Source organism: Parambassis ranga, chromosome 9 (assembly GCF_900634625.1).
Source record: "Parambassis ranga chromosome 9, fParRan2.1, whole genome shotgun sequence".
Taxonomy (NCBI): domain Eukaryota; kingdom Metazoa; phylum Chordata; class Actinopteri; family Ambassidae; genus Parambassis; species Parambassis ranga.
In genome coordinates this window covers 22895705-22963563 of record NC_041030.1, presented here as the reverse complement: position 1 = coordinate 22963563, position 67859 = coordinate 22895705, and the positions used below count along the sequence as shown (strand labels likewise).

Genomic DNA, 67859 nt, shown 5'->3' with positions numbered 1-67859 from the left:
AGAGAGAGGGAGAGGAGACAGAGGAGAGAGAGAGGGAGAGAGAGAGGGGGGGGGGGTGTGAGGACAGGATGTTAGACCTGACAAACAGCACTGATTCTTCAGACCCAGAAAAGTGAAGCATGCGGTTAGTTCACTTGTGTCATTCTTCAGACTGGTTTTCAAACAGGTTTTCTGTCCCACATTCCAGTTAAGACGTGTTCTCTGCATGACTCTAACTGCTCTGAAACACTCCTCCTTCATGCCTCTTAACTTCTGTGTGATGTCTGATTCGAAGTTTGAGTTTCTTCAAGCTCTTGGGTTCAGTTTGTAAACCTGCCAGGATCCACTTCATGTAAATAAACCAAACTCCAGAGATAGAAAGAGGGGGTTAGGATAACCAGGACAGAGAGGACAGAGGACAGACAGAGAGGACAGAGAGAGAGGACAGAGGATAGACAGAGAGGACAGAGAGAGAGGATAGAGGATAGACAGAGAGGACAGAGGACAGACAGAGAGGACAGAGGACAGAGAGAGAGGACAGAGGACAGACAGAGAGGACAGAGGACAGACAGAGGACAGACAGATGGACACAGAAGAAGAGGAAGAAGAGGAACAATGGACTAAAGGAAAATAAACAGCTGGACGTCATGATGAGGTCATCAGGAAGTCGGACAGGTGTGAGTTTATCACAGGCCGCTCTGTGTCTGTTGTCTTCATACAGCGACATCACAACATGGCGCCTTGAACTCTGACCTCTGCCTCCCATCACTGAAACATTGTGAATAAATGCCTGTTACACCCCCCCCCCCCCCCGTTCCACCTGCAGGCTTTCTTCGTCCCTCGCGCCCCCTCCCCTTTGACATGTTTGACAGGTACCTGGTTCAACCAGTGAAACCTGCAGGAGCCTGCACACCTGGACCAATCAGAGCAGACAGGACGACACCAGCTGCCCGGTGCGTGAATAAAACCGGTGCGGTCTGAGGTCAGCTGCTGCATTAAGGGAGCACAGCTGGACCAGAGACACACCTGCAGGACTCACCCAGAGACAGACCCACCCGAGACTCAGGTAAGACCCGGACCCGGCCTCTGGCCACTGACAGCGCAGGCTCAGTAAAGACTGTTCAGATCCAGACCCTGCAGGGTCGGACTGACGGGCAGACAGCTGAGGGTCGTGGTTTGATCCAGAGGACCTGGACAGAATGAGTATGAATATTTATTGGTCCTGGATCGATCAGCGGGCGGGGCTTCAGACTCCTCAGTCAAACAGCAGAGGGTTAAACATGTAATAATAATGATGAGATATCCATACATGTAATCAATAATCTGATTTAAAGTGATTTAAACCGGCTGAGTCCTCATGTGTCAGGGTTCATCAAGATGAGGACACAAATGCAGGGCGGTCAAAACAAAAGTATTTTAGATTTACTGACTCAAGACAGTGCAGGAGTTCTCTACAAACCAAACTTTATCTCTACCACCGGTAGCTTCAAAAACACGGCTTGGCAAGGTTCAAAGAGTTATCAAAATTCAAAGGCGAGAAGAAATACAAAAATACTTGGCATGGCAAACCTCATCACAGGAAAACAAGTCGGACGGTGAGAGCTGGCAAGGCTTAGCATGGAAGACGAGACACGCGTAGATCCAGGAGCATAAAGGAACTGTCGTGACCTTCCCTGGTCACCCCGGATTGTCAGATTCTGTCTCCTGTATTCAGAACATTGAGTGAAAGAAAATACCCTGGGTTTTGTAGTTTCACCTTTTGCAAAAGGGAGAACACCTAGTGAACACAGGCCTTTCAGTCTGCTTCACTCCCGTCCATAAGTGTTCTGCCCTTCCCCTGGACACAGGCTTGTTTTATTGAAAGTTGAGGTACATTTGCATAATAGATAAACAGTTCTTCAAGACCCTCGTAGGTATTCCCATATTGGGACATGTTACCCGTTATCCACACCTACTTATTATAATAATGTTATTTATGACTGTGAAACACTCTGTTTCCCTCCTATGTTGGATGATTTATCTTACGTCCACCTTCACCACAAAAAGGGCTCCAGTAATGTAAACATCCTCCCTAACTCTCTGTAAGGGTGTATGTGTATGTGTGTGTGTGTGTGTGTGTGTGTGTGGAGAGTCCCCCTTTTTCTCTGAGTGAAAGCATACATACGAGTAAATATGTGCTCTGTATCATGTCAGCGCGTAGGTAACCTTTATATACTTCCACAATTCCCCCTTTTGGACTCTACTAGAGTCCAACACCTAAAGAAAACCGTGACAAAGATTATATGTATCAAAAATATAAAAAATAAAAAATCATGAGCAATCAAACAGTAAACATGTGTTCAAGGCTTGTAAAAAGTTAGTGAAAAGTTAGTGATCATTCACCATGTCTCGTTAATCTGTCCTAAACTTGCACCTGTAACAGTAAGGTTAACACAAGAAAAATCTCCAGAGGCCACATTTGTGGAAAACACAAGATGTTTCTCAGATAGCTTGGTGATGGGGAATATAACATCCCATGCCATGCATTCTTTAGGGGGAACCGAGCAAGTCGTAACTGGTATAAAACAATCAGTGGTCAGATAAGCTGACACCACCTATAACAAAGGTCTGGGTCCCAAGCAGACCACACAATCAACTTGTGATGCATTAGTTGACTGTTCAGCTAATAAAAGCCAATTATTCCTGTAGCAACCTGAAACCATTTATCAGTAGACAATCCTTCTGTTCCTGATACAATAGCAACCCCTCCTGAATTAGCATTATTCTTACCTGTCACTAAGCTCCCCTGCACTGCTGAACTCTGGGATTGTGGAGATGGTCATATTAGGCGGACTATGTGTTTGCCAAAATCCCACCTTCCAACAGGGGTCATGACCTACAAACACAGCACAGACAAGGAACCATGTGCCATTCTGTGTTTCGGGAAGTATTAGTGGAGTTAGTGCATGGATCAAATATTACAGTGTGTTGACCTATCTGTAGCAACACATAGACCGTCAGGAGGAATAGAACCACAACCATGATTATAACCAATAGGATAATATAAAAGTAATATAAGTGACGAGTAGAACAGTATAAAGATTAATATAAAAATTAATATGTAGTTTTACACCTCTGTCCAGGGAACTCGCAGTGTAACCAATAGATCAAAGAAATTATGAACAACCCTAATATGGTTATCCCAACAAGAAAACAAAAACATGTTATACATCATAGTATGTGGGGGTATTTTAATCGGTCGGTCTTTCACCGTTCCCGCCCCCAGATACTCCTAACAGCTCAAATATAATGAAAATTATCCTACAGTAAGAATGTTCAAAATTGTGTTTTATCAGTTCATGTGTGTGTTCCTGTCCGTCTGCCTCATCGTCCAGCGCCCCGCCTGGTCCTCTGGTCCTCTCGTCCTCAGGATGTGTCTTCTTTCTTCGGATCCCTGGGGTTAGACTACCCGGGATCCTGGATTCCTGTCAGGGGATTATTCTGCCCCTTTTGTGACAGGATCCGTATCTGAATCAACCGATTCAGACTTCTGCGCCCTCAGATCAGCGTGGACGTCCTTTAGAGATCGTTGAGGCTCCTCTGCAGCTGCGCACTGGCTCCAGTGGAACCAGGTGTCCCCCTTTCCTCTCAGCCGAACTGCGTGTGAGGTGCGTTCCGTCACCTGATAGGGACCGGTCCACCTTGTTCTCCGACCACTTCCTTTTGATGACCCTCAGAAGTACCCACTCGGCTAAATACTAACACCAAAGCTTTAAATTCATTATATTATGGTTTGTATTAATATCATACTACATACTCTTTCAGTGTCAGCCGGCCAGCTGGTCCAGGAAACTGTCGACCTGTAAGAAGCTCATAGGGTGTAGATTATATGGCGTTATTACCAGAACATCAATACAATAGATAATACTTGAACCCATATAAATTTGGTCTGTGCACAGATTTTAGCCAATTTTTGTTTTAGGTTTGATTCATCCTTTCCACCTTTCCTTGCGACTGTGAATGTTAAACAGTACCAAAAGCATGCTTCAGTCCCAACATAGCCTCCACCTGCTGGAGGTCTTTATTTTTGAAATATGTTCCATTGTCAGATCTGATTTTTTCAGGAAAACCATGTCTAGGAATGTAAGTGTTAATCAGAAATTTAATGACAGTTTGTCACTACACCCCACATGGCCTACCCCATGTGCTTCTTCCATGGCAGTTTGTCTCAATCCAGGTGGCAGTATGGGTCGTCCATCCTCCATACTCCTCCTGTGTCAGTTGCCCCCCTCGCTTTCCACAAAGTCTTTTCCTGTGGAGAGGCTTTGTTTTGTAGTTATGTTAAGTCATTCTAGTCAACAGGGGGAGGTAAGTCCGTTTCTGAACACATCAAAATCATCTGTTCAACATAGCCTGCTGCCTGCTTTGCTGCCTGATCTGCTGCATTATTTCCTCTGGTGATCCTGTCAGCGCCTGTTCCATGACCTTTGCATTTTATTACAGCTACCTTGCTAGGCAACAACAGGACTTCTACAAGTTCTCTCATTTCTGCCTCATGTTTTATGGGTTTGTTATCTGCAGTCAGAAATCCTACTCTCAGCCACTGGCCCAACTCCACATGTACTGCTCCTGCTGCATACGCTGAATCAGTGAAAACATTGATGTGTTGTCCTTCCCCTATTTTGAGTGCTTCAATCACTGCTCTCACCTCTGCTCTCTGTGCTGACTGCTGTCCCTCCAGTCTTTCTGCTTTTAGCGTTCTCATCTCTTCCCGTGTGTCTTCAACAACTGCGTATGCCGCTCTGAGTCCTTCTGTGTCATGTCTGAAACAGCACCCGTCTGTGAACAGATTTCTAACCTCTGTTAGTAGTGTGGCCTGTAAATCCATTCTGACTTTTTCTTCTCTGGTTACCCTCTCTGCACATGTATGTGGCTCTCCAGCTCCTATCTGCTCTGCCATGTTTATACCATCATGTGTGAAGGTGATGTTTGGTGCTTCCAAAATCTTGCTCATTCTCCTCTGTCTCAGTGGGGTGAGTGTGAATGTCTCTGAGTTTACATATGCGACTACACTATGTGAGTACATACAGCTGGTGTCCCATGACCATGTGTTCAGTTTTCTGAATTAGCTTAGCTATTCCTGCTGCATGTTGTGTGCACTGAGGGTGTCTTTTTTCCATGTACATCAGTATTACTCTCTCTCCCCCTTTTCTCTGGAACAGGATGCCGTTTGCACAGGTATCCGTTCCAGAGACATCTAAATAGAATGGTAAAGTGTAATTTGGCGTGGCTAGTTCTGCTGCTGTAGCCAAAGATTGTTTCAGTTCAATGAAAGAGCGTTCAGCTTCCTGTGTCCAATTTAGGTGGGCTGTTAAATTACACATGCCATGTTCTCTGACTAGGTCTCTAAGTGGCTGTATGAGACCAGTGTAGTTTGCAACGTAGTTTAAAAAATATCTCTACATTCATGAGCCAGAGGAAGACAAAAGAAAGCATTAGCCAAATCTAATCCACAAAGGTTCAGATGTGTAAACCCGGAATGTCACAGGCTCACAGTTCACTAAGCCTACATCAGTGGGGCCCTCTGCTCATAAATGTGTCGGTAAGTCATTAATCAAAGCCTGAGCAAGAGGGTGATCTGTTTTTCTCTTCCATGATATCTGGCAAGCTGTTCGTGTGCTAATGTAACAGTGTTAGTAGCTGAAACATGTAGGTGTAGGTTGCCAATCTGTTTGAGCTATGGCACGTTTAACCATGCCACCTAATTCTTTTGCCTGATGTTTTGGATGTACAGCTAATGAGACGTGGGAATGCCCTTCGTCACTGATCATATACCAAGCCTGTTGTTCTAGTGTAAAATCCACACCAGCTGCTACGCCCTCAGATGTCACAAAAATATCTCGGACTAAAATCAACCAGTTTTTCTCCTCTATGGAGCATGTGAAGTTATCATGATACCAATCAGTTTGCCGCCTGTCATAAAACAAAGTCACATGAGGGGGGTCAGGGGGAGTGACATATGGCTCGAGCTGGGCTATCCAGGGCTTCCACTGCAGGTAGGCAGAGAGGATTCCTGGTCGTGTGGCGTTTCTGCATGTAACAGACCCCAGTAGATGTCCGCACAAGGGTCAGCTACAGGTCTCACAAGATACTGTCCACCTGTGTCAGAGGCATTACAGTGGAACATGGTGCCGTCCGGCAGTGTCACTGTCAACCCGTCAGGGCTGCATAAAATAGATGCTCCAAGCTTAATCAGCAAGTCCTTTCCCAGTATATCCAGAGGCACTGTGGGTGAATATACAAAACAATGTAACACAGTCTGATGTCCCAGCTGAGCGGTCATTGGAGTGGTTATAGGCAGAGTCTGTTTCTCCCCAGAGAAGCCCATCACTGTGATAGAGTCATTTGACAGTTTCTTAGAAGATGTATGAATCAGAGTAGAACAGGTGGCCCCTGTGTCTACCAGAAAAGGCAGTGTCTCATCTTCTACCCGCATAGACAACATCGGATCTGCCGTAACGATGTCATCAGAGCTGCTCTGTGGGGAGTGTCATTGTCGGGAGGTGTTTTCCCTTCCCTGTTCCCAGCCGGAAACAGAAAACTGCCCCTTCCATGGAGCTCCAGCAGGGCGGAAAGAAGCCCCTTATGGACCAGATGCTGCACGCCCTCGACTGTGCTGTCCCTCTCGGCTGTACTGCCCCATAATGTATGGACAGTCCTTTGTCCAGTGTCCGAGCTCCTCACAGTAGTAGCAGCGGTCACGACTGAAGTCTCCCCTCAGCTGTCCCCTAGGCGGTCTACCCCTTCTGCGCCGGCCTCCCCAGCTGCCCCTCCCTGGTCCCTTGCCCCTGTATGACCCTGTGGGCGGCTGAACATTATTAGGATAAAATAGCTGTGGCACCCAAGGTGTGTCAGGTGGTGTAGTGGAGCCCTCAGTGGCCACCGTGACTTTATTAGTTTTGTCTTTCTTTTTGTCATTAGCTTTTTGTCTGGCCTCAGCCAGTTGCATTTTTAATAATTGAGTCTATAATTCCTGTACATCCTTACTTTCTGTGTGTGCTGCATCCTGGGCACGAGTCAAATGATGCACTAAAAATCCATGTATCATATATTGTCCCCATACTGCGTACTATACTCTGATTTGGATTATAGTGACACGTATACACTCATACTCTGTACTTAACTACATTTAATGTAACTTGATTCCTCTGGCACAAGAATTTTCTTCGGGATTAATAAAGTTTTATCTTATCTTAGATGTCTCTCCCACACATTGGAATCACAATCTGCCATGTCTAGTTTACTTTCCATGGCATTTTTCACATTCTCTGGGACCCCGTTTAGGACGGCGGTCCTGTACCACACCCTCTGAATGCCTGATTTAGCTGGATGACAACCTGTGTGTCTAATCCATGCGTCTTTGCTTTGATTAATATATTCTCTTGGACTCTGTTTCAGATCCCATTTTAAGGTGGGGCAGGCTGCTCCACTAGGCAAAGGATATAAAGGGCAGTATATTAGATTGTGTGTAGGGGGGAGGGTCGCTACTCTTTTCTGTTTTCCCTTTCTTTGGTTTGGGCTTTCCTGTCATGAGGTGATTTACACCTTGACATACCAAAGCCCATCTCGCCCACTGAGTTCTTCGCTCCTCCGCCTTCTCCTGCTCCTTTCTAAATTTTCCTCTATCTTTCACCATCAACTTTCACAACATCTTTCTGCCAACAACTTAACTACAGCATCCTTTATAAGAATCACTTCTGCCGCTGCAGTCTTAGAGTCATAAGTCTGGTTCAGTATGTCGCCTAAGACCGTCAGCTGTTCTTCTACCGTCTTTAGTGGGCTGTGCGGACCCCACCCATCGTCAGTCATGTCTCTGTGCACACTTAAGTCCATGTCGTCAGTCATTAAAGTCTTAATCTCGTGGTCACGTAGGAATTACAAAACTATAGTTCAAATTCAAATTTACAAAACTGCAGTTACAATGTTTCTATATCTTCTACCAAACTGTGTACACATCAGAAAAAACAACTAATCCAGTTCATGAGTGAACCTACTTCAACAGACCACTGCTTTACGTTAACACCGGTTAGGTTTCCAGCAGTGCTGCTGCTTCAGCTCACACGTCCCTGGCACTCATCCACATTTCTCATTCATGCATTACCCATAATATGAGCGCTCAGTATGTGTGTGTGTTACAGCTTCACTCTCAGCTGTGTGTCTCAGTAAGGGGTGCTTTTGAACTCACAGGACTTTCCTCTGTTCTTGTAGCCGGTCCGACTACTCACAGTTCATCTGTTCTTGCCGTCTCTCTTTTAGAGAGGCTCACAGTTATAACAGTGTCCTGCACTATCTAGATTCAGGCCGACTGAGATATATGGCACGCTATGTCCCTAGTACTCAGTCCAGTGGATTTGAGACTAGCCTCTCTTCCACGACACCAGAATCTTATACGTCTGTAATTTGGAAGCCTGTTGACTTACTACAACTTCCGCCTAACTAGTGTGGTCGTTGTTTCAGTTTCCAGTCGTTCCAACATCCATACCATGTGTTTGCCTGTTGTTCCTCTTTTCCTCTCTCTTTATGTAGTGATTTAGGGTTCCTCAAGCCCCGGGACTCAAACCCAGCTTTTCCGGCCTCTCGTCAGAGCACCGGTGGAGTCGCCACACTCAGGATTCTGCAACCCCTTTTTTCCTTTTTCCTTTCTCTTATTCTTTATCTTTACTCTTACAAGAATTCTTTAACCTCTTTTTCATTTCTCTTATTCTTTTGTTTCAGTCAATGTTCGTATAATTTACAGGCAGATTAGTACTAAGGCTCGGGACACGTTACACTTTAGAGTAGTCAATGCAGATATAAAAGGTCTGCTCACCTTATTGTTGGCGCGCCACATGTCCTCTGTCTGTTCGTAATCAACCCCTGTGTTCAATTGACGGATCTGAGAAAAATATAATTACCTTTAATCCCCGTACGGGCCACCAAATTGTCGTGACCTTCCCTGGTCACCCCGGATTGTCAGATTCTGTCTCCTGTATTCAGAACATTGAGTGAAAGAAAATACCCTGGGTTTTGTAGTTTCACCTTTTGCAAAAGGGAGAACACAGTGAACACAGGCCTTTCAGTCTGCTTCACTCCCGTCCATAAGTGTTCTGCCCCTCCCCTGGACACAGGCTTGTTTTATTGAAAGTTGAGGTACATTTGCATAATAGATAAACAGTTCTTCAAGACCCTCGTAGGTATTCCCATATTGGGACATGTTGCCCTTTTATCCACACCTACTTATTATAATAATGTTATTTATGACTGTGAAACACTCTGTTTCCCTCCTATGTTGGATGATTTATCTTACGTCCACCTTCACCACAAAAAGGGCTCCAGTAATGTAAACATCCTCCCTAACTCTCTTTAAGGGTGTATGTGTATGTGTGTGTGTGTGTGTGTGTGTGGAGAGTCCCCCTTTTTCTCTGAGTGAAAGCATACATACGAGTAAATATGTGCTCTGTATCATGTCAGCGCGTAGGTAACCTTTATATACTTCCACAGAACACATGAAACCAAACCCCTCTAACAGACACAAGTGACACACATGAGGGCAGGTGATCAAACAAGGAGGGAAACCACAGGAAGTAAAACTCAAGACAATGCACAAGGAGGACAAGGCTGTCAAAATAAAACAGGAAGCACGAGACAAGACACAAGAACTAAACAAAAACCCAGAGAAACAAAACACCAGAACTACAGGAAAAATAACTAAACACAGATTAAACTAAAGACCCACAACAAGGAAAACAAACCATAAACAAACACCAGGTGGTGACATCATGTGTCCTTTCAGAAATGGAAGTCAAAGACATTCAAGCCCTGGTCATCGATAATGGATCCGGTATGTGCAAAGCCGGATTTGCCGGAGACGACGCCCCCCGTGCCGTCTTCCCCTCCATCGTTGGCCGTCCCAGAAATCAGGTACTGTCCAACAGCAGCCGCAGCTCCAGATGTGTCCACATGTTACATGTGACTGACTCTGTGTGTTTGTAGTTTGTGATGTTGGGAATGGGACAGAAGGACAGCTATGTGGGACAGGAAGCTCAGAGCAAGAGGGACATCCTGAGCCTGAAGTACCCCGTGGAGCACGGGATGATCTGCAACTGGGACGACATGGAGAAGGTGACTCTATGTTGGAGCTGGAGTCTCTTTGTCTCTGTGTCTATCTGTCTCTGTGTCTCTGTCTGTCTCTGTCTCTGTGTCTCTTTCTGTCTCTGGCTTCATGACGTCTGTCTGTCCTGCAGATCTGGCATCACATCTTCTACAGTGAGCTCCGTGCGGCTCCTGAGTTGCATCCAGTCCTGCTGACCGAGGCCCCCCGCAACCCCAACGCCAACAGGGAGAAGATGACCCAGGTGTGTGTGTGTGTGTCTGTGTGTGTGTGTCTGTGTGTGTGTGTGTGTCTGTGTGTGTGTGTATAGTAAAAGTAAGAACACTGACTAACATAAAGGTGAAAGTGTAGAACATATAAAAGAATATTAAAATAGACTGATGGTGATTTACAGTGAATCTTTAGCAGAGCGTCAGGGAACAGCTCAGTTTAAAGTCTGGACCTGAAGCTGCCCTCAGTGGGTGCATGTGTCTCCTCTGGGAGAGAAATGTCTTAAGATCAGAAGCTCACAGGAAGTCAGTGCAGAGCTGAGAACTGACGGAGTAATGTGCTCAGTCCTGTTTGGTCTAAGAACCTGAGCAGCTGCATGCTGGACCAGCTGGTGGTCTGATGGTCTGATGGACAGCTGTGAAAAGACCACCGCAGTGAGCCGCCCCTGCTGGAGACAAAGGCAGGGATAAGGGTTTCTCATGTTGTGACTTAAGACATCTTAGTTTGGACTTTTAAGGTGATTACATGCTGACTATGTGCAGGGCTGCAGACTGACTTTGTTTTACTACAGTGTCCAAGTGATTCCCAGAGTTACTACCAGTGGTGGAAAGTAACTAAGTATTAGTACTTTGTTACTGTACTTAAGTACCTGTACCTGTCCTTTCTCCTCCACTACATGTCTCCAGTGTCTGTAGTTCCTTGTTCCATGTGATGAACACAGTGTGGACTGATGTGAGGTCAGACTCTGCATGGAGCTGGTGTCACGCTGCAGCTGTGTTTCTATAATGAGCCTCAGTCATGATGCCGGTGCTCTGGCTCAGTGAGCTAACTAGTTAGTTGGTTAGCTGCTGTCTGCTAACACAGGTCCATCCATTAATGTGTGATGAACATGAATCATCACATGAATCTACAGCAGGAACACTGACACAGTAAACATGCTGAATGCCTGTTTGTTATCAGCAGCCTCTCTGTTCACTTGATGCCCACAGCCTGCCTCAGGACACACAGACCTGTCCACAGCCTGCCTCATGACACACAGACCTGTCCACAGCCTGCCTCAGGACACACAGACCTGTCCACAGCCTGCCTCATGACACACAGACCTGTCCACAGCTGCTTCTGGACTCAACATGGACATTAACTACACATGCTCCATTTTACTTTGATTATTTTAACCTGTTCACATCCTTTGGAAATCAATCATATATATTCAGTGTGTGAGTACGTTTACTTTGAATACTTTAAGTACATTTAAAAGTACTTTTACTTAAGGAGGACTGTTAAAGTAGCACACTAGTCACCATAGCTTAGGACGTGTCTCTTGTCCTCTAGCAGGACAGTATCTGGCTCTAACCCACAGGACAGGGTAGGGAGAGAGAAGTGGCAGCATATATAGGCTGAAAGGTCATGGTCCAAGGACTGAGCCCTGCAGGACTCCACTGGTCAAGGACACTTCTGTTGCCCACCAACTCAACTCAGCTTTATTTCTAGAGCACTTTAAAATCAACCAAAGTGCTGTCCACAAATACAAAAGCATATAAAACACATGAAGATAAAAAAAACAATAAAAACATAGTAAAAACATAAAACAGTAAAAGTCAACATCTCAGACTGAGTTAAAAGCCAAGGAGAAAATGTGTGTTTTCAAAGAGGATTTAAAAGCTACAAGAGAGTCAGCCTGCCGGGGCAGATTGTTCCATAGTTTGGGGGCAGTGACTGCGAAAGCACGACCCCTTCTAGATTTCCTCTTTGTTTTTGGGACTATTAAAAGAGACTCATCTGCCGACCTGAGAGAGCGTGAGGGAGTGTATGGCTGAAGCAGGTCGGACAGATACTGTGGGGCGAGGCCATTAAGACATATAAAAACAAATAAAAGAATTTTAAAATCAATCCTAAAATGCACTGGGAGCCAATGAATGGAAGCTAAAACCAGAGTGATGTGCTCAAATTTTTTGGTACCTGTTAAAAGTCGGGCTGCAGCGTTTTGAATTAATTGCAGACGAGACAGCAGCGTCTGGCTGAGCCCAACATAAAGTGCATTACAGTAGTCAAGTCTACATGAGATAAAAGCATGGATTCAAATCCCAAAGTGATGTCTTGATAAAAATGGCTTGACTTTGGCTAGTTGTCGTAAATGATAAAAACTGGACTTGACAACTGATTTGATCTGCACATCGAATTTCAGACCACTGTCCAGTTTTACCCCCAGATTTGTGGCTTTGTGTCACATGTTGACTCAGAGGACCCAGATCCACATGAGTTTTGGAAGCATCACAAGGGCCGAACAACATGACTTCAGTTTTTTCGTCATTCAGGCTGAGAAAGTTCAATGACATCCATGCCTTAATCTCTGCAATACAGTCTAAAAGTTTGTCTACACAAGAAGCCGCTCCCTGTTTTAGTGGCAGATAAATTTGTCAGTCATCAGCATAACAGTGAAATGTGACTCCATGCTTTCTGAAAATAGATCCAAGAGGAAGTAAATACAGGGAAAAAAGAAGAGAGCCAAGTATAGAGCCTTGAGGAACACCACACGTGAGAGGTGCTGCACGAGACTCCGCTGTTCCAAGTTGTACACACAAGGTTCTCCCTGTTAGGTAGGACCTGAACCAGTCTAAAGCACCACCTTGGATGCCCACCCAGTTCTCCAGGCGAGACAAGAGGATCTGATGGTCCACTGTATCGAAGGCCGCTGTTAGGTCCAACAGAACCAGTGCAACACAGTGACCCGCGTCTGAAGCTAAAAGAACACCATTAAAAACCCTCAACAGTGCTGACTCCGTACCGTGACGGGTTCTAAACCCAGACTGAAACATCTCTAGAATGTGGTGCCCCTCTAAAAAGGAATTCAGCTGGCAGTAGACAATTTTCTCCAGAATTTTAGAAAGAAATGGGAGTTTGTTTGTTGAAATTGGCCTAAAATTAGAAAGCACAGAGCGATCTAAGCCAGGCTTTTTAACCAGTGGTGTCACCACCGCATGCTTAAAACTCACAGGTACACTCCCACTTGACAAACTGCTGTTTATGATATTAAGCAAATGTGGTGCCAGAGTAGAGCAGACCTCTTTAAGGGCCCTAGTGCTCACAACCTTGTTGATAAAAAAGCTCAGGAAGTTCTCACATACTTCAGTGGAGTTCTCCAAGCAAAATGACTGTGGAGCTTTAAGAACAGAATTTACAGTTTTAAACAAAACACGAGGATCGTGACAATTAGATAAAATAATCGGAAAGATATTTGGTTTTTGCAGACTTTACAGTTTTCTGATAAAAGCGCCAGCTGTCCCTCAACATCTGAAAAGACACCTGTAGCTTGTCCTTCTTCCACTTTCGCTCTGCTCTCCTGCACTCGCGCCTGGCAGCACATATAGCATAATTTATCCACGGCTTAGGTCTGGGTTTGGAAGGCCTCATTTTTAGTGGAGCCACAGCATCGAGCACAGTTTGGCATGTTGCGTTAAAATAAGAGGAGAGAGTCTCAACATCACAATTTGAGCCCAAATCTTCAGTTGGGCTGAACACTGAGTTAAAAGCTGTGCAGAACTGAGCAGCAGTGGAAGAGTTAATAATACGACTGCGCTGCACAGGAGCGCGAGGTTTGACTGTGTGACAGGGCAGAGGTACCTCAAACACAACAGGCATGTGGTCCGAGAACACAGCATCACAAACCTCTAAGCTACAAACAGTAAAACCATGGGATAAAACAAGACCTGACGACCTGACGTCCTGGAAGAGTTGAAGTATGAGCAGTCAGGTGGCAAAAGTTCACAAAGAGCACTGGACTCACCGGTAGTCATCCATGTTTCTGTTACGCACAGAAAATCCAACCAGTGAGACGTAAAGAAATCCTTAAGGATAAAAGCTTTGTTGGCTAGTGATCTAGCATTCACCAGGGCCATCCTGACCGGAGCTGGAGCCGGCGCATTAGTCGCCTGGCGGATCCGAAGAAGTGGCCGAAAGTTGTGCAGGTTCACCCCGCGCCCATGAAGGTAGCGAAAGGAGGAGCAACAAGTCCCTGGTCCCTCATCTGTACCACCATAACCAGGGAGGCGGCGATCGGATCCAGGGAGCGCCATGAGACGAAGCGGCGACAGTTGGATCCAAAGTATTCCAAAGAGGCCTCAGGAGAGCACGCCAAGCACTCTTTTAGCTTCACCAGTCTGCCACTGCGTTTTCCCCGGCGTCTACGCCCTCTGCGCGCAGGTAGAGATGGAACACGGAGAAGGTAAGCCGGTATACCAGAGAGAACCGGGGGCAGAAAGTTTTCTGTCCATCATGTCCATACTGCCCCAAATTTTCAAAGGACAGTCGAAGATGTGTTTGGCAATCATACACCAGCAGAGCGTTGACATTTAAAAGGACAAGCGACAAAAACAGCAGAATTACAACCAAAGTTTGTGGAGACAGAGAGCGGGCCGTACACACTGGCGCCATCTTGCCCATGGCAACAAAGAAGCTGCTCCTCTGGTCTGATGGTTTTAACCACTCGTTAAACCAACCAGTGCTCAGGTCGGTGCAGCATGCTGTGATCACGAGCCGCACTGAGCAGGACAGACGAGCTGCCTGCATCAGGACTGAGACTCATGTCATTTACCACTTTAACCCTTAAGAGCCTGTTTCAGAACACTGTTGAGTTTGTCTTAATACACCACATTGGAAATGTCCCACACATAGGTTTGGTATCTTTTTTTCAGAAAACCTGACCTTTATGATCTGATCATATTTTTAATATTTAGTAGGTTATTTTTAACCTACTCTATTAACATTGGACCCAAAAAACTTTTTGGGCCCAAAAACAAACAAAGATCACCAAGTCTGAATGGAAAAAAATGCTCAGTGAAGTGGAGCAGTGGAGGAAGTGAGGTTTACTGCCGTTGCCATGGTTACCAGAGTGATGCTGACTCTTTCTGTACAGATCATGTTTGAGACCTTCAACACTCCGGCCATTTACGTGGGCGTCCAGGCCATCCTGGCTTTTCTCGCCTCTGGTCGTACCACCGGTGAGTGAATGCCCACTCTGATCTGTAACAAAATGGCCGACATCAGAGTCCTGGTGTGTGAGCGTGTGTGTGTTGTTGTTCTGCAGGTATTGTGGTGGAGTCTGGTGACGGTGTCAGCCACACTGTGCCCATCTATGACGGCAATGCTCTGAATCACGCCATCATTCGTCTGGACATGGCAGGCAGAGATCTGACTGACTACCTGATGAAGATCCTCCCCACCACCGGTACGACCTCCTCCCCGCAGACCCCCTGCAGAGGGAACTAGATCATGATGATGTCAGACTTTTGAGCATTCATGGAGTGTAATGTGTACATGTGACCTCTGACCTCCAGCTGAGCGTGAGATCGTGCGTGACATCAAGGAGAAGCTCTGCTACGTGGCTCTGGACTTTGAAAATGAGATGCAGACCGCAGCCTCCTCTTCTGCTCTGGAGAAGAGCTACGAGCTTCCTGATGGACAGGTCATCACCATCGGCAACGAGAGGTTCCGCTGCCCCGAGGCGCTCTTCCAGCCCTCCTTCCTGGGTTTGTAGCCACACTGAGAGGAAAGTCTGGAGGTCCTGGACCATCCAGACTTTAAACCTGTTTATCTGCTGCTCCTCGTGAAGCTGCGTGTTGATCAGGACCACGTGAAGTGGACCTGAACACTACCTGACTTATTGTTTGTGTTCAGGAATGGACTCGGCTGGCGTTCACGAGACGACCTACAACAGCATCATGAAGTGTGATGTGGACATCCATAAGGACCTGTACTCCAACACGGTGCTGTCCGGAGGCACCACCATGTACCCCGGCATCGCTGACCGCATGCAGAAGGAGATCACGGCCCTTGCTCCACCCACCATGAACGTCAAGGTACACCTGTACGCTCTGTAACATCTTCGTTATTTGCAGTGAACGTCCTCCTCACCGTCTCTGTCTCTGTCCTGCAGATCATCGCTCCTCCAGAGAGGAAGAACTCGGTCTGGATCGGCGGCTCCATCCTGGCCTCCCTCTCCACCTTCCAGCATATGTGGATCAGTTTGCTGGACTACGATGAGTCTGGTCCCAGCGTCGTCCACCGCAAGTGCTTCTAAGCGGCCCCTGAGCCCGGCGGGAAGTCCACGTGCTTCTCAGCTGTCCGGTCCAAATCTAAGTGTCGTGAGAACAGAGGACATGAATCCAGTTTACATGAGAAGGTTTCAGCTCCTCCCTGAAGCTCCTCTGAACTCTGACACACGTCTGAACATGTTACTGTCACAGCTCTCAGCTTCCACTGGTCCTGCTGATAAACAGTGTTATCACAGAACATCTGTCTAAATAAAGTGTGTGATGCTTCCAGCGTCTCTGGGTCTTTTTGTTTGTTTGAACGTCCTGCTGTAGAACTCGTCAGCGGGGTTTGGCAGGTCTGGGATTTAAATCAGATCTTCTGTTGGTGGAGAGGTTAGAAAAAACTTAAAGATGAGAGCCTTAATGTATGAAATGCTAATGCTAGCATGCTAGCTCCGTCTGTGAGCCTCTAAAGCTCCTGATGACTTGACTCAGTGAACCTGGTCTGACCCAGGACAGCTGCTGAGGGGAGAAGCGTCAGAAAACAACCAGTGGTTGATGTTTTGTTGACATGTTCTCATTTCAATCAGAACAATCACAAAGGCACAAAGGTCCAAAAGGCTTCAGGTTTGTCGGTGAAAGAGGCAGAGTGGCGTGGCGGGCTGGTTTTTCTGGTGGAGTGAGGTGGAGTCAGGAGGAGACAGGTGAGCCAACCCTCAGCCCGCAGGAAGCCACGCCCAGCCACTCTGAACGAATCGGACCTCCCACAGGAGGAAGACAAGAAAAGCACCCAAGCATCAACCTGTCAAAGACCTGGGCTGGACTGAGCAGAGAGCAGCATGTGTGATGGAGCAGAGAGCGTGTGGAGGCAGAGAAGAAATGAAGGAGAACCAGAGACCTGCTCCAGTCAGACGGCTGTGTCTGCATTAAGAAACGTGTCTTACACAGTAGTCATAAGTTTCATTATAAGAACTAAATCACAGTCTAAACCATGTTCCTGTTCCTCCCCTCCTCTAACAACACTGAGCCTGGTTGGACTGTGAACAAGCTGACGTATTGTTCCAGTAAACACGCAGTGGAGGAATACTCCCTCTTGTAGTCTTTGACAAACAAGGACCCTGTTAATTTTCAGAATCTCGAATCATTTTCTTCATAGTTTTCGTACAACCTTTTTTTTACTGATAAAAATGAGACAATAACTAAATAAAAACTCACATGGTGCCAAAAAAGAAGACGGAATGTAGTGACACTTGTCAACAAATAAAAATGAGACAAAATTATTGATGGAGGCGAGATCCAATCAGAGCAAATTACTAAAATTCTATGATGTATATTTGTCTTGTAATAATTAAGGTTTGATTGTGCAATAAAAACAGACACAGCATTAACTGTTGTCATTTGAAACAGACATGTCTTTATTTAACTGCCATGACCTTTTCACAAAAGAACAAAAGCAGCAGTGAACAGTGAGCTGCTCTCTAAAATACTTTGATATTTAGTCGAATAAAACCAGACTAAACGTTGAAAAATGTTGATGACTAAAATTAAATGACATTTTAGTCACAAGACTAAAATAAAAACTACATTAAAATTTGCTGCCAAAACGAACACTGCAAGGAACAGCTGAAAACAGACGAACACCGCCCTCTGCTGGCAGCGGTGGTTTCTGTGCGCTCACCCACTGACCAGCAGAGGGCGCACTACAGTCCGGGAACGTCACAACAGCTCGTGTCTGTTCATCAGGACACAGCTGTCCGCTCAGACTCTAAAACCTCCAGGTAGGAGACAGAGAGACGAACCAGAGGACACATGTGGACACGTCCATGAGGTCTACACGTTAGTTTCGATGTCTGACAGGAAGTCTGACTCTGGTCCTTTATTCTGAAAGGTCGCACCGGAAGTCACACGGCATGCTCTGAGCTAGCTTGATGCTATTAGCACAAAGTTTCCTCCTCCGGAGAAGAAAAGGGGCTGAAGCGTCTCTTCTGTCCCTGTGTTGTTGAGCTGGAGGTCCGACATGTCTCCGGGTGGGTCCGGGCACACTTTGAGCTGACAGTGGTTACAACTGATCCCCGGTGTCTGCCGCCGCTCACCGAAGCTCTGGTTTGTCTCCAGACTTGTCTCCAGACTTGTCTCCGAAGGAGCGGAGTTCCCATGAACACACGGACCGAAGGCTCGGGTCGGTTCTGTTAGCTTGGCTGGGTTTTAATAGCAGTTTGGGGGTTAGCTTCGTTAGCATTAGCATGGCGTTCTTCGTGAAAAAGAAGAAATTCAAGTTCCAGACGCAGCTGGTCCTGGAGGAGCTCACGGCTGTCCCCTTTGTCAACGGAGTCCTGTTCTGCAAGCTGCGGCTGCTGGATGGAGACTTTGTGGCGACTTCTTCCAGGTAACGAAGCCCCTGGATGTCTGAGAGACATCTGCAGACAGGGAAGACATGTAAAGACTTTGAAGCTGTGTATCAGGGACATCCAGACTCTGTCCTGCTCGGTGTAGTCTGAGCTCTCTGGAGTCTGTCTGCTTCCATCCTTTGTGCTGATGTCTGTCTGCTGTAAGTCTGTCCCCCCTGTTGTTGGACCTGTTAGTCGGTGACAGCCGGCCTCTCTGTGCCAGTTTAAAGTCAGGGTGTTGCTGTGTTAGTGTCCTCAGTGTGGATCTACACCTGTCCTGCACGGCCAGGCTGAACACACACAGCTCGGACTGCAGGAGGTTCCTCCTGGTTTCTCCGGGTCCCCTCTGGTTCTCCCTGGTTCCTCCTGGTTTCTCCAGGTCCCCTCGGGTCCCCCCTTGTTCCTCCTGGTTCCTCCTGGTTCACTGACTCTCATTACATAGCTGTTGACGTCCCCCTCATCTCTCTTGGTTCTCTTTGAACCAGATCAGATTACAGGTCTAGTCTCATCTCAGACTCCTCAGCCGTGATGTTCTGCTGTTTGTAAAGGGACAGTCTGTGGAGACAGTCTGACCTGAAACAGGAGCTCATTTAAAGGTCTGTGTGTGTGTGGTGTAGTCCTGGACGATGGTCTCTTGGAGCACAGAGCCGGTCTGCTGTCCCGCTCAGACTCTTAGTTTTATTCTTGGCTGGAGCAGCGAGCTGCTGGCAGAGACCCTCTCTGCTGCTGCCAGGCTCATGTTTCCAGCTCTGGTTTCTGGACCGGGCTCCGTGGAACCACATTCAGGACTTCAGGGGTGTGTGTGTGTGTGTGGTTTCTTGTCAGCAGATGTTTCAGATGAGATCATCTCTCAAACATCTGATCAGCTGACCTGCAGGTTGCTGATGGACTCTCATAGACCTTCGTCCCGCCGGGTCTCTCAGACTCTGTGTGTGGATCACTTCGTCTTGTTGTTCTGGCCTCGGCTCATGGTTCGTGTGTGTTTCTGTCTCCAGAGGATTGCAGCTCTTATGAAAACATTGGTCAGACTGAACTCTTGCTGGGAAACAACAGGCGGTCCCTGCCGCCAGCTCTGGTCCTGTGCAGAGGGGACAGAGATGTCGGAGCCCTGTGAGGTCACCGTCCGGCTTATATAAGAGCTCAGACCCCCTTCCTCCAGCTCAGTTATCATCTCTGTGCCTGAGAACAAGGCGCTCTCAGAGGAGGAGGCGACGGCACGAGGCTCCCTCCCTCTGACAGAGAGCAGTGTTATGTCACAGATCTGACAGACGTGGTCTTTGTACGGGTCCTGGCTGAGAACAGTGTGTGTGTGGGGGGGGAATTAACGGCGAGCCTGACCAGCCGAGCACGCCGCCTCATATGAGAGAGTTGCAGCCGCTTGGCTGGACAGAGGGTCACATGCTGTGAATGTGACAGAGCATCATCATCATCATCATCATCATCATCATCATCATCATCCACCTGTGACCCAGACAGCAGCCTGCTGGGAGGCATGTTGGGGTCAGTTGGAGCAGAGGTGGAGACCTGCGTGCTCCCCGTTAGGTGGAGACCTGCCGTGCTGCCATGTTAGGTGGAGACCTGCCGTGCTCCCCGTTAGGTGGGGACCTGCCGTGCTCCCCGTTAGGTGGAGACCTGCCGTGCTCCCCGTTAGGTGGGGACCTGCCGTGCTCCCTGTTAGGTGGAGACCTGCCGTGCTCCGCCCAGGACAGGCGTCCCCGATGGAGACACGTCCCTCACATCCAGCCGGTCAGGCCTTGTGTTTTCTCTCTGATGGTCTCCATCCTGAGTTGGCAGACAGACCTGGTTTTCATGGCAGCAGCGCTCCAGGCGTTGTCAGCGTTCATTGGAAGTTTACAGTCTGGTTTCGTCCAAGCTGCTCCTGACGTCTCACCTCTGCCTGAAGCTACTTTAAAGCGGTGTGAAAACGTCTCGCACACAATCACACACATGCTGACTGTGGCTGTGATGGAGGAGTCCTCTGGGCCTGCACGGATCCGGTCTGAGGATGAGCGCCAGCAGCAGGGTGGAGATGGAGGGTGGATGTAGGGTGGGTGTCGGAACAGTCAGAGTACAACATGAACGTGTGTGACTTTGTTTATAGGTGAAGATAATGAGTTAAATGTGAAACTACATGAAGCACCACCCTGTAAACACCACCCTGTAAACACCACCCAGTAAACACCACCCTGTAAACACCACCCTGGACGTTCCCAGAACACGCCCGGTTCTTTATGTGGTTCCTGTGCATCGGTGGGTTGTGTCAGTGGTTCCCAGCAGGATGTGCTGCAGTTCTTAGAATCCTCCAGAGAACCACGAGCCTTTGGGTGGAGCTGAAAAAGTTTCCTGACTGTCGGTACTTGACTTGTTGGACTGATGTGGTGTAGGCCCGGTGATGGAAGCAGGAAACACTTCTACCACCTTCTAGGTCCAAACACAAAGTCCATTTAAATGTACCTGCGGTGGTCTGGAGTGTGAGTGTGGGTGAAGGTGTGACTGCAGGGCGGGACATCTGACACGTGAAACAGCAGGAAGGAGCGCGCTCAGTGAAGCCTCTTCCCAACAGCTGTTTCCTGTTTTCATCTCACTTTTCCAGCCGTTGGCGTTTTGGTGGGAAGTGAGGGGAGGTGTGTGTGTGTGTGTGTGTGTGTGTGTGTGTGTGTGTGTGTGTGTGTGTGTGTGAGAGAAACATTGCTGTTGGTTTTTGTTGTTGAGGTGAACCTGTGCAGATCAGTGTGTGGTCTCCTGCTCCTTCCTCACTGATGTGATAAAGAGTTAATCCTGAAGGGTGTCGCAGCAGGTTGAGGAGTGTCGGGCGGTTCCTGTGGTCTTTGATGGCTCTCATCATGTTTAAAGGCTGTTGGTGACGAGTGGACGACCTCTCTGGGTCCTCGTCCGTCCTGACGTCACCGCGCGCTCTGCAGGATCCGTCTGCTTCCTCAGCACTCTGCTGTTTATCTGAGCCCTCGATACGACCCGGCCCGGCCCGGCTGCTGTTTGTGTTTCTTCTGCAGCCGCGGCCCCCAGGAGCCATGCAGCCAGGATGAGAGATAAGAGTCCCGCACTGCTAGACCGCCGACATGTTGAGTCATCACATGTTAGGGGCCCCCTGAAGGGGGGCGGGCAGGGGGGCTGAAATCAGGGCTGTGTGTTTACATATCAGAGGTCCAGGCCGGGCTCAGTGAGGAGGCACAGGCCGGGCTCAGTGAGGAGGCACAGGCCGGGCTCAGTGAGGAGGCACAGGCCGGGCTCAGTGAGGAGGTCCAGGCCGGGCTCAGTGAGGAGGTCCAGGCCGCACCCGCTGTAATGACCTGGGCCGGGCTGCAAAGGTCAAAGAAAGTCTGATCCAGTTCCTGTAACACGAGCTCAGCCTCAGAGTTACTGTGATCTGTGATGGCAGCAGAGCTGTGTGTGTGTGTGTGTTCAGACGGTTACTTCACATCCTCTCTGCTGGTGGAAATGATGTTAGAGGGACACGCCAGAAGATTCCCACTTCACTGTGTGTGTTCACTGTGTGCGTGTTCACTGTGTGTGTTCACTGTGTGTTCACTGTGTGCGTGTTCACTGTGTGTGTGTTCACTGTGTGTGTTCACTGTGTGTGTTCACTGTGTGTTCACTGTGTGTGTTCACTGTGTGTGTGTTCACTGTGTGTGCGTTCACTGTGTGTGTGTTCACTGTGTGTTCACTGTGTGTTCACTGTGTGTTCACTGTGTGTGTTCACTGTGTGTGTTCACTGTGTGTTCACTGTGTGTGTTCACTGTGTGTTCACTGTGTGTTCACTGTGTGTTCACTGTGTGTGTTCACTGTGTGTGTTCACTGTGTGTTCACTGTGTGTTCACTGTGTGTTCACTGTGTGTTCACTGTGTGTGTTCACTGTGTGTGTTCACTGTGTGTTCACTGTGTGTTCACTGTGTGTGTTCACTGTGTGTTCACTGTGTGTGTTCACTGTGTGTGTTCACTGTGTGTGTTCACTGTGTGCTGGCTGCACAGTGCAAGAATTTGCACAATTATTAAGAAACCAGTTTGCGGCAGATCCTGACCTGGAGGGGAGCGTCTGAAACCTCCAGTTAGGAAATCTGTTACAACATTCTCATGTCTGCAGTAAACGCTGACCTTTGACCTTTGACCTTTGACCTGTAGATTTAACTCCTAACAAACACGGGAGCAGAATATAACCACGGCCCACACTGGGCGGTCAGAGCAGATCCACTAACTAAGGTCTGTACAGATAATCTACACGTCTGCGTGTTTGTGTTCACGTTCAGCATCACTTCCTGTTCTTGCTGAGCTGCAGCAGCGGAGCAGTCCTCCTGTGGGGGTATGATCTCTGAGTGTGAATGATGGAGGTCAGATGGAGGCTTTGGGAGCAGCAGGTTGTTGTTGTGCTGATTTTAAAACATCTGGGAAGTCTCAGCGGCAGGTCGGTGCTGGGACATCAGCCTCTGGCTGTAGAGTAGAAGCAGGCAGAGAGGTGGCAGCTGAAACAAACGGCTGGTTAGAGGGAGAGTGTTGGTGTGAGCGGCGGCTCCTCCTCTGAGCTGCTGGCACAGCATGGCTGGATTTCACTGTGAGGTTTCCATGGAGCCTGAACAAAGCCATCTGGGCTGAGGAATGTGGTTTGGGAACGCTCCACCTTACACTGGAGGACTGAAAGTGTGGGGGTCCTGATAAGAGCTGTGTGTGTCTGTGTGTGTCTGTGTGTGTGTGTGTCTGTGTGTCTGTGTGTGTCTCTACTCTTCTTAGAATCAGGCCTGTTTCCATTGACAGCTGGATCAGCAGAGATCTGGGTTCTGTATGGGCTGCTCAGGACCTGGACCGTCCTCTGGGTGTGTTTGTGGTGTTTCCCCCTCTCTGCAGTGAGTCTGACAGGCCTGTAATCTGAGAGTTATCTCAGTAAATCACATGCACATGCTGGAATACTGTGAAACAGGAAAAGCTGGAACCAATGTTCCCTCTGTTTGTTTTTAAAAGTTTAGATTTCAGCTGCATTAATGATCAGCTGAGGCAAATGGACGAGTCGTCGTTACTGCGTGTGTCTTCCCTCTGTGTGTCTGCACTCGGAGCCGCTGAGCTCTGAGCCGGCGGGTTTGTCTTTCACTCAAGTGTGAAAAGTGATTTAAAGAAGCCAAAAGAAGAAGGAAAGAAACAAAGTGGAAAAGATCACACGACGCACCGCGAGAGACGGTGGATCATGGTGAATGAAGGGGGAGGGGAGTGTGAGGAGCAGCTGCTGCTCTATAGACTCTGTGTGTGTCTGTGTGTGTCTGTGTGTGTCTGTGTGTGTGTTTGGGCCTTTTGTCCCCTGTTAAGGTTTCACACTTCATGTTCACCTCACGCTCCCTCAGTCATATCACAGGCTGTAATATGAAGTGATAAGGTCGAATAATAACCTAACCAGCAGTCATGTGATGTGTTCCTGTCATGTGTAGTGTTGTCAGCGTGCTCTGCTGCACCGTGAAGGTTTGTGTGTGCAGGAATGAAGGCGGCGTCCTGCAGCTGACTCTGTTGGGTTGGTCTCCTCTCAGCGTGTCGTTGGACAGAATCCAGTTCACGTCTCCAAAATGAGCGTTTACCTGAAGTGTTTGGTGGATAGAATGATGGTGCTCCTCCTAATGTGACTGTTTGTATGATGGATGTGTTGTTTTAGAGCCTGCTGACTGTTTGAGCTGCAGACACACACAGAAGGAGCACGAGGAGCTGTTACTCACGGTGGCAGCATGTTTATGGATGGAACTGTTAGTGCGTCCACCACTTTGGCCCAGACTGAAATATCTCAGCACATATAGACTCGGCACCGCTCTGACTCTCTGCTCTGACTCCCTGCTCTGACTCCCCTCTCTGACTCCCCTCTCTGACTCCCCGCTCTGCCTCCCCGCTCTGACTCTCTGACTCCCCCGCTCTGCCTCCCCTCTCTGCCTCCCCGCTCTGACTCCCTGCTCTGACTCTCTGACTCCCCTCTCTGTCTCCCCGCTCTGACTCCCCCGCTCTGACTCCCCGCTCTGCCTCCCCTCTCTGACTCCCCGCTCTGCCTCCCCTCTCTGACTCCCCGCTCTGCCTCCCCGCTCTGAATCTCTGACTCCCCTCTCTGCCTCCCCGCTCTGACTCCCCGCTCTGACTCCCCGCTCTGACTCTCTGACTCCCCGCTCTGACTCCCCGCTCTGACTCCCCCGCTCTGACTCCCCTCTCTGACTCCCCGCTCTGCCTCCCCTCTCTGACTCCCCGCTCTGACTCCCCTCTCTGACTCCCCGCTCTGACTCCCCTCTCTGACTCCCCGCTCTGACTCCCCGCTCTGACTCCCCTCTCTGACTCCCCGCTCTGACTCCCCGCTCTGACTCCCCGCTCTGACTCTCTGTCTCCCCGCTCTGACTCCCCGTGTGTTTTTTTGTGGAAACATGTCTCAGCTCTTGTCTTCGTCCTCCTGATGAGTCCTGATCCTTCTGCAGCAAACCCCACTGACTTTAGCTACAGCCGCATGCTAACAAATGAAGCTAGGAAACCTGCACACATGCTCCAAAATGAACCCACAGTGTTGGTGTGTTAGTCAGGGTCTAAAATCAGTAAATCAGATTCTGGGTCTGGCAGCAGGATTCGTGTCTCCTGTGCCGTATTAAGAGATGTGGCTGCACATTCCTGTCTGCTGCAGTGTCAGTTCTCAGGGATTCCATCAGCGGCTGATGGTATCTGTGAGGAAGAGCAGAGCGGTGACCTGGGTTGTTTTTACACTTATTGTTCAGGCCCCCCCCCCCCCATCAGGATCAGGATGTGGGGATGCTTAAAGGGCTTTCACAGAACTCATTGTGCACTGTTTTCCTAAAGCAGCAGGGACAATCAGTCAGTCCCTCAGTGCCCGGGGGGGTCACCTGCTGGTTAAAGAGGCCGCCTGCACACCAGGCCTCACATAAGTGGCTGCACAGAGTCCTTCAGACCAGCAGCCGTGGGGAGTCCGCCTGTGATCCGGTCAGTTTTGGAAAAACTTGCTCATGACATTGTTTTAGTCTCAGAGCAGCTCTGATGAATTTGATCCTCAGTGGACACGCCGGTCATGAGACGGTGAGACAGCCAGGGCATGACTGGAACGAATGTGCTGTCCTGCAGCATGAAGGGATGTTTGTGTTTGTGCTAGCGCCTGACCAGGATGACTCATTTGATCATTTCCAGTAAAGAATGAGGGACTGACGGAGCTGTGAGGGCTGTTCCCACACATTCATGTGTTCCTGCTGTTCTCACAGGGAGGAGGTCCAGGAGAACTGTGTCCGCTGGAGGAAGAGGTTCACCTTCGTGTCCAAGATGAGCGCCAACCCCCACACCGGAGTCCTGGACCCGTCTGTGTGCAGGGTGTCCGTCAGGAAGGTACGACTCTGCTCAGAAGCACAGACCGTGGCTGCCCCCCCAGAGAGGGAAGGCTGACTCTGAGGAGGAGGCTTTGTCCTGACTGTGCAGCAGCTGTCCAGATGTTTCTGAATGTATGATTCATCTGCTGCACCTCTACAACCCGACAGGGCTGCGTGTTCGAGACGCTGAGAGCTCTGATCCAAGAGCTGCAGATATTTATTGATAACATGTCAGAAGACCGAGCTTCAACGCAGTCTCTGATGTCATGAAGCATCACATGATGGAGCCTCAGGCTGGGTTTACTCCTCAGCCTCTTCAGTCAGTGTGAGTGCTGCTTTACATGCAGCCTGTTGATTTCATGCACAGACGCCTCAGTTCTTTATCAGCACAGAGTAGAGTAGACGCACTGTATTCATCCCGAGCTGGCAGATGTCACTGTGATATACAGGCAGGCAGCACGCAGCTCCATATCACCAATACAAACTAAACTGGTCTGAGGAAATGTTGTTAAGCTTTCCTCTCCTTAATGGCCGCTCTACACTCTTTTGCGATTTTTAGCGATCTTATAAGACCACTGCATGACACACTACACGACGTGAATCTAACAAACTTTGGTACGACGTCAAGTTTGATGCGTGCAGATTGTACGATGACCATTCACTCAATCACAGGCGATCACAGGTTACGCCGTACGTCAACATGCGAGGAGGACGCGGGGTGACAGGTCGTAGCAGCCACCGCTAGAATTTTATCTCGGTTTGTCTTCGGTCGCAAGACGCTGACAACAGCCATCGTGGAAGCTGTCACACAGCGCGGCGTAAGACCACCGATTTAGAGCCACGACCAGAGATGTCTCCACCGCTCTCCTACCATGCTCGTCTTTCGTCTGCGACAGCCCAAAATCACACAGTGTAAACCGGGCATAAGAAGCTGGCAGCGAGGCGTGGTCTGCACACTGTCACAGGGACGTGCATGGAGCCATGTTTGGGGATATTTGACCCATGTATTTGACCCAGGGCCGTCCAGGGTTCATGTGACCCTCCGTCATCATGTAAATATGTGTGATGCTGAGGGGCCGTGCCTTCTGGAGAGAGCTGCAGTTAATTTAGGAAAACAAATTACAGACCGAGGGAGCGGGCTCAGAGTCCTGCAGGATATTTCAGTGCAGACTGGATGCTGGCGGCGCTCAGGAGCCCCGAGTGTGGTCTGTAATTCCATCGTCTGGTGGAAGGCCTGTAATTGGAGGCCTCTGTATTATAAGTTGGATCTCTTTGTTCATGACTGTCTTCCTGTTTTCACTGCAGGAACTCAAAGGAGGAAAAGCTTATAGCAAGGTAAGAGCTGCACGCCTCACACAAACACAAACACACGAGCTGGTTCATGGATCATGGAAAAGTGGAAAAGGCGCCGCCTTAAATCATAGAACAGTCCACCTTTCCTTCACGTTTGCTGGGAATCTGTGGAAACATCCTGCCGACTGTGAGCGATCGGCTCCTGATGAGTCACGTCTCATGAATGAAGCTCCGAGGTCACGGAGACGACCTCGGACCTGGTGCGTGCACGCTGCACGAACCGCTTCCTCTGTTTTCTCCTGGTCTCCATTTAGACTTCCTCCAGTTAAATATACACCGCTTCCCTCCTCAGAAGCTGGCTTCCTTAAATACACACCTATGAAAACAGAAGCCTGAAGAAAGGGAAACCTGCAGGATGAGGAGCGGGAACCTTTCACTCACCTCACTTAAAATAACATCCCAGCTCAGACAAAGGCAGCCTCCACCTGGTTCAACAATTACTGCTCATGGTGCAGCTCAGAGGTCACCCTGTGAGGTGTCAGGCAGGTAATCATGATCAGAGCCCCTGTTACAGAACATCTGGCCTCTTTCAAAATAAAAGCGTCTCATGTCAAAGGACGTCTGATGCCTCTGTCTCCCCGGGTCTGAGGACAGCCTCAGCTGGACTCTGGAGTTCCCCTCTGTCCTTCAGAGGAAGGAGATGTCTTTATTTTGTAGTGGCGGCCATCTTGTCTTGTCTGTAGGGCACACTGAGGGACATCAACGTTGTAATTTCAGCGTCCAGTGGCGCCAGCTCTCCCACATGGCTCCGGCCCTCCTCCTGTGCTCGTACCCTCAGTAAAGTGCAGCTTTCAGCCTGACGTGAGGGCTTACACCCTGTCATACACTTCAAACCTTGGTGCTAATTGAAGGGTGTTTGAGTGACGGAAATAGAGTGAGTGAGTGAAGGCCTCCATTACTGAGTCCAGAACGAACTCCTCATCTAAACTCCTCTTCATCCTCAGCTCGGCTTCACGGACCTCAACATGGCAGAGTTTGCGGGTTCTGGCTCCACCGTGCGCTGCTGCCTGCTGGAGGGGTACGACACCAAGAACACCCGGCAGGACAACTCCATACTGAAGGTGAGGAGGAGGAGGAGGAGGAGGAGGAGGAGGAGGAGGAGGAGGAGGAGGAGGAGGAGGAGGAGGAGGAGGAGGAGGAGGAGGAGGAGGTTTACAGTTAGTGTGAAGGATCAGTCAGCTGATCACTGATGATCTTATGTACTGCCCTTCCTGTTTACTCACTGAGGAGTTGAGGAGCAGTGCCATCTAGAGGTCGTCAACACGAACTGCTCTGCGGTCTGATGTGTGTTTGTCATTACTAGTTACTGCTCAGCATGATGATGTCACGGCGCCCTGCGCCTACCTCTGTAAGTCTCTGTTCAGACACGGTATAAAAGTCTTTGTTTGTCTGAAGGTGATCATCGGGATGACCCTGCTGTCCGGAGACCCGTGTTTCAAAACGTGAGTGGTCCTCCATGTTGTGCTCGTCTCATTTCGTCTGTCCCACACTGACAGGCTCTGTGTGTGTTTTTATTTCCCCTGCAGGCCTCCGAGCACGGCCAAGTCCATCTTTATCCCCGGACAGGAACACACCCTGCAGCTGGACTGTAAGGGGGAGGGAACAGCCGAGTCCGGGCCGGCTGGAGGGGTGTCCCTGGGCCGGGCGAGCAGGCCTCGGCCCTCCATCGTCAGCTCAGGTACGCTCCAGAAAGTAATCCAGCTGCAGAAATGAAAGCAGCTGTGAGCAGCTGGCTGGACACATGCCGTCTGTCTGACCCCCCTCAGGTCTGCTGGAGGAATCAGAGTCTAACCAGAGCCAGTCCGGTCCAGCTGAAGCCTTCCAGTCGGGTCACTCGCGCAACTCCAGCTACGCCAGCCAGCACAGCAAAATCTCAGGTACAGCGCTGCCCCTCAGGGTCCAGCATCATAAATATAATCCTGATCACAGGCCTTTCTCCACATGAACTGTCCTCTGCCGCCCCCTTGTGTCCGTGCAGGCTACAGCACCGAGCACTCCTGCTCCTCCAGCCTGTCAGACCTCACCCATCGCAGGAATACCTCCACAGGAAGCAGCGCCTCCGGGGGTTTGGCCTTCACTGCTGACACACCTCCAGAGGGAGAAAAGGACGCCGGACGTCCAGAGAGACCCCCCAGACCGCCGCGGCCGGTCTTACCCCCGAACAGGCCCTCCAGGTACGTACCCAGAGGACAACTGCTGCTCCCTGACAGCAGGAACACCTGTAACACGCGTGTCTTCTTCTTGTGTGTGCGTCAGGAGGAAGCAGGACTCGGTGGAGAGTCACCCCTCCTGGGTGAACGACACGCGCATGGACGCCGACGACATCGTGGAGAAAATCGTTCAAAGCCAAAACTTTGCAGACATCAGCCAGACTGAAGGTAGTGAGCTGAGACAGGAGGACGTCCGCCTGGAGCTTTCACACGTCCTCTGACAGGTTTAACCCTGCAGCTGCTAACTGTGTGTGTCTGTTTCAGACAGTAACCTGCGCCTGTTCGTCAGCAGGGACGGAACCACGGCGCTCAGCGGCATCAGGCTCGGGAACAGGTGAGCTGCTCGGCCCGGACCTCCTCCTCTGCCGTCACCAGTGAGCTGGCTAATCTGCAGAGCTAATGCTAGTGACGCTGACTCCTCACAGACCTCCTTCCAGTCGCCTCCTCTGACCGCTGTCCCGTGTGTTTGCAGGGTGTCTGCCGGCGGCTACGAGCCCGTGGTGATCGAGAGCCACTGAAGCGCGGCGGCGGCGGCGGCGGCGGCGGCGGCAGAGGTTCAGTCCTGCTGGTTTTCCTGGAGCTTCAGCTGGTCTGACGCCGTGAGAGGAAAACACGTCTGTGTGCACTTTATGTGAAGTTTGTGGCGTCTGCACTCCGTTCAGCTGCTTTTTGTGATGCAGGGGTTAAAGTTCCACCGCTGAACTCTTCCCAGCCGCCACTGAGGATTCATCCCAGCGCTGCAACAAAGGCGTGATTGATAAGTTCGTGGCCTTAGATAAGGAGGAGTTAAAAGACGTTAGCACTGTTAGCACACCATTAGAATGACCACTCAGCTCCCTCCTCATCTTCCTCAGATGCCACTATAAGCTCGATTCTTTTTCCAATATTTCAGATTTTATTTTTTAAATTGAGTTTTTTTTAATCAGGAAGTTTTTTTTTTATAAAAACATGAAGTGAGGCCGGACCCTGATCCAGGGTCTGAAGTGACGGCTTCTCTCCTCAGAATGAGGAGCTGAGGAGAGCCGCTCTGTGTGGAGCAGTTCCCCTCGTCCCCCGTTGACCGGGGGAGTTTCAGTCGACCCCTCTGTGCCTGTGATGTTTCTCTTAAATGACCCTGAAGCACCATGAGAACTGTGACGGTGGAGTGCTGGTGAAGGCGAGGAGAGAAGTGTGTGTGTGTCTGTGTGTGTGTGTCTGTGTGGTTCGTCCCACTGAATCATAGAGGTGACACTAATCCTGTGGTACACACTCAGTTTACTCAGTTGGAGGAGACGCTGCCCCCTGGTGGAGCAGCAGCCTGCCTGTGTTCTTCTCTTCATGGTGTTCACACACAAACACCAGCAGCAGTTCTTGTGTTGCAGGAGAAACCTGACATCCAGCCGCCAGCCGGCTGGTTCTGTGCTGACGAGCTGCTGCAGACTCCTCCAGGTCTGACCCGGTGGAGTCTCAGGATCTGATGTTTCTGACTCAGTTCACAGAGAGTCTGGAAGAGAGAGGGGCACCGAATCCTCCCAGCATGGATTCATTCAGCAGAATATTTCCGTTGTTTACACCAAGCGTCAGATTTTACACTTGTTCTTTTTTTGTGTTATTTTAGCCTGTGTTGTCACAGGCGGCTCATCGTGCATGTGAATCACTTCAGCCAGTTTGTGGCTGTTTATTAATCTCACGGTTAGTTCTCGTCACGTTTGGGGATGAACCACTGACACTTGGGTTTACGTCAGCGCGGCCTTTTATCCTTTTTAAAGCATTTATTTATCTTTGTTTCAGACCCGTGCTTCTGTCGGGGGGTGGTTATAAGCTCCGCACACGACCCGCCTCCCCGAGCTTTTTTTTTCCTCTTAGTGATCATAAGAAGTGATTCTAACGAAGCTTAGTGTAACCTGAACCTGGAGCTGGGACGTTCCAGCCACTGTAGTTTGTTTGGTTTGTTTTTGTTGGCAGAAACAATAAAAAACTGACCTGAGTCTGTGCCGAGTGATCAATGATGTTATTGCATGATATAAAGTATTATAGGATTTATTGGTTCTTTCACAGATGAAGGGATTCACAGCCACCTCCAGTTCATCAATGAGGCCTGCTCATGTCAGTGTTCTCTGCCCTCTGGTGGCCATGTTGGGTAGCAACATTCACGCCGCTTTTATCTTGAAATACACGACCGGAAGCACACCCTATGTAATCTGTCTAACTTGATATGAGCTTGTTGTGATTACAGATTGTGGCCACTAGAGGGCAGCACGAGTCATTGTTCGGTGTCACGTCTGCAATAGAAACAGTCTGTAGAGACATTAGCTAAACTAGCCGCTAGCTTCTCCATTCTGGTTAGCTTGCACCTGTTAGCCTCGGCTAATTTTCAGATAGCATGGCGTCCTACAGTCAAACTTTAAATTCACATTCAGACCAGTATTTAGGCGGTAAGTCATGTGACGCTGTTTGGTTCTCGGCTCCTGAAGGTCGTGGTCTAACGGCTGAGATGTGGACCGAGCTGCTGAACAGTGAGAACACTTGGATTTTATCTCATGAACAGATTCCATGAGCCTTTCGGTTAAAGCGACAATATGAAGCCGTCATTATTATTATATTGTTATAATAAAGAACGGGTGAAGCTAATGAAGCTAATCTGAAGCTAAGCTAACGATCAGCTGTGTTCCAGGTTCATTAAGGAAACATGTTGAGCTCATGTCAGCGTTCTGCTCCTCAGGTTCTGCTGGTTACCTGGAGAGACTGGTAATGGGTCCACTGACACATAGTGAACTAGACCCAGTACCTGGTCCAGACCCACCAGTGAGCACCAACATGCAGAGTGCTTGGTTAGTCAGCAGGTCGGACCCACAGGGCTGAACTGGTCAACATGTGACCATTTATCCGTTTAACAGACCACACTAGTCGACGCGTTGCAGTTTAACACCATCCACTCCAAGTGTGTGTGTTCAGTAAAGACTTTAACTAGTTCACTAGTTGGGGTTTGGTCTTGGGGGGGGTGTTTGACTCTTATCAACTAACTTATTTCTTCATCAATGTGAGCTCCATGTTTGGAGCTCGTTGTGTCTGTTGGACAGACAGGTGGACAGACAGGGAGACAGGGGGACAGGTGGACAGACAGGGACAGGGCCTGAACTGCCTCTGATCTGGTCTGTGTGTGTGTGTGTGGGGGGGGGGTCTGATTTACTGAGAACTGAGTCTGAGACATTCAGGTTGTCTGTGTGTGTGTTTGTGTCTGTCTGTGTGTGTTTGTGTGTGTCTGTGTGTGTGTGGGAGGGTCTGATTTACTGAGAACTGAGTCTGAGACATTCAGTTTGTGTGTAATGAAACCAAAACTGACACAGAGAGGACATGAAATGCTGAATGGACTGTAAAGCACCCAGTCAGGAGTGTGTGTGTGTGTGTGTTGCTGGCACCGTGCAGGCCTGTGGTTGACACCTTTAATGGAGGATAATATGAGCACGGCCGTGGCGCTGTGGGCGGCTCGGCTCTGACTTACTGTTACAGTGTGAGGACGGCTCAGAGGCGTGAAGAGGAGCGGCGCGGCGCCGGGAACAGAAACTGACACGCTGCCAGGCTCGGAACGTGCTGAGCGGGCGCGGAGCCGGGGATGGGGTAACCATGGAAACAGACAGACAGACGTTTGGACGCCGATGTTCCACACGAACAGATCTCTACACTCCACAGGATGTTCTCCAGCTCCCAGGATGCACTGGGCTGGCCCTTGATGACAGACAGGATGTAAGCTGTCCGTGTCCTCACAGCGCAGACTCTGTGTCTGTCTGGATCCAGCTCTCCCCTGTCCATGTGTGGACGCTGCAGACAGAGACTCCAGCAGCTCTCACCAGTGTCTGGACTGGACCTGAGGCAGCGTGGAGGGAGAGGGGACATGACCTTTGACCCAGTCACCTAACAGATTAGGAATCTGCTGTTTAATCCAGAAACAGGGACCCTGCTGACCTCAGCAGTCCTGGGTCCAGCCTGCTTCTCTCAGCAGGTCCTCTGAGGGACGGCCTGTTCTGATGATGTGAAAGTTGGGAAGTTGAACTGCAGTGGTTTCCTCTGTTGGCACAGACTGATTTATATCGTAGCACCCTTTAAACGCCAATAATAGACCTGCCTCATCTGGGGAGAGGAAGTGTCCGCAGTCATGTGACGGACGCATCGCTTCAAACGGAGGAGAAATGAAAGCTGTCCAGTTTGAGACCCGTCTACACCTGAACTGAGACATGTTTAGTTTGTCCTTCTGAGGACTTCCGACATTATGCTGCTCCTGTTGCCTAGCAACCTCCAGGAGGCAGCGTCAGTGTCCGGGTAAAACCCCAAACACACACAAAGGGGTGGAGCGTGAGCAGCGCTGAGGGTGCGGGCGATGTGACGTAGCACCTGCTGTCACTTAACCCAGAACAGATGACACCAGAAGGCGTCGTATCAAACGGTCTTTGTTTCTGCTGTAAGGGTCTAACGTGGAGGCCGCCGGGTTAACTGCTTCATGTCTGAGCCGGGCCGCTGGGACAGGCTCAGGGTTAAACCACAGCCTGAAGGATGAGAGACAGTTCAGAACAGGAGCCGAGTGTCGGTTACAGGAAACCTGCTGGGACTCCCACAGATGTCTCCAGAGACGTCAGATGAGTCTGGACACTCTGCACGTCCTCCTGGGCGCCTGACAGTGGGTGGAGGCAGGAGCACAGGGGGGGGGGACCTCAGCTCAGAGCTGCAGGTTATGAGACACCTGCTGTCAGGCGAGCTCTGTGAGCGGCTCACGGTCCCTCCTTCAGAGGAAGTCGGGCTCAGGCTGCATCAGCTGCAGGACGTCATGAATCTCTGCTGATACGTCCTGTCTCTGCTACACAGACCGAGGCAGCAGGTTACTGAAGCTGAGAGAAGCTGTGGACACGGCCTGCTGCAGGGTCACGGCCTGCTGCAGGGTCACGGCCTGCTGCAGGGTCACGGCCTGCTGCAGGGTCACGGCCTGTACCCCCCCCCCCCCCCCCCAGAGTGGGTCCAGCCCTCTTGAGGCTGGTAAACTGGAGTCTTTACTGTACATGAGTCTTCTTTCTAAATCTGCTCTGGGATTGGAACCGTGTCATTTTCATATGTGGGAAGTGCAGTGTGGGCTGTCAGAGGGGGCACGTTAATTATTTACCAGAACAGGATGTGGTTGCCGGTCAGGGACCGCTCAGGCAAATACAGAAGTGCCGCTCCGCTCCGGCCTGTTTCCTGGTACTCTCCAGAGTTTTACTAAGTGTTTTCTGTTCCTGATTCTGGACGGGTTCTGTGCTTACCGATCATTCTGCACGTCTCATGTTGTTAAATATAAACAGCGCGGCGGTGCAGAGCCGTCAGCTCACAGCAGGTTCTCTTTACAAGAAAGAAACATTGAGCCACAGACGTGCTGAAAACCCTTAAATAAGTCAGAGCTGATGATCATTCACTCAACATGAGTCTGTAAAGAAACACAACCAGCAGCAGTCACTGACCAACATGTCTGACCAGCTGGGTTCTCTCAGTGAGTACAGACAGTGGTGGAAAGTAACTAAGTATTTGTACTTTGTTACTGTACTTAAGTAATTTTTATGTATTTCTACTTAAGTAAAAATAACAGCTCATCCTTTCTCCTCTGACTCCATGTTGCAGCTGTCCCCTGTCCTTCCTCCTCCACTACATGTCTCCAGTGTCTGTAGTTCCTTGTTCCATGTGATGAACACAGTGTGGACTGATGTGAGGTCAGACTCTGCATGGAGGTGGTGTCACGCTGCAGCTGTGTTTCTATAATGAGCCTCAGTCATGATGCCGGTGCTCTGGCTCAGTGAGCTAACTAGTTAGCTGCTGTCTGCTAACACAGGTCCATCCATGAATGTGTGATGAACATGAATCATCACATGAATCTACAGCAGGAACACTGACACAGTAAACATGCTGAATGCCTGTTTGTTATCAGCAGCCTCTCTGTTCACTTGATGCCCACAGCCTGCCTCAGGACACACAGACCTGTCCACAGCCTGCCTCATGACACACAGACCTGTCCACAGCCTGCCTCATGACACACAGACCTGTCCACAGCTGCTTCTGGACTCAACATGGACATTAACTACACATGCTCCATTTTACTTTGATTATTTTAACCTGTTCACATCCTTTGGAAATCAATCATATATATTCAGTGTGTGAGTATGTTTACTTTGAATACTTTAAGTACATTTAAAAGTACTTAAGACTTTTACTTAAGTAGGATTGTTGATGCAGCACTTCTACTTTTACTGGAGTACTTCAGTACTTCCTCCTCCACTGAGTACAGATAATAAATTAAATTATTCTATATAAAATAATTAAACTCTTTACACAGAGTTTATCGGTCACAGTTCAGCTGCACATGATGCAGAAAAACCCAGAGATCAATAAAAATAGAGCCTCAGAGAGAAAACCCACATTTAGCTCATTCAGCAGAAACCCCCTGAAAACATCAAGATGCCGCAATTTTTACATCTGACAGAAAAAGTGTTTCCTACACACACACACACACACACACGCACACACACACGCACACACACTTCCTTATTTGCTGCTTTATAAGGCCGGGCTCTCCTCCACTTCTTCACATCGCTCTCACATCCTCGTTGATGCTGAAGATCAAAGCAGCTGCTGCCAACATGAAGTTCTTGCTCATCGCCGCCGCTCTGACGCTCTGCTGCTGCGTCGGCAGCCTGCAAGGTATCAGCTTCACCCTGTGTCATGGTGTTATTACTGTGCATGGTGCATGTTCGTCCTGAGAGTCTGACCTGAACCTGTGTCCACAGCTCACTCCGTGCGCCGCAACTGTTACTGCATTCAGACCAGCTGGGATCCCGTCCCCGCCCGGGCCATCCAGAAGCTGGAGGTGTTTCTTCCCTCAGGCCAGTGCCGCCGCAGTCAGATCGTGTGAGTATGAGTTCAGGGCCGGTGTTGTGACACTGGAGTGCCTCTCACTGAGGATGTATTGATTAATGTGACCTCCCTCCACAGAATCACCAAGAGGAGTGGATCCAAAGTCTGCATCAACCCTGAAGCCAAGTGGATCCAAGAACTCCTCAATACTCTGCAAAAGTAAAAACCTTTCAGCTTCCTGTGACGTGTGTGTGTGTGTGTGGTGATCATGGAGACATTAAACTGTGCACGGTGACACACGGTGAGCGTGTGTGCCCCCTGCTGTGACAGTGTCGTCTCACTGACGTGTTGTTGTGTCCAAAGGAGGCGCTGTGCCAGAGGGGGCGGCGCGTCCTGCGTTCACCAGCATGTTCTCTGAGGACGGTAATGAACACTCGCTAACAGGAAACTAACAGTAGGATGCTAGCATGTCATCCCTGATCACCACACACACACACACACACACACACACACACACACACACACACACACACACACACACACACACACACACACACACACACACACACTGAGCTTTCCTTTTGTTTCCTGCTTTCTAAAGTCTTCTCTCCTGTTTCAGTAAAAACGTGACGTCCACCGCTGTGCCGGCCACAGCCAGCGTCTGACGGCTCATCGTCCGGCTGGGAACTGTGCTGTGATACCAGATTATATCTGATGGAAGATGTGAGATTATTTTACTGCATGTAATCCAATGTGAACCAAGTCCTTCATTTGAACATTTGTACGACTTTTCTTAAAGAAATAAAGCACAGACAGAAAAAACTTCAAAAATGTCATTTTATTGCCTACTGAGGGGGGGGGGGGTGTCCTCCTGTCCTCTGACTCATAGAACAGACAGCGGTGTCTCCTGTGTTTGTGGGACGCACGATATCAGACAGAGACAGAGACGGGGACTGTGTGTGAGGACACCGCTGCAGGACAGGCTGCACGCTGTCTGCAGTTAGATGGTAAAAAGTGTGTTCAGCCAGACGGAGCTGAACAGTGTCAGAATCTATGGTGCATCCCCACAAACCTCCACCCGTGCTCGTGCCTCAGTGTGGTGGAGAGGTGCACACCATCACATGCAGACGGCTGTTTCTGGTGGCTCCTCCTCCTCATGTGATGCAGCACCAGGAGCTGCTGGTGGATCCACATCCACACTTCAAACACTCTCTGACTGTCAGAGGGCAAAAGACTCACAACACAACAGCTGCACAACAGATTTCTGTTTACATTCAGAATCACACACAGTGGAGAACACACACACACACTCACACACACACACACACACACGGTGAGAGGCTGGAAGGAGTGAGTGTGGTGTGCAGATACAAAGAGTTAGCCTGAAGGATGAGGCGAGCGCTGGAGGGATGGAGCGGGGTCAGCTCTGAGCGCCTCATGGGCAGTGCTGCTGTTGACGTTTGTACGAACGAGGCACGTTGTTTGTAGAAAAACGATGAGGCGACAGGTCAGCTGCTGGCGGCGAGGTCACGGTGGAACGTGTGCAGAGAAGCGAGGGCGTGCTCTGGAGAAACTGGAAACTGCTTTGAACCCAGAACATTTATCTCTCCTCTCAGGAGCCGGCTGATGCTGCAGTGTACAAAGTACCAAGTGAAAGGCTGCATGGCTCAGAAACACGGCGGCGGAGGCGGTGAGGTCTGAGATCAACACCGAGGACACGCCTGATGGATGAGGAGGCGGAGAACGGTGCGTCCTCCACACAGACGGCAGCATGAAGGCCGTGTACAGCCACTGAACAGACATGTGAAACCCCGTGAGGTTAGTTCAGGAGTGAAGTATGGGCCTCAAAATGCTCTTCGAATCAGCTGAAGTGAAGCCGACGCAGAGGGGTTAATCCCACAGTGAGCCACAGGTTCAGCACTCGGAGCGCCGTCAGAACCTGCAGGGACAGGGCCGGGTATCAAACATTACATCACCAACCACTTCTACACGGAGCAGACGCTCCCTCCGCCTGCGCCGCTTCACCTCCACCTCCTGCACTGTGTGCGCCGACATGCAGCTCATTGAAGAACAACGTATTTACAGACTTATGATCTCCCAGACTCTCCCGTCCAATCAGGTTTGGTGACGTCGGTGAGGAGCCTGGTGTCCGTCAGACTCCAGGCTCCTGCTGCCGTGCGGCTCCTGGTTTAGACGACATTAAACATTCCAGAAGGACAAAGGTGGTTTCTACAAACATCAGTTTATTGTCTGTCATCAAACACAGTCTTAATTCATGGTGTTGGTGTTGATACCCAGTCCTCCCCCTGCATGTTTCACAACAACAGTTGGGCCTCTCAAATGAAATCCTTCTACTGTCTCACAGCTGATCTGATGTCCCAGCTCAGCCGTGGTGGGAATGGAGGAAAAGTGCATCAGTAGTTCTATCAAAAGAGACGCGGGACGACAGAAACATGGCTGCGTCAGCACGCACGCTCCCTGTGCTCAGGAAGGAGCAGCTTCCTGTTTGTTCGTCTGTACGACGGGACTCTGAGAGTCTTTAGTGTGAGAGGTACTGCTGGATGCATAGCATAGCCCTGAGTTACACCTGACATGAGGGGCTATCACTTCTAATCACACACACACACACAGTCCACAGGAGCCTGGCATCAGAAGGACCGCCAATACATTCAGCTCCCGATCAGACTCAGGAGTTTATTCTCTGGCACCGATTGTTTCTGAGACAGAGCGTCTGTCACAGGCTGTGGGAGGATCTTTGGCCTGTCAGCTGAGGGGCGACAGGACGGCTCCCTTTAAAGGGCCGTCACTGTTCAGGAGCTAAAGCTAACGGAGCATCGCGCGTCGTGCGTCAGACTGACTGATGCTTTTATTACGTCACAGAGCTGCTGGAGCTCCGCAGCAGTTAATATAAAGACATACTGTCCATCTGAAAACAATGATTATCAGGGAGTGATGACCGATGAGAGCCCGCCTGTGACATGAGGTGACTGACATATAGGAACTTTAAAAACATCCAGTCTGTCTGTACGCTTAAAAATGTTCTGATCTGAATTTAAAAACCCGCCCGACCTCAGAACATTCATCACTTCAGCTGTTTGTAGTGAGTGTTGTGATTTTTTTATTAAAATCCCTGTCACTTAATCTGGGGGGGGGGGGGGGGGGGGGGGGGGGGGGGGGGGGTGTCGGGTCCACCTGCCGGCGCCGCAGCGTGCAGGAGCAGGCGTCCTGATCAGAGCTAAGGACACAAAAACCTTCGGCCATCCTGAGCCCATCATTTGGTTTGGAGCCTTTTCAAGGGGAGAGAAATACAAACATACAGAGTGTACAAAAACACGCAGGCCGATACCTCACTCCTCCTGGGGGGGGCGTGTCTCAGGGTCAGAGGGGCTGGATGGCGTTTTAACATGATCGATAAACTGTACAGGGTCCTGTATAAAGCTGGAGGGGGGGCAGTGTTTAAAAGGTAGGGTCAGAGGGGGGTGGAGGGGGTGGTGGTTCAGGCTGCACTACCTGTGGACCGGCAGGTGCAGCCCGTTGAGGGGGTTGAGCGGGAGGGGCGGGGGCGGGTGCAGCTCCAGCTGGGCCAGCAGGGAGAAGTGATCGGAGGGGATGTGCGGGTGGGGGCAGCCGGTGATGTTGTTCTCCATCAGCCACTGGCTGTCGAGCGGGCCCAGCAGGCCCAGCACGCTCATGTGGGTCTTAGAGAAGAAGACGTAGTCGATCACGCCCTGCGGACACAAAGACAGACAGGAAGTGATGTCACTGGGGGGGACCAAGTGTCAGACCCTGAAGCTCAGTGATCAGTGTCAGGATTTCTGATCATCTGTGAGGATCCTGGCTGCTCTGAGGTGACACCTCTGCACCAGCACACATCACGCCGGTTCTGTTTTTGTGAAAAATGGCTGCTGGTGTGGATGAGTCATGAAAAACAGAAACCACAAGAATAATCACATCTAACTGCTGTTAGCTCTGCCACCGACACACAGGAAGAAACAGAGAGGATGTTTGTGGAGCTCTGTGAACGTGTGAGGCTGAGGGTTTTCCAGCCGCTCTGCCACCACAAACAAACCTCAGATATTCCACATGAGTTAGTCTGTTTGTTTCACTGCTGACCTGTCTGCGCTGCAGTTTGCTGGAAATGGAGCTGATGTGTTGAAATGCAAAGAACCAGCACACAGAACATGATGATGCCTCAGACCCTCCGTCGCTCTCACCTTGAAGTCGTAGGTGTAGTTGGTGTAAGGCATCAGGTTGCTGTCGTAGGCGCTCTTCAGCTGGAAGCTGTGTGTGATGCTTCCGTCTGAGTTGCCGTTCTTCCCGTTGCAGCTGAAGTTGGTCAGACACTCGTTGTAGCGCAGCTCCTTGAAGTCCTTGTGGTTCTCGGCCACTCCTCCATTGCTCAGGTACTCCACCACACCTGGAGCGAGGAGCAGGGAGGTTAGTACTGTGTCAACAGACGGGCTTCTGGAGCCCGCGGCCTGAGCCACTGAGACCTACCGGAGTCAGGCAGTGAGTTGAGGTCGGCACACAGGACGATGGGGATGGAGGACGGGTCAGAGGTCGGCGAGCCTGTCGCCACAGACCCCGAGGCCCTCTCGGCGATGCTCTTAAGTTCTGACAGGAACATCATGGTTTGGATCAACTTGACGTCCGAGTACTCGGGGTCCCAGTGCATGTGGGCGTTAGCCACCAGGATCAGCTGCCGGTCCTGCGGTGGTTTCACACCTGAGAGCAGAGCAGGAAGAGTGGGTTCTACTGGGATTACAGCTGAGACATTAGATGGCTTGTAAATTAAAGAGGTCTCATTCTGGGCACTGAGGTCAGAGAAGAGCCGCAGAAAGGAAGCTTCATACTTTCCCTCTCAGACAAACACAGGGGGCGCTGTGCGCCCTGCACAGCTGAGCAGATCAGCTGCCACACACTGTGTAACAAGGCTCAGTAGTGACACCTTGTGGATGAAACACATCGGTGCAGCTCCCTGCTTTACGTTGTGCTGTGTCTGTGTGCAGTCCCTGCTGAGTGTGTGTCTTACCACTGGAGAACATGTCCTTGCTGACCTCCAGCAGGACGGCCACGCCGATGTTGTCTTTGGTCATCACTCTGTTCAGCATGACCTCGGAGCCCTCGGAGTTGGCCATGGCCACCTGGTTGAACTCCACTGTGTGTTTCTGGATCAGAGTGAACCTGCAACGGCATCACAACAACGCAGCAGGAAGTTTGACAGCGTCTCCAGACAGAGGGGGGACGTGCAGAAGCCGCTCCTCAACTCACTTCTCGGTCTTGAAGAACACGGCGCAGCCGTCCACGTGCTTCCTCTCCTGCTCCGAGACCAGTTTGGCACGAGATTTTGGGCAGAAGTAGCCGTCATAGCCGCGCTCCTTTAGTGTTTCCAGAAACAGGGTGTAGTACTGCTCCGTCTCCACCTCCTGCACACACATCATCAAGAATTAAGTGGCGTTCTCCACACTGAATGTCTCATCTGTGGGTTTATCTGTGAATATTCTTCTGTCACTGTGGGAGTCAGAGAATGTGGCGTCAGCCGTACCTGCAGGCTGATGATGTCAGCGTCGCAGTTGGTGATCTCCTCCATGATGCCCTTCTTGCGGTACTCCCAGTTCAGGGCCCAGGACGGGCAGTAGCCGTACAGCTGCCGCGTGGCGTACTTATCACACAGCACGTTGTAGCACATGACCGTGAAGACGGCTGCACGGGGAGGACAAGGAAAGGCAGGGGGTCAGCACATCAGACCTGCGGCTGCTGGACCAGCTCCTCTGAGTCCGCGTCATGATGTGTTTATGGGGCTGTGGTCGTGCTGTGAGCTCACCTGTTGGGCTGATTTGGTCTCGCTCTTTCAGAGTGATCCAGGGTCTTTGGGGGAGCTGCTCCGGGTGCACTGGAAACAGGAGGATTAGAGCTCATTAGTCCGTGACAGACACAATGCTAGTCCTGCTACGATACACCTGCAGCACGCAGGCTCACAGCGAGCTGCCTGTTAAATATGCAGGAGCTCAGATAAGCAGCCGAGAGCCGGCCGGCTGGTTACCTGCGAGATTGTCGAGCATGTAGTTCAAAAGCTTCCTGGTTCCGTCCGGCTCCTGGTACAGATTGAGGATGTCTTGGGACAAAGGGTTTCCTGCAAATAAAGACTTTTATAATAAATGTAGAAACACACTTTAATCTGAGCAGAAATAATCCGGCTGCACTCACCCTTCAGTCCCAGCGTCTGTAACTGGAAGAGCCTCCCAAGTTCATAAGGCAGAACCCGTAAAAGATTGTTGTTTAAAAGCAATTCCCTGCAAACATGGAGGCAGACGCTGTTATGACACCCGTGGTCGGTCAGCGTGCGGCTGCACCGACGGCGCCCAGGCTTTCCTACCTGAGAGAGACCATGTTGCCCAGCTCGGCGGGCAGGCTGCGGAGCTTATTGGACGACAGGTTCAGGTAGACCAGGCTGGGCAGCTTGGCGATGTCTGGCGGGATGCGGGTCAGGTTGTTGTCGTTGATGTGCAGCGCCGTCAGATGGGTGAGGGTCCATAAGGAGCTGCTCAGACTCCTCACCCGCCCTGAGGATCAGTAATTAATATCATTCATAACCTCGGCCACACAGGTGGAACACTCCTGCTCTGACTCTCTGGACGTTATTTTTTGGATGCATGTTTGTATGGGTGTGACTTTAAAGGTGGCTCTCTGAGCTCCAGGCTTTTCATTGGACTCACCAGATATCTCCAGCTCAGTCCAGTGAGCCTTCTTCCCATTGGCCGCCTCCTCGGCTGACATGATGGTGTAACATCTGCGGGGATCTGGAGGGTCATATTTTTCCTTTGGCATGCCTGTTAATCTGAAAACCAAAGCGAGGACACAGATCAGTCTTCATTCAGGAGAACACGTTCACTCTCAACAGAACAGGACCCAGTTTACACACACGGTTCTGCATTGATGTTCTCTGTCATATTCTGAGATAATCTGGATAATCTAATGACCACGAGAGCCACAGAGGAAGCACAGAGACGTGATTCGTTAAGCAGCACTGTGGAAGGTATCCCTGAACTCCGGTCTGGACTTTGTGGATTCCTTCCTTCATAAAAGGTTTTTGGATATTTCCTGGAGACTCCACCGTAGTTCCAGGTGGAACCGGTGATAGGAGGCACTGATCCGTCTTAGAGAACGTCTCCACGGAGACGGCTGAGCTGGACTCACACACAGAGCTCAGAGCCCCCTGCTCTGTCAGCAGCAGCAGGTCCTTCAGAGCCCAGCTGGTTTAAAGTTCCAACACATGCAAGACCCGTGCAACAAAGCGCCCCACCGCGGCCTCTGAAACTTCAGCGGAGAGGAGGAGGAGGAGGAGGAGGAGAGGCAAGTTTGAAGAAGACTTACATAACCTGTTTACACACTACGGGGTCACAAGTGAGCGGCCGCGGGCAGATATGTGGCCTCCTGGCGTCGGTTCATATCACAAGCACACGGAGACACGCACGGAGCTGCAGCCGCAGCGGAGACCTTCATCCCGTCAGGATCCAGACAAACACCGTGAGAGCCGGAACCGAGGCTGCACGGGCAGGAAGTGCTGACATGGAAGAGAATGCGGGGACAGCTGAGTGCCCAAACATAGCAGCGCTGTCACAAGTGACGAGCGCGTCAGGCGCACGCCCCCCCCCCCACCCCCCACCCCCCACCCAGCAGCTGTCACGCGTGACAGCGGGGTAAACACGCCCTGCGCGTGTCTGCGCCCCACGCTCACAGTAAACACTGTTCGGCCGCGTTCAGACGCGGAGCCGAGCTCCTCCGAGCTCCTCCGAGCACGGCGCTGGATTTGTTTGGCTGACGGCTGCAGGGCGCACGTCACACGGGCTCAGCGCGGCGGACTGCGGGGGAGAGTCCCCGGTACGGCTCGGGGGGGGGGGGAAAGACGCGTAAAAGTGTCACATCTAACCCGGAACCGGCCGGACAGCAGAGCGGGCGGCACGGAGACACGGTCAGGCGGCGCGTTACCTTCATCAGGGGCTGTAGAAGACGCTTTACTGGGGGGGTCGGTGGAGACATGCAGACGCATAAACCGTTCAGACCGTGAACGTCTCGGAAACAGAACAACAAACGCTGCTTCCGCTCGTACTCGTCCGCGCCCCCGCGTTTCCCACCTCACTCACGGTCCCCAAAGTCACAAACTTTATTCCACGATGAGTAAAAACTGACGTTCACCACACAAAGCACCGGAACTAAAACACAACGTGTAAGTGTTACACGGAATGTGCAACAGATGAGACACATACACACGTTCCGTCTTTATGGCGCCATTTGTTTCTGCTCTCAGCCGGAACCATTTGTTCCTGTCGCTGTTTCCACCCGAGCCAGCGGCTTTCTTCTCAGACATGGCAACCTGCGCACGGACTGCGTGGAAAGGTCAGTGGCTTGAATGGAAACTGTGTTTGTGGAACTAACCGTCAGAGTCACGACACGCGTGGGCTTTTAGGACGGAGTTTGTGCGTTTAGTGTCCGGGGTCAGTGTGTCAGTGTCCCGCGGGGACACATTAGCTTCCCCGCTAAGCTGCTAGCTAGCGCTGCTTCACCATTAAACACAGCGAGCAGGAGGTTTGAGCTAGTTTTACTTCACATGTGACACACTCTGAATGATCCACTGGGGCCTCGGCACCGTCCACACTGAGCTGACATTACATGAATATATATATTGATTACGAGCAGCTCAGACACTCATTGATCACATATCAGCGGTGATTGGTAGATCAGGTGTGTGTTTAACAGGCTAGTTTTATCATTTAAGAGTAGGTAGTACAGGATTTAACCTTTTATTGGTGAAGGTGAGTTTCCCTTCATGTGCTGCAGAGGTGGAGTGTGTCCTCCATCATCATGTGTCTTCCATCATCATGTGTCCTCCATCATCATGTGTCCTCTTCTTGTTCCAGTGTTAGCAGGATGTCAGAGGCAGCTGCTGGGTGCAGGCGCTCCTGTGTCACACACTGCTCCCAGGAGTCTGCCTGTCCGGACCTTTGCAGCCTTAAAGTAAGTTTATTCCAAAGGTCGTTCTCATCATACCGGCTGAAAGCTTTATTCAATGTGTTGCCATTAGAGCCATGAAAGAGTAAAGGTTGGTCTGCGTCTCTGCCAGGGTGCAAAGGAAAGGCAGGAAAGAGGAGGAGGCGAAGAAGGAGGCGAAGAAGGAGGTGAAGAAGGAGAGGAAGGTGGTCGATGACGCAGACAGACATAAGCCTTTCGGTAAGACGGCGTGGGCGCCGGTGGATGACGTGTACGTCATGAGACACTATCCCAGGACTGTGTACGGCGCAGCAGAGACCATCAACATGCTGAAGAGGTTTCAGGAGCTGGACTTCACCCCCCGTGATCAGCCCCTTTACATCGACCTGAGGCTGGACATGACGCTGGAGAAAAAGGTAATGCAGCCGCGACGCCGGTGTTATAACAACATGGCTGTGTAAAATAGTCTGTACTATTCTACCCATACATAATACCCATACATCTAAAATGGACATTTGGTCCATGAGACACTGAAGCTTCTAATCAATCAGCTGTGAGAGCACGGTGGACTCCAACTGGCTGACAGCAGGCCTCGGCTCTGTCTTGATTTTATCTGGTGAGTGAGGTGAACTGCTTTAAAAGTTGATTTGTTCAACGTGATGATTTTTGAGATCTATTATCTTGTAATTTATGTCTACACATGCACTAGAGATTAGGGATGTCCCGATCAGGTTTTTTTGCCTTTGAGTCCGAGTCATTTGATTTTGAGTATCTGCCGATACCGAGTCCCGATCCGATACTTTCAAAATTCTCCATAAGATCAATAAACTTTAATTTCTAAAGAACATTTAACACTGGAAAGGCCCCAATCATCAACATTATTATTATTGTTGTTATTATTGATGATATTAATATTAATGTTGATATTATTATTATGAGTAGTGGTAGGCCTATTACCATGGCTTATCTGAGCATAGTCAATGGAGTTAAGTCAAACCAACTAGCACGTCATGAGCAACAGAGCCAAACAACACGCACTCTCTGGGAGTGGGCTCACCTGTACACATGTGCTTGTGTGCGCACGCGTTTGCATGTGTGTATGCGCATCAGGCGTTACAAACGCCACCATGTAGACAGAAACACATAGAAACTGACAGCAGAGATGGCACCAGAGGACTGGGCAAGAGAACTAGACTGGGTGGCGCTGCAGCGAGTGCCGCCAGTGAGAAGGCAGAGAACTTCACTTGTACAACGCAGACTCTCTCTGAGAGCAGGTTCTATACATGAGCATGTTTAGACTCGTGGTGAATTGTGGCAAAGTGTTGAAACGGTGTTGAGCAGCTTCACAGCTCTCTGTGTTGCTGTAATGACCAAGCCCTGCAGCGCTGTGACGCAGACAGCGAGCTGACCAGTGTTAATTTTAGCAGCAATTTCTGATTTAGTTTTTATTTTAGTCTTGTGACTAAAATGTCATTTGATTTTAGTCACATTTTAGTCATCGACATTTTTTAACTTTTAGTCTAGTTTTAGTCGACTAAATATCAAAGAATTTTAGTCGACTAAATCTGCCGTGGATTTAGTCGACTAAAATTCTATGATATATATTTTTTCATGAAATAATTAAGGTTTGATTGTGCAATAAAACAGGCACAGCTTTAACGTTATTTGAAACAAACATCTCTTTATTTAATTGCTATGACCTTTTCACAAAAGCAGCAGTGAACAGTGAGCTGCTCTCCCTGAATACACTGTTCAGTCATGACCTTCTTCATGAATCCTCCATAACTACAGCAAAACACTTCAGTGACAACTCAGAAACAGGTCGCATGCTGTAAAACCATCAGCAGCGGTGTCTTCATTTATAGATTTTGTCACGTGTATGTTTGAGCGGAAGTTAAGATGACTCGTCTGCAAACGTCGCTTCAGGTTTGTTGTGTTTTTACCGCTGATAGTCGCTCCACACGGTTTGCAAACCGTCTTGTTTGTCTTGACATCAAACGTGTCCGTGTGTTGTGTTACCATGCATGAGGACGCCTTCTTCCAGCATCGCGGGGTAACGTCCTTACGCAGAGAGATCACTTCTGATTGGCTCTCTGCCGCCGTCTCCTGATTCGTCCCTCCCTTCCACAAACAAAATTTGCTCTGATTGGATCTCGTCTCCATCAATAATTTCGTCTCGTTTTTATTCGTTGACGAAAGTGTCAATACATTTCGTCTTCGTTTTTGGCACCGTGCGTTAGTTTTTATTTAGTTATCGTCTAATTTTTATCAGCAAAAAAAGGTCGTTAACGAAAACTATGACGAAAATGATTCGTCAACAAAATTAACACTGGAGCTGACCGTGGTCTCCTCAGAACATCCCGTAAACGTTACACAATGAGTTAAAAAAATAAGAACTACCTGTTGATTTGACACATTTTAAGACAGAAGCCGCGGGACATATAAAGTCCGACGGCCTTTATACGCTACGACGCACCGGAGTGACGCCTTTTGTCATCCAGTCTCTTTGGCAGCGAGAGGGAGAGAGAGAGAAAGAGAGGAAAACAAACCAGCATGCAAATGTAATTTATTACGGCCGAAAAACTTATCGAGCCCATTTAATTTATCGTGCAATTAATTGATTTATTGTTTATTGTGACAGGCCTAGTCATAGCCACCCTGCACAGAAGGCTTTAACTTTGAGAGCCCTAATAAATATATATCCGAGTCCTGATCGGGAGGCAACGATTCCCCTAGAGATCGCCCGATATTGGTTTTTCTATCGCCCATGCCGATGTTCAGAGGTCAGGGTCAGCCGATGGCCGATTCTTAAGGCCCATATCTGGATGTTTTCCTCGTTATTTGCTGCTAAAATGTCACACGAATAATAAGTGGGTGCTTTTAAACACTTTTAAACTTAACACCATCATTTATTGATCATTAAGTTGAACCATGTTTCAAAATGTAATTTTGTGTAAAATCATTCACTAATACTTATTTGTTAGATTGTTACAAACCAAACCACCACTCTCAAAAAAATCTAAAAACGTCATCATGTTGCACAGCTTTGTATGCAAGGACAGGGCTAAACCCTTAGACAGGTTTCATGGGGATAATAACAGGGCAACATATAATGTACATACATTATAAATATGTATATTATACATATTTATAGTCATTACTTATTACTTATATTATTTACACATCATATCCAGATCTGAACAGAAGTTGGGTCTATAGCTTGTTCTTTTATTGAACAAACTAAATATGTCTAACAGAATCAGAACCGAACCTGATGGCCACACATATGCTGCTGTCTGCACACACACTGGCACACACTTTTACACGCAGACACATACAGGTGAGCACAGTCCATCCAGCAGATAGAGAGCATGTGTTGTTTGCTCCTGACATGCTAGTTGAATAGACTGAACCCCATAGACTATGCTAAGCTAAGCTAACGGTAGTGAAGCAGCTCTTCATAGTTTACTACTAACACAGTAAATACATGGACACAGGGCGTCTCCCAGGACTGTTACTGAATCTTCCCAAACTTTTTGTCTTGGTCCTTCACAGCAGCTGGTTCTACCCCAGCCGCAGCCTTCGGGGCTCAAAGTGGAAGCCCATGCGGAAGTGTCAAAACTTGTAATTCACGCCGCAACCACTGGGGGCTGGCTCCAGCAGCGAGTCATTTCCCATAGACTCCCATGTTAAAATGGCCGACTTCACAGCAGAAATGAACATGTTTACAGCCTGGTACAAAAAACCACTCTGGTCTCAGATGATAGGTTCTCTTCTAGTGTCAGTTGTACGGGGGTGAATTTTTTGACAACTCGTTTCAATTGTATTCGGACTTAACATTACGCATAATTATGGGCGTTGCCGCTTGAGTGACAGACAGTTGACGTATCACAGCGTGAGTTTCCTGCTTCCACGATCGCCCGCCCCCCTAAACCCCGCTCGTGCTCCCCCTCTTTGTCCATATTTGGAGTTTTGGCGGACGTGACGCTGCCAACATGGCGGCGGTCATCAACGTCCTGGAACCTCCCACCGAGCCTCAGAACGGCTCTTCAGAAACAAACAGGTGACATCACGGAAGCTCTGTCCATAGTCAGGTGTCAGGCTGTCCACAGGCTGTCCACAGGCTGTCCACAGGCTGTCCTCGGGCTGTGGGCTGTCCTCAGGCTGGCCTCAGGCTGTCCTCAGGCTGGCCTCAGGCTGTGGGCTGTCCACAGGCTGTCCTCAGGCTGTGGGCTGTCCTCAGGCTGTCCTCAGGCTGTCCTCAGGCTGTGGGCTGTCCACAGGCTGTCCTCAGGCTGTAGGCTGTCCACAGGCTGTCCTCAGGCTGTCCTCAGGCTGTGGGCTGTCCTCAGGCTGTAGGCTGTCCTCAGGCTGTGGGCTGTCCTCAGGCTGTCCTCAGGCTGGCCTTAGGCTGGCCTCAGGCTGTCCACAGGCTGTCCACAGGCTGTGGGCTGTCCTCAGGCTGTCCTCAGGCTGGCCTTAGGCTGGCCTCAGGCTGTCCACAGGCTGTCCACAGGCTGTGGGCTGTCCTCAGGCTGTCCTCAGGCTGTCCACAGGCTGTCCACAGACAGAGACAGACAGACAGACAAGCTCTGTCTGTCTGTCTCTGTCTGTGTGTTGCTGCAGAACTAATGTTCCTCTGCATGATAAATGAAGCCCACTCCGGGACACTCGGGGAAATGAACATTTAAAGACATTTACTGCCTGATCATCTGGGTTTTGATTGACGTCCCCTCTCTTCCTGTTATTATTTATGTCTTTTGTCTCCCTGCAGCAGGCTGAGTGTTGATGATATTCTGTTCTGTCTTCACAGAAAAAACTCAACGCCTTCGTCAGCACCGTGCACCTACCGCACCCCATCAGGAAGCAGCTGAACAGGGTTCTGGTCTTCACCGAGGTAAACCTGCTCCCCTCTCATCCAGCCACACTCTGTCTTCATTCCACAGCCGGCGGCGTGTCTGTGGTTGATGAAGTGTTTTAATTTGGTCCGAGCATGATTCAGATGTGCAGCAGCAGCAGCTTCTGTTTGCCTGGAATGAATGGCCTGTTTTTATCTGCAGCTGCCTTTGATGAATGTTCTTGTCAGGCGGCGCAGGCTGTGGGTTGTAACTTCGATGCGGATGTTAACGACCTTAATGAAAGGCAGCGGCGCCGCATGCCAGACGCTGACACGCCCCGATCACACTTCAATGTCCCTCTGTGCAGGATGCTGATCAGGCCCAAGCTGCCCGGGAGAAGGGAGCAGCCATCGCTGGCGGAGTGGAGCTCATTCAGCCCGTGAGTGTGTTCAAGTTGGTAAAAGTTCAGTTTCTCCCTCAGAGGAACATCTTCAGTTTGTTTCTGTGAGTTCTTATCCTGGCCTGATGCAGAGAGCTGTTAGCTGCTAGCTGTTAGCTCACCCTAAACATGTCTTCCCTTTAGACAGCAGGTGTGTGTTGTGATGTGTGTGTGCGGTCTGTCACATCATGTCCTGATGAGCTGAGGAGAGACAGACACGGCCAGAAGGAAGCTTGTCCTCCGTTGCCTTGGTTACTCAGATGCTGTGCCTCTCCTTAAAGCTGTCAGTGTTGCAGCAGTGCACTCAGACATGAAGCCATGAACAGGTTTAGATGCCTTCACATGAATGAAAGCAGCTGAGGAGCATCACTTCAATCTGACTCTTCCAGATCCTGGATGGTGACATTTCAGCAGACTTCTACGTAGCCGTTCCAGACATCCTGCCAAAGCTTGTTCCGCTGAAAGACAAACTGAGGAAGAAGTTCCCGAAAAGCAAGAGAGGTGAACATAAAAACATATAGTTACAGCTTCTGTGACCACGGACAGAAAGTGAGCTCTTTCTGTCTCTTTCTCAGGCTCGGTCAGCTCCAACATAGCTCAGATGTTGAAGCTTTTTCAGGGGGGTCATCAGTACTTCGTGGAGAGCGAGTGCTTCATCAGGACACAGATAGCGACGGTACGTCAGCGCCGTGCTGCGTCGGTTCACTCGGTGTGATAAAATGCTGATAAGAAGTTTTTATATCTCCTCTGTGCAGCTCGACATGCCGACTGAACACATCTTCGCCAACCTGCAGACGGTCCTGACAGACGTCTGCTCACACCGGCCTGCTGATCTGGGTACGTGCAGCACAGTGCTGAGGGATCTGTACTTTAAAAGCATGCTGCCCTCTGCTGGCTGCTTCTCACTGCTGCCGTCCAGAAGGCTTTACTGCATCCAGGTTACTTCAGTCAAAGTTCATTCAACTCTGGATTCAGCCTGTTTTATTACAATCATTTTTATTTTACAGGTTAAAGAAATCTACCAAGTCTTTGCACCAAGCACATGACAAAAATCCACAGCTAGCTAGCTAGCTAAAGTAAAAATGATGAAGAGCTTCCACAGAGCAGCAGGGCTGAATGCTGCAGTGAACAGTGAGAACTCACTGACTGAAACCGAGGAGAATCTCCAACTTCAAACTATAAACAGTGACGTGGAGGCCGCTGGTTTTCATCAGTCCATCCATTCATTTCTTTTCATCCTCTCCTCTTTCATTTGATGATAGGATGCAGTCATCAGCTGTCGGCGCCTCATTAGAGCGAGAGGCTTTAATGATTTGAAAAATAATTGATTCTGAGTTTGCTAAATAAAACGTCATGAACAGTCCCAGAGGACGACCAGCTGACTGACGGAAGAGCGTCAACTATAAGAGCTCCTGTCGTGTGTGTGTGTTGGTGGTCTGTGGTGGTCTGTGGTGGGCTGTGGTGGGCTGCTGCATCCCACACCGGGTTCATTTGGTGGACGTCCCTCTGAAGCTGCTCTCAGCTGGCTGTAGTGGAGGCTCTTGTTGTGGTCTGTGGTCCTCACAGTGGGCAGGAAGCGGTGCATTAGGAGAAACCAGTTTACGGGCGCTCGGCACCGATTAATGCTCAATGTGAACTCTTATTATTTGGATTCGTCCTCAGGGAGCTGTGAATGTCTGTGCTCATTTTCTGGTTGAATAAGTCGGCCTGCTGCTGGACCAGTGAGGAACAAGCCAATCAAACATCAGCAGCAAGCGTCCTGAGCAGAGAGCGGGGGGGGGGGGGGGGGTCTGTGCCAGCTGCTGCTGTGTGCAGTGCCCTCAGTAAAGGCTGCGTGTGTGCAGTGTCAGCCTGCTGATGGGCCCTGTGGGGCGCTCTGCTGTCACCCTGAAGTCCTCCTGCTCAGCTGAGTGCAGCTCTGCAGAGCGGGCAACCCGTGGAGCCACCTGGGCCTGAACCCTGTCAGCCGGGACCCGTCTCTGGGTCTGTGCCAGCAGATGTTACACAGCATTTCAAGAACTGAGTGCAGAATCTAATAAGAGCAGATCAGCTGCTGTGTCTCCATCAGGAGTCATCTGGAGCTAACGGCTGCAGCGTGGGCACACACCAGAGCAAACTTCACACAAACACTTAAAAGAGGAGAGAGAGGGAACAAAGCAGCGTGTGGGTGAGGCGAAGAACCGCCTCCCCAAGGGGCTTATGGGAATTATTCATGACAAAAACACGATGTGCTGATAAAGACCTGAAAACAACGCGATGCTGAGATAACTGCTCAGAAGTGAGTTAGAGTAAACACATGAGAGACGGAGCCGACCGCAGGGCTTCAGAGTTGCTCTGATCTGAATGTTCAGAGGGGCTCCGGCTGCTTTATCTTTGACTCATTACATTCTGGATCCTCATGATGTCTCCTCTTCTTCCTCTGTCAGGACCCTTCATCGAGCGGGCCATCATGAACTCTCAGACCAGCGAGGCCGTCTGGTTCCGGAGCGAGGATGTTGCAGAGAAGCCAGCAGAGCAGCAGCCCGAGCAGTGAGACGAGCCTCGCTGCACATGTCCACCGTCATGAATAAAGTCTATGTCCTGAGCGTCCTGCAGGCGTCACTGAGTCATGTCTTTCATTAACCCTCAGGTGGAGGATGTTTGGCAGCACGGGGTTAAAAATACAAATATGAAAAAATGTCAGAGAGTTCAGTTTAACATCAAACACACATGAACCATAACATATTTATCATTAATATAGATTTGATTTATTCATCAATGTTTAAAGTTGATCAGAGCTGCTAGCCTGTGATTCTGGGCCCTGACCAGCAGGAGGCAGTGTTTACACAGCCTTGACCATGATGTGAGGGCTTCAACCTGTTGCAGCTTCAGGAAGTAAAGAGCACACAGTCTTTATTGTGGTGTGTGAGAGCGGTGTATGTTAAATACGCCAGGTTTGAATAATCTGTTCATGCTGAATGATATTTGGTTATGTTTGAGGATATGTTGCTGACCTCTGCTCTCTGAGCTCGAGTGTCTGGTTTCAGTGTTATCATCCATCCTGACGCTGCACAGGTCGACTGACTGTGAGACGGAGATGAGTTGGAACTTTTATTGGTGGCTGTGGGGGAATGAGGCGCTGCAGCGTTTGAAGGTGAGGAGGAACCTGTGTGGAACAGTGACGCTGGTCAATGAGTGGGAAACTCAAACCTCAGCGTGTGTGTGTGTGCTTATTATCTTATAGAGTGGTACCTGACACGTCTGACCTCTGACCCTGAAGGAACAAAGGTTAAACTATCGTGAGGTTGAGCTAACTGTACTGAAAGCTGCTTCTTCTTCTGCAGCACTGTGTTCACAGCAGGTTGGTCCTCCATGTTTGCACCTTATCTAACACCCTCCCTCCCATCACATCTCACAGTAACACATCAGTCAGCACGGCCTCCAGTCACAGTGATGACAGAACAGCTGCACGCAGAGCAGGAAGCGCTTCATTCATCGCTTCATCACACAGGTGTGAACAGAGTCCTCAGAGTAAAACAGGAGAGGAAGAAAGAAAGGAAGGGAGGAGGCAGCCGGTTCAAAGGCAGACTGACTGATCCCAGCTCTTGGCTCAGGACAAAAGGGCCGAGCACAGATCAGGTTTCTGCCACGTGATGCAGGACTGTGCTGGACTCTGTGCAGGACTCCCTCTGATTAAACAGCCGACCAACAACACTCAGACATCAGTTAGATGATGTCACAAAGACGAGTGGACACTGGAACCCTGCATCACATGAAGAACAGAAACAGTCTGTCACCATGCTGAGATCAGCTCTTAGCTGCTTCCAGCTGTTAGCTGTGTAATTACTGTCACTGCCAGGAGGGGGAGACAGAGCGATCCGTGGTGCTTTAAATCAATGCACAGATATGAACAGCTGTAGATCACAGGATCAGAACATGAAGGTGTACTTCCTGCTGGATTATCAGGCTGCAGAGCGCAGACACTCACACAAGGTGCTCTGACTGTTCGAGTGAGTTCTGCTGTCAGATTAGAGTTTTTTCATTTTTGTAAAACTCAGATTTTCAGCTGTAAATGGGATTAAACTGATGAATCCCTCAGATGATCGCGCCAAAAACTAATTCTGTGTTTAATCCCGAAGGAGCAGAGTCCCCGTCATCTGAGATTATGATATCTGAGAGGTGGAGGGGGGAGAGAGGAGGGACGCACTCCTGGAGAGAGGAGGGGAGGACGGACACGAAGAAGAGGAGGAGGAGGCAGTGGGGAGGAGGAGGGCGCAGTGAGGACAAGAAGAGCGCTCCGCCGCCAGAAGTGGCTCCACACGCCGCGCTGCAGAGCGCACTGTCCCGCCGCCTCCAGCTGTCATGCGTGTCTGCGTCTGAACGCGTCCCGGCCGCCGCTGCTGCTCCTGCCGCCGCTGGGAAGAGACGGACCCGCCCGCAGACCTTTCGTTTGTGCTCCGGCAGAGTTTGTGTGTGACCCGCGGCGCGGTGAGGACGCGGAGGCGGACGCTTCTCCTCGGGGTTCCGGGGCTGCGCCGCATTCCAGCCCGGAGCGCAGCGCTCAGGAGTCGGACCCGGGGCGCTGCGTGTCCCCGCTCCCCCGCCACGGACCGCCGGATCCGCTCTGCCTGTTTTCGGGATAATGCTCAGAGAGAACTGCTTTGACTCCACATAGACTCACACCGTGCGCGCCCCCGTCCTGCCTGGCTCTGGATTTTATGCCCGTTCCGGCTGCGACCATGAGTGGATGGTGGATTTTAGTCGGCGCCCTGGCTGCGGTCCTCTCCGGGCCCCGGGGCATACACGGTGGGTATTTCTGGTCTCTTCTCAGCACACCGGGTCTAATGTGGGTCAGGGGTCGCAGGGACCACCGCGCGCTGCAGATCACAGGCTGCTCAGAGAAAGTTGTGCTTTACTCTCAGAGGGGGTTGTGATGAAGTCTGTGAGCACATGCAGGTGGGGGGGCATCAGACAGTCTGATTCATGCTGTCATCAGGCTGATAATCTGCCAGGTGAGACAGATTATAATCTGCTCCACCCATGGAGCCACATCCAACAGATGCTGTTTAAATATTCATATCTAAATATGAGCAGCCTGTCAGCAGCATCTGCTGCAGCTCACTCTGATCAGAGCTGCGCTTAAAGATGAAACTGTGTCCCACTGAGTGGGCTTCATGTGGGCCTGCAGCACCTCCAGCCTCCTGCAGTGATGAAGCAGGAGCACTGAGAGTCGGAGCAACACGAGACTGAACTTTGTCAGATAGTGTGCAGATTGACCAGATTACAGCCACCTAATCCAGCACTATAGACCCTCTGACTGTGGATGTGATGCTTGCACAGTTTGTTCTGTATGTCTCAGCTTAAATTTAGAGCAGGGTTATGTCTTCACCTGGGACAGCTGGTGAGGGAACTCTTGTCTGAGAAGCTGCAGTAGTATCAGAGAAAAACATGGTGGCAGAAGATGTGCAGGCCTCCTCCTCCCCGTCCTCCTCTTCCTCCTCGTCCTCCTCCTTCCCATCCTCCTCTTCTTCCTCCTCTTCCTCTTCCTCCTCCTCTTCCTCTTCTTTCTCCTCCTCCTCCTCCTCGTCCTCCTCCTCTGTGATGTTTGATGAGACGTTGTTCTTATGAAAAAAGCTTAAAAAGCCAAATGTGAGAGACATTTATAATCCCAGGTAATCCATTCAAACTTCCTTCCAACTCTGATGCAGCCAAAGCACGAGGGGATGAAGGGCAGAGGAAAACACATTATTCTAACATCACAGGTTGGAGGCTGTGCCAGGAAGCTGCTTAGATATGATTCAAATATGAACATCTAGAGACACGTCGTCCCAAAGACTCCATCTGACTGAGAAGGTCGATAACTGTTTAAGGCTCAGGGCTTTGTTTGTGTGTCAGTGCGGAGGACTTCTGATTAAACACTCCGTGATGAGGCGGCGTCTCTGTTCTGATCCATTAACAAAGACAAACCAAAGCTCAGTCTGTGCTGGATTCTGATTGGCTACCAGGCAGGAAGTGTGCAGGTAGCTCAGGTGAAGGTGGTGTTGGCTGTAGCAGTGGGCCGGTGTGTCGTCTCTGCACATGTGCAGCATGTCGTTAGCCGTGCTGAGCAGCAGTGTGTGGCTGCTCTGTCAGCCTGGAGATGCTGCTGCTGTCCTGTCAAAGGTCAAACCAGCAGAGCCCACTGAAGCTGATTAGCTGAAGCTAGCAGCTCGTCACAGCATCTTGGTTCTAACAGGTTAGCAGCAGTGACAGCAGCTGTGGTTGGTTCTTTGTTCAGACGTCTTGTGACTTCTGTTCCTGTGTTTGTGTGAAGTTTTTATTTTTATCACGTCTATTTGGAGTTAAGCTAGCACAGTTAGCCATTCCCCCTGACAGGTAAGCAGCAATGGACTGTTAGCAGCTAGCTTCTTTTAGCTACATGCAGCTGCCTGGTGTTAGCATCACGGTCAGGACCGTCTCTGAGTCTTTGCTGGGAATGATGTGGCTGATGCTGGTGTGTTCAGGTACAGGCTACCTCAGACTATCATGGTCCAAGCACCCTGCTGTGCATCTGACCAATGGACCTCTGTGAATGGCTGCTGGGGCGTTTCACTGCAGGACCTCTGGGCTCCTCTGTCTGCAGGTGAGGGAGCTCAGGTGTAAGCTGCCAGGTTGTTTGTTGTATGAGGAACCTCTGATGTTAAATAAACTAAAGTTTGAGGTGCGGTGTCGAGCAGATTTATGCACCATATAGTTTTAAAATGCCATTAGCTGTACGCTCAGAATGATCGGTCACTTGATGAACTTGATGCCTGTGATGTTTCCACTGTTTGCTCTGCATGTATTGATCACACATGGCACTCAGGGCTTACAGTCAGAAACTCAGCTCTCACACTTTGATTGATTCCTGCGTCTGCTGTTTGACCTGATCATCCGGCCACATCGTCGTAATCCCTGAGAAAACTTGATACATCAGTCCCAGGAGCTGGATCAGGACTGGACCCTGTGAAGCTAACTCTGTGTTTCTTTATCTCCTTTAGGAGCCTGTACCTACGAGGGATCGCTGTATGCGGTAGGTGCTTCTACCTGTCTTGTCCTGCTTGGTTCCTGTGTAAAGCCTAATGGGTCTTAGCTCATGTTTTATTCAGAGGGAGCATTACCAGGTTAGCATGAGTGGCGTGGAAGCTGCTCAGTGTGTGTGTCAGGTGGTGAAGGTGTGTTTTCTCAGCTGAGATTGCTGCACATCCTCTGTTGTCTGAGGTGTAGCTGAGATGTGTCTCATCTATAATGCATGCTGGATTCTGACTTGGATGATGATGGTGATGAGGGAGCAGGACGCGGCAGAGCGGCGGGCCCGGCCCGGCCGCCTCCCGCCACTCTGCCGGCTGAAGGTCAGGCTCTTTCAGAGTTAGAGAGGAGTCAGTGATGAGCTCTGTTCCAGCCGCTCTGCTGGGGACTGCGGAGCATCCAGGGCCGTGCCTTTGTTTCAGAATATCCTGGCTTCAGACGGGCTTGAATGTTTTAAAGTCGTCCTGTTTGGCTTCAGGCGCGGACAGATGAGAGGTGGCCTTGTTCTTCTGTGAGCTTACCGTCCTGCTCCATGTGAGAGCTGAACCTCTCAGCCCCGGGCTCCTGGGTTCAGTCTGTGGGAGGATGAGGGTGATGAGGTCCGGCTCACACACAGGGCTGCAGCTGGAGTGTTTTCACATTAAAAAAAGACGGGGACCAGTGAAAAATGAACTCAAATATCGTAACGCATCATTAAAGCCCTGCAGGTTAGAGATACATACATCCACACACACGTGCAGGAAAGAGTTTCCATTCTCACATAAAGAGGTGATTAACTCTGAAACATCCAGGAAGAAGGAGCCAGTCAGCTGCCGTGTTCTTTAGCAGGCACCACTTGTGTCTCACAACAACTGGTAATCGCTCCTAAACAGCCCTCACCGTGGGTCTGAGCCCGGAGCTTCCAGGCTGATGATGATGATCCGCTGTGGTTTCAGCATAATTACAGCACAGCAGCAGCACAGCTACCCTGTCCCACCCTGTAAGAGCAGCAGAGCACTTCCTGTGGTACCCCCCCCTCCTGAACCACCACTGTCTGTGAGGATGTAAAGACTGTGGTGGTTCAGGAGGAATGACGAGGGGGAGGAGGGGGAGGAGGGGGAGGAGCGGGTGGTTTGTGGGAAAAAGCAGAGGACAGGTGAGACGTCTCAGCATGTTGGAGCACAGTCTGAGGGGAGAAAAATCCTGCTGGAGTTCAAAGTGAAGGACCCCCTCCCTCCTCCTCCCTCCCCCTCCCCCCCCCTCCTCCCCCCTTCCCCCTCCCCCTCCAACACCTGGATGGAGGGCTGAGAGGAACAAATGTGGAACAACACACAGATGAAAGTGCAGACTTCACTTCAGAGCGGATCTGTCACATGACCGGCTCGCTCTCTCGTCTTCTCTTCTTCCTCCCGACCCTGCTGAAGGTTTAACACATTCCTGCCCATAAATAATGGCAGGAAACCTGAGGGCAGGTCGGCTCACTAAGTGTGATGTTGCTTTCTTCACTCTTCACTTCGTGTACTGAAATGAGCTCATATAGTGTGTGTGGATTTCAGTGTAAGGTCCTCTCACTGATAGATCAGTCTATATTAGGAAGCGATGGGGAGAACAGACCTCAGCATGGGTTAAACATGCCTCTTTAAGAACAGGGAGACATGGACACAGATGGTTGAGGCGATGCAGACAATATGCTCTAGGTTTGAGTTTGGATCTTTTCCAGCAGACATATGTGAGTTTTTAGTCTGGACATCTGATGCTGAAGTCACTTGGGGGTCTTTGGGGGACCTGACCTAATGAGTGGAGGGTCAAACTGATCCTACAGCGCCTTCATAAACATGACCTTTCTTATTGATCGCCTGCAGTTTAAAGGAGCAGGTTGTTCTTCGGACAGACGGTGTGCTGTGATCAGACCTCGGCGTGGTGTCTCCTGACCAGCTGCAGGTGGTGTTTGGCACTGAGGACAGAAACAGTTGAGTACTGATTACTGTTTTGATCCAAACAGGAGCAGGAGCCAACAGTTTGATGAGTGCCTGTCAGACATGAAGACATACGAGTGCATGATGTGTCATGATGCTTTGTCCTAAAATGAAAACGTGAACCCTATGATGGGAGACGACAGCTCTGTGCTGATGGAAGCAGGTGAAGGAGTGTGAGCAGCTTTGTGACTTTTATTAAACCCAAACTAATCCAGTCATGTGATCTTTATGTTCGTCTCATGGTTTGTTAAATCGTTCAGCTGTTATAACACTAACAGCAGCACTAACTGCAGCAGAGAGCCGGGCTGAGCCGGGCTGGGCTGGGGGACTGTGGCTGATGTGTGGCCGCGGTGCAGCCACCGGGCCTGACGCGGCGCAGGGCAGCGGCGCTCGGCAACATGCAGCACCACGTCCAAATATATCAGCTGCCCCTCCAGGCTGGAAGCATTCCTGGCATTGCAAGGCGCCGTACTTGAAGGAATCAGAATGTAGGGCGCGTCCAGAATAGCACGGAGAGGACGGAGGCCCCGGACAGTAACACTGAGGTTTAACAAAGGGTGGAGGTGTGTGTGGTGGACTGTAGCTCACACAGACCCCCCCGGATGTTCAGTGACGCCTCAGAGAGTGGGAGCAGCTCCTCCTCACTCATATCTGAGCGACGTATTTCTGCACGAATCAGAGCTGGAGCGTTTCCACTGAACAAGCTTCCACTCCCGCCTCACACGGTCCTGCTGGATCGGTTCCAGCTACATGAAGACATGCTCTGATCGAACAGCTACAAGCCCAGATACTCCAAGCCGGCCTTAAAACACGGCAGCATCACAGAGAGGCTGTGTGGGGCTGTGTGCTGGTTACTGAAGCTGTGATGTCACAGCCTGCAGAGTCACAAGGAGTCCTGAAACATCACGTTTGTGTTTGTCAGAGCAGCGTCCAGTCAGCTGCTCTGTGTCTTTGCGTTGTATCCGTTAGTTCCCTGTTAAAGATGTCTGTGTGCACATGTGGCTTCATACCTCCAGGCCTGGCTCCAGGCCTGTGCAGCGTGTCCTCCTGCAGCAGGTTAACTGTTAACTTGAGCTCTGATGCTGTGGTTAACATGAACATACCTGAGCACTGGTGCTGAACAGCTGCTCAGTGTCTGAGTAAGCTCAGACCGGTCAGAGTTTACTGCACACAGTGAAGCGGCTGCAGTGTGAGCAGGTGATCAGGATCATCTCCAGTCAGACGACCCCTCCGCTGCCCGACATGCTTCACATCTCCACTCTGATGACTTTAACAACTTGTGTCAAGTTAAAACCAGCGTTCAGTGGAGACAAACACAGCGAGTGGCTTTAAGAAGGCCTTTCTCTGGAGGGCTGATATCGGCCGGGTATTCCTATCCATGGCCGCCGTCCCCGCCGGGCTTCAGGGCTGCAGTATGATGTTAGAAGCACTAATAGGATCTGACTGCTGGTAGACTGAATGTGTGTATTAGTGGAAACTGCCCTGTGGTGGATTAATTCACAAGCTGTAGTGATAATTCCTCTGACCAGGCCCACCCCCCGCGGGGTCCTAAACCACCCATGTGATCAGCGGAACTGCAAAATCAGACCTCATGCAGCCCCTACAGGGATGAGAGTGTCTCTGCAGCAGCTCACTTCAAGGCTGAGGAGGAGGAGGATCTGAAGGATGACAGTAAAGCAAAGTCAGGAGGGAGGATGACTGAGGAAGAGCTGACAGCAGGGACCCGGCTTCACCTGAGTCACATGAGACAGCAGGTCTGAGTCAGCGCTTTCTTTTTCAGCCTGAGGGACAGGTGGAGGCAGGTGGAGGCGGTGGGAGCTCCTCTCAGCTTTAATGAATAACAAATGGACATCAGGGCAGGTTGGATCAGCGTCAATCATCAGAGTGAGCATTGATTTCTGATCAGCTTGTGAGTCGGTCGGAGGCTCTTTGTGTTGCTGCTCCCACATCAAAAGGAGGCGGAGGCCCCACATAATGAGGCGGCTGCACTGATGTCAGGAGGACCGGGCCTCCTCAGCAGCTCCTCAGCAGCTCCTCAGCAGCTCCTCAGCAGCTCCTCAGCAGCTCGGGACCCAGGAACAGATCATTCGAGGACTTGCCGTTGGTGACTGTAGCACTTCTGAATTATTAAGTGGCCCGAGGCTGTGAAGTGCCTGCTCTGCCTGCTGCTTTCAAGAAGCTTTCTGAGCTGAACTCCTGCCTGCATGTTGAAGGCCGCAGCACTTTGGAGCCGAGCAGCAGCAGCTTCCTGTTTGTTGTGCTTCAGACAGTGATAAATATGAACAGTGTTATTATCAATGTCCATCACTGAGGTCATGTTCAAGACGATGTGAGACTCGTTCTGTGAGGTTCCACTGCCGCAGGCTCTGCAAACATCCTGCTGACCTGTGTGTGAATGCATCTGTTTTAGTCGACAGGACGTCATCACATGGCATGCAAGAGAGAGGCTGTGGGGAATGGTTCTGTGGCTCGTGGTGTAGCGGGATGCTTGGTGCTTTGGGTGCAAGAGGAAAGGTTGTTCCAGACTCCACAGGAAGTGTGCCGAAGCAGCGGTAATGAGCGGACACACACTCACAGAGGTGGATAAATCGACGACAAATTGGCGGTGGAAAGTAGTCGACTATTAGTCAATCAATCGTTAAGGTAGTCGATGGCTAGTCGACTGTTGAAATAGTCATTAGTTGCAGCCCTACTCTGTTTTAATGTTGGCAAACAAAAACCGTCAAAACACCACTATCAACGCTCAGAAAGCAGCGACCCTGACCCACATGGAGCATTGTGCACAGGTGAAGTGATGGGGGGGATGTGTGTTATCTACAGGAGGACAGGGTTGAAGGTTTCTTTGTTATGCAGGCGTGTTGCTACATGTGAGAAGGTTGAGCAGGAGGTCTGCTTTGTGACCTACATCCACTACCAGCCCTGTGATGCACTGCTGCTCCACCGTGCTACAGGAAGAAACACAGTTTACTTTAGTTTTAATGAAAGTTTAGTTTCATGTGATGGGAGTGTTTTCCTCACAGAGGGCCTCACAGAGGGCCCTGGGGCCCCCTGCTTGGAGGCCCTCCTCTTGACACTCTCCCACGCCTCAGCAGTGCTGCCCGGGCTAAATGAGAGCTCGCCATGCTCCCTGGACTGGAACTAAGCCTTTTCTTCCCCCTGCAGACGTGCAGGGCGGTGGAGGAGCCGAGTGAAGTGGTACAACCTTTGGCAAACACCCAGCTGCTGGGCTAACGGGCTAATGGGCAAACAAACAAGCCTGTCCCCCCTCCCCTCCCCCTCCCATGACCTCCCTGACCCGTCAGGCCATCGGCGGCGGCTCTGACGGTGTCATCGCTGAAGGTCTGGGAGGTCGCGGGCCCTTTGTCTCGCCCTTCATTCAGGGCGGTTAATCGCCAGCTCGCCGCTGAGGCCGGGGCGCCTCTTATCTGTGAGCAGCAGCGCGCGGCGCCCTGAGCGGCTTCGTCCTCCCCGCTCTGCTCCTCTGTCTGTCTGTGCCTGCAGGCTCTTGGAGCTACAAGTGTTTAGACAGGGAAGAGTTAACGTGAGCCAAGCTTCTGTCCCCGGTGGCTCCTCACTCGGCCGTGTTCACACATGCTGATCCTGGAAGCGCTCACCACGGGCCGCTTCTTCTTCTGCAGTATCCTCCCGTCCTCAGTCAGCGAGAACATCTTCAGGGACGGCCGCTTGAAAAATGAATTCTTTTGTCTGTTAGAACAGACTGATCGAATTTAAAGGAGGACTGAGGAGGCTGGTTCTTATGTCTTTGAAATATTCATGAATCTCTTGTTTTTTGTTGTGAGACACGCCGCCTGGATCTGATGTGTGGATGTTCAGACTTATCTTTGCAAGAATATCCTTCCCTCCTCCTCCTCCTCTTCCTCCTCTTCCTCCTCCTCCTCCTCCTCTCACTTAAGCTGATTTTCCCACCAGGCAGTCAATGACTGGGAAACCACATTTTCCTGCTGTCTGTCTGATAACTGATGAGGCAGGTGAGGTAAACCGACTGCAGGCAGAGAGGCTCAGAGAGCGCTCCATGTGGACGTCAGGTTCAGGGCCTGTATACCGTAATATAAACTGTGAAGCTCCCTTCCTTTCTGATCAATAATCTGATGTTTGTCTCTGTTTGATTGGCATAACTCTGTGAGTCCATGACAGTAACATCCTGGACGGTTCAGAGCCGAGTGCTCTGATGGTGCTCCAGTCTGTCAGAGCTGGTTTTGAGATCTTCTTTGAGTCTCATCACCCTGCACTGTTAACCTTTACTAAACAGAGCCCGGTGGAGTCACGGCTCCTCAGACAAAGCTGATGATGACAGGTGGAGGTGGATGTTTGCCTCGGGGTAACCTGGCGATGACTTCATTTCCCCTCCTTACCTGAACACAGAACAAAGCCCGTGCGACCCCGCGGGGTGGCTGCTGTCTGTGGAGCACTGACGTGGACTTCCTGGAGCTCTGTGTTCATTCCTCCAGGCCTTCTCCTGTGGGTCTACAGTGCATGTTCATGTCTGTCCTGCACAATCACTGACATGTTCACATTGATTTCATGATGCTGTCCAGCCGCTTGTAGCCTCTGTTGTTATGATGGTTCACAGGACGTGACGCACTGCTGTTGTTTTTGATTCAAATGTTGGTGAAGCCTCTTTTTAAAGCAGCTCTCTGAGCACCTCTGATGTTCTGTAATCCACTAACCTTGAGGCCTGTAACACTGACCACGTACTCGCTGCCCCGAATGATTTTTGCTCTTTAGTCAGAGGGAGCGTGCCTGGACTGGTTGTGTCAGGGGCCGGCCTGAGGTGAAGACTGAAGGCTCCCTGTGAAAGGAGCAGACCTGGAGATAATGTGAGGCCTGCAGTCCCTCTGCCCTCAGGGGGGACTTCAGAGTTCAGGCAGCTTCTTTCTTCTGCTGATTAGTGAGAATCTGCTCGTTTACCCAGCTGCTCGGTCCTGGTTTCAGTGTGATTGTTCGGTCCTGGTGTGACTGGACGAGGACGTCAAACGTTGATTTTAGCAGTCGTCCGGTCGTCTCAGTGATGAGGCTCTTTTGTCTTAGGTCGCTGTTGCAGGCTGTAAAGAGTGTGTGACAAGAAAAGGACATTTTTTAAATTCCTCAGAGAGGAAGCAAAGCTTGAAGAGGTCTGTTTGTGGAGCTGGCTGTGTGTGTGTGTGCATATGAGGAGAGCTCGGTGGCGTCTCAACACATTGTTTAAACACTGCTCTCAACTTAAATCTTTATATAACAACATTTACACTTCTTTATCCCATTTCTTCCTCCTTGTTGCCACGGTGACACCATGGGCTCAGCCAGCTGTCCGGCTCGATGACACCCGCTGGGTGTTTGACAGCTCTGTCTCCTGTGGGCTGCCGGGGATTTATTGAGGTTTCTGCCTCAATAATGCTGCTGCTCAGCGGGGCGTCTGTCGTTTAGTGCCATGCAAACAAAGTCCACACTGGAGGAGAGAGAGGAGGAGGAGGAGGGATCAGGAAGTAGGTTTCCGACTTAAGTCAGGGGATTGCAGTGTGGTGACCTGGTCCTCTGACTCTCCCGGGAAGAAATATTCGTCATTCCACAGAGGCCCACAGGAGAGGTCTGAGCCTTATAGGGAAGGATCAGAGAACCCAGTCATTCATAAACTCCCAGCTTGGAGCTCGGGTTGTGATGCTGTTTGAAAAACATACGTTTCATGTAGGAGCTACCAAGCTACACCTGCTGTGAGTCTGTCCACTTCCTGCTCATGTCAGAGAACCAGAAACTGGATACAATAGCGTGCTAGCATCCTGCTAAAGGCTGCTGATTGGTCAGATATATGTATCCAATCAAAACAGAGGATGCTGTAAAATGGGTTGTTTCTTGAAAATGAGCTGAATAATTTTAACTGCATGAAAGTTTCCATGTTTGGGCTCTTTGTCTGCAGAGAGTGCCCCCTATGGGCCAGGAGGTTCGGTGGGCGGGCCGTCCTTCTGAATTCTCTCAGCTGAGGACGATGCATCAGGCATCATGGTTGTTGATATTTATGTATTTATGTATTATGATCATGTATTATGATCACATGATGCCTAAATTTGACGTTTTCTTTTTTAAGTAACTCTGTTTGTTTTTGTTTTAAATAGAGAACCAGCAGCCTGAGCGTCACTGTTTGTGTAAATCCATAAATACATTCCCTGGAGGACTTCACAGGTTTCTAGGGCTCGGTCTGGAATCCACTTTGTTGCTGCATCATGCAGAAATGTGTGTGATGAAGCCAAAGTAACAGGGTGGATGTTGTTATATAAACCTCAGGCCACAGAAGGCTGCAGTACGCCTGAATGACCATCTGAACGTTCAGCCTCTAAAACAGTGACGGATGGCTTCACATGTCTGCAGGTCATGGCAGGGCAATGGTTAAACCTCTCACCCTGTGGATGGGTCTGTCTCTGTAAGACCATGAAGACGTCGTGTGGCAGCAGTTTTACTTCCCGCGGAGTCCGTCCTCTCTGTCGACAGATTACATGGTGCATTATGCATGAAGAGCTGCTGTGAAAGTTGGATGCATAAAATAGGAGGAGGCACTATTTTTGTCTCCATGGGGTTAAAATGCCACCAATAAGCCTGGAGGGACAATAATAGCAGGCAGTTGCTGCTACCCTGCGCCCCGCGCCGCCCACGCAGGGACACAGGCATCCTTCATCATGTCCGCTGGAAATAGCACAGCGCCCGCTGCGCCTCCCGCCGCGGAGCCTCCGCAGACCCTCCATCCTCCGCAGGCGGCGGCTTTGCAAAGGTAAACACAGTCTCACAGCCTCCTCCTTACCCCCCAGAGGCCGAGCTGTGATTAATCCAGACGATAAACACTGCTGCAGTGATGTCGAAGAATTCCCATCATCCTCCTCCTCCTCCTGCTCGTTCCTTTCTCTAGCTCTTCTCCACCTGCTGGACCTTCCATGTATGCATCATGACTTTTATTAATACATTCTGTGCCCAAGCCTTCTCACCCATATCACCGGATTATACATGTGATGACAGAATTTAGCCTCTTGTTCAGTTCCTCTTTAACCGGCCCAAACCATGATACCACCACCGCCGTGTTTAACAGCAGGGACCGGTTCATATACAGGACATACATCATCAGGCTTCTTCTTTAAACCCAATGATTCTGTTCTGGTGTCCTCTGTCTCTGGGGTTGGACCCCCTGATCTTTAACCCCCTGCAGACGGACAGCAGTGGCTTCCTCCTGGCAGCTCTCACATGCACGCCATGGTTGTTTTCCTGTTGGCGGAGTCACCAACATTGACATTAGTCAGAGTGAGCGATTATTCTTCACCCTGAATAGCGTGTGCTGCGGCCTGCTGACATGTAGACACATGCAGGCTGATGTCATACCATCACCAGCAGCCCCTCCTCCTACTTCAGTTATTTCTCGGCCATAATTTGATAGTTTGTTGAAAGAGAATGGGCTGGTCACTCTTCATCGTCCTTTCCCCCCTCCTCCTCCTCCTCCTCCTCCCACAGCAGCCTGACGACTGGCTCTTTGTGGTGAGGAATGTCCTTGTTCTTTGTGTCTTCTGGCTCAGGTCTGTGTTGGCAGACGGCCAAAGACCGCCGAGCTTCTCTGTGAGTTCAGACGCTGCACGGAAAAAGATGGATGGATGGAAATGAGCCGAGCCCTCTGGTACAAATCATCCTCATCAACCGCCGCTTTGTCACGCCACAAAATCTATTTCTTTTTTTTTCTCCTGCTTTCGTGTCATCTTTTCCTCAGATGAGTGTCAGGGGCTCTAAAACTCTGGCAGTGCCTGTCAGGACTCCTGCAGGAGGATCAGGCTCCTCCTCTCAGGATCGGCTTTGACACAGGAAGATCCGAGAAACTGTTCTCTGGACACACATATATATTTATTAGTAAGGTGTGATGAGTGTGCACATGAGTCACTGAAGGTCAGGAAGCTCGTCCAGTGTTGTTAAAAAGGCGAAAAGGTGATCAATGAGCCAAAAGGAGGGACGATCGGCTACACATCGGATTTAGTTTCTACTTCATATGTTTGCATGTTGTGTGTTGTCATCATTATATGGCGCTGATGGTACACAGACATCTGTTATACGTGACCCTGACCCTGCCCGGTGTCTGGCAGCTGTTCGTGCTGAGTACAGTGCACATAATGAGAATGTTCA

At 50.2% G+C, this 67859-nt stretch overlaps 6 protein-coding genes across 22 annotated transcripts in view; 5 read left to right on the top strand and 1 right to left on the bottom strand.

Annotated features, from left to right (window-relative positions):
- The first annotated feature begins 9790 nt into the window (after window positions 1–9790).
- On the top strand, window positions 9791–16609 carry LOC114442016 (actin, cytoplasmic-like). The gene is made up of 8 exons (XM_028415253.1): window positions 9791–9918; window positions 9991–10119; window positions 10242–10352; window positions 15231–15315; window positions 15402–15542; window positions 15652–15843; window positions 15992–16173; window positions 16251–16609. Exons 1-8 carry the CDS (start codon window positions 9793–9795, stop codon window positions 16392–16394), a joined length of 1110 nt encoding a protein of 369 aa, XP_028271054.1. The 5' UTR covers window positions 9791–9792; the 3' UTR covers window positions 16395–16609.
- Window positions 16610–18134: 1525 nt separating this feature from the next.
- On the top strand, window positions 18135–31591 carry eeig1a (estrogen-induced osteoclastogenesis regulator 1a). 4 transcript variants are annotated; one of them, XM_028415308.1, is made up of 11 exons: window positions 18135–18733; window positions 25961–26081; window positions 27368–27397; window positions 28360–28476; window positions 28811–28857; window positions 28942–29093; window positions 29182–29292; window positions 29394–29589; window positions 29672–29793; window positions 29890–29959; window positions 30098–31591. In XM_028415308.1, exons 1-11 carry the CDS (start codon window positions 18591–18593, stop codon window positions 30141–30143), a joined length of 1155 nt encoding a protein of 384 aa, XP_028271109.1. In that variant the 5' UTR covers window positions 18135–18590; the 3' UTR covers window positions 30144–31591. The 4 variants fall into 4 exon arrangements, with proteins under 4 accessions (XP_028271109.1, XP_028271110.1, XP_028271112.1 ...); XM_028415310.1 differs by having other exon boundaries at window positions 18707–18733; window positions 25961–26387; XM_028415309.1 differs by lacking the exon at window positions 27368–27397 and having other exon boundaries at window positions 18144–18733.
- A 4573-nt stretch (window positions 31592–36164) lies between these two features.
- LOC114442052 (C-C motif chemokine 5-like) lies at window positions 36165–37302 on the top strand. 2 transcript variants are annotated; one of them, XM_028415322.1, is made up of 5 exons: window positions 36165–36318; window positions 36405–36525; window positions 36610–36690; window positions 36835–36894; window positions 37091–37302. In XM_028415322.1, exons 1-4 carry the CDS (start codon window positions 36228–36230, stop codon window positions 36887–36889), a joined length of 348 nt encoding a protein of 115 aa, XP_028271123.1. In that variant the 5' UTR covers window positions 36165–36227; the 3' UTR covers window positions 36890–36894; window positions 37091–37302. The 2 variants fall into 2 exon arrangements, with proteins under 2 accessions (XP_028271123.1, XP_028271124.1); XM_028415323.1 differs by lacking the exon at window positions 36835–36894.
- A 1392-nt stretch (window positions 37303–38694) lies between these two features.
- On the bottom strand, window positions 38695–44589 carry cnot6l (CCR4-NOT transcription complex, subunit 6-like). 3 transcript variants are annotated; one of them, XM_028415298.1, is made up of 12 exons: window positions 44461–44589; window positions 43188–43309; window positions 42848–43034; window positions 42679–42764; window positions 42515–42604; window positions 42296–42364; window positions 42017–42174; window positions 41743–41897; window positions 41504–41655; window positions 40969–41196; window positions 40686–40888; window positions 38695–40199 (listed from the first exon to the last, which is right to left on the bottom strand). In XM_028415298.1, exons 2-12 carry the CDS (start codon window positions 43297–43299, stop codon window positions 39978–39980), a joined length of 1662 nt encoding a protein of 553 aa, XP_028271099.1. In that variant the 5' UTR covers window positions 43300–43309; window positions 44461–44589; the 3' UTR covers window positions 38695–39977. The 3 variants fall into 3 exon arrangements, with proteins under 3 accessions (XP_028271099.1, XP_028271098.1, XP_028271097.1); XM_028415297.1 differs by lacking the exon at window positions 44461–44589 and adding an exon at window positions 43846–44095; XM_028415296.1 differs by lacking the exon at window positions 44461–44589 and adding an exon at window positions 43396–43789.
- mrpl1 (mitochondrial ribosomal protein L1) lies at window positions 44557–53335 on the top strand. 3 transcript variants are annotated; one of them, XM_028415314.1, is made up of 10 exons: window positions 44557–44698; window positions 44780–44868; window positions 45390–45486; window positions 45593–45875; window positions 50273–50356; window positions 50665–50736; window positions 51126–51237; window positions 51312–51412; window positions 51492–51674; window positions 51744–51797. In XM_028415314.1, exons 2-10 carry the CDS (start codon window positions 44838–44840, stop codon window positions 51780–51782), a joined length of 1002 nt encoding a protein of 333 aa, XP_028271115.1. In that variant the 5' UTR covers window positions 44557–44698; window positions 44780–44837; the 3' UTR covers window positions 51783–51797. The 3 variants fall into 3 exon arrangements, with proteins under 3 accessions (XP_028271115.1, XP_028271114.1, XP_028271113.1); XM_028415313.1 differs by lacking the exon at window positions 51744–51797 and adding an exon at window positions 53163–53335 and having other exon boundaries at window positions 44642–44868; window positions 51492–51573; XM_028415312.1 differs by having other exon boundaries at window positions 44642–44868.
- A 1663-nt stretch (window positions 53336–54998) lies between these two features.
- Window positions 54999–67859, top strand: part of fras1 (Fraser extracellular matrix complex subunit 1) — a 379111-nt gene continuing 366250 nt past the window's right edge. For all 9 annotated transcript variants that reach the window (XM_028415283.1, XM_028415290.1, XM_028415287.1 and 6 more), the window contains exons 1-2: window positions 54999–55521; window positions 57735–57766. In XM_028415283.1, coding sequence (XP_028271084.1) covers window positions 55434–55521; window positions 57735–57766 — 120 coding nt within the window. In that variant the 5' untranslated portion in view covers window positions 54999–55433. The remainder of the gene's footprint in view (window positions 55522–57734; window positions 57767–67859) is intronic.

Coding starts and splice junctions, on each gene's coding strand:
- LOC114442016 (XM_028415253.1), top strand. CDS start 9,793: ATGGAAGTCAAAGACATTCAAGCCCTGGTCATCGATAATGGATCCGGT. Junction 10,353..15,230: donor ACAGGGAGAAGATGACCCAG/GTGTGTGTGTGT, acceptor CTTTCTGTACAG/ATCATGTTTGAGACCTTCAA. Junction 15,316..15,401: donor CGCCTCTGGTCGTACCACCG/GTGAGTGAATGC, acceptor GTTGTTCTGCAG/GTATTGTGGTGGAGTCTGGT.
- eeig1a (XM_028415308.1), top strand. CDS start 18,591: ATGGCGTTCTTCGTGAAAAAGAAGAAATTCAAGTTCCAGACGCAGCTG. Junction 28,858..28,941: donor GGAGACCCGTGTTTCAAAAC/GTGAGTGGTCCT, acceptor TTTCCCCTGCAG/GCCTCCGAGCACGGCCAAGT. Junction 29,094..29,181: donor GCCCTCCATCGTCAGCTCAG/GTACGCTCCAGA, acceptor GACCCCCCTCAG/GTCTGCTGGAGGAATCAGAG.
- LOC114442052 (XM_028415322.1), top strand. CDS start 36,228: ATGCTGAAGATCAAAGCAGCTGCTGCCAACATGAAGTTCTTGCTCATC. Junction 36,319..36,404: donor CTGCGTCGGCAGCCTGCAAG/GTATCAGCTTCA, acceptor CTGTGTCCACAG/CTCACTCCGTGCGCCGCAAC. Junction 36,691..36,834: donor CTCCTCAATACTCTGCAAAA/GTAAAAACCTTT, acceptor TTGTGTCCAAAG/GAGGCGCTGTGCCAGAGGGG.
- cnot6l (XM_028415296.1), bottom strand. CDS start 43,421: ATGACAGAGAACATCAATGCAGAACC. Junction 42,365..42,514: donor CATGCTCGACAATCTCGCAG/GTAACCAGCCGG, acceptor TCCTGTTTCCAG/TGCACCCGGAGCAGCTCCCC. Junction 41,656..41,742: donor GTGTTCTTCAAGACCGAGAA/GTGAGTTGAGGA, acceptor ATGCCGTTGCAG/GTTCACTCTGATCCAGAAAC.
- mrpl1 (XM_028415312.1), top strand. CDS start 44,754: ATGGCGCCATTTGTTTCTGCTCTCAGCCGGAACCATTTGTTCCTGTCG. Junction 45,487..45,592: donor CGGACCTTTGCAGCCTTAAA/GTAAGTTTATTC, acceptor CGTCTCTGCCAG/GGTGCAAAGGAAAGGCAGGA. Junction 51,675..51,743: donor GAAGGCTTTACTGCATCCAG/GTTACTTCAGTC, acceptor TTTATTTTACAG/GTTAAAGAAATCTACCAAGT.